General features: G+C 38.6%; 1 protein-coding gene across 1 annotated transcript; it reads left to right on the plus strand.

Annotated features, from left to right (window-relative positions):
- Positions 1 to 23,459: 23,459 nt before the first annotated feature.
- On the plus strand, positions 23,460 to 31,316 carry Esm1 (endothelial cell specific molecule 1). Its single transcript, XM_005319634.5, has 3 exons — positions 23,460 to 24,219; positions 27,482 to 27,631; positions 29,778 to 31,316. Exons 1-3 carry the CDS (start codon positions 23,919 to 23,921, stop codon positions 29,876 to 29,878), a joined length of 552 nt encoding a protein of 183 aa, XP_005319691.1. The 5' UTR covers positions 23,460 to 23,918; the 3' UTR covers positions 29,879 to 31,316.
- The last annotated feature ends 37,765 nt before the right edge of the window (positions 31,317 to 69,081 follow it).

Raw genomic sequence — 69,081 nt, forward strand, 5'->3', positions numbered from 1 at the left:
TCACATAGAGGATAACTAATAATACAAGTGTCATTTATTTGAACAGTTTAGGATTTCTCCAAGAGTGGTCTTCAGAGCTGCATCAGAATCATCTGGAGCTGTTTGTTTAAAATGGAGCGTCCTGAACTTATCTGAAACAGAATTACACATAGAGCAGAACCATAGTATTGCTTGTAACAATGTTTTTTCACCATCTGCTCACAATGTGGAAACACTGTCTCAATTGATCCTAACAATACCTTTCTTGGAGTTGTTAAAACTGTTGAGTGGTATATTCCTCACTAGTAAAGGAGTATTCTCTGACTGTTCTAAAGTGTCACATTGCATAACTGGGGGAATCAGGACCCCAGTCCAGCTTTTATGATTCCAATTCCAGTGCTCTTTCCTCAACTCCTCATTAAGTGCCATGCCAAGGCCCCGTCAAACCTCTTATTTCCTCTGTCAGCATGTCATGATGCTGAGAAGTACTTATGTTTAGACCTACTCCAGAGGCCTGGCAGCAAAGGCAGGGTTCCCGTGTCTTGGAGGTCTCTCTTGCTTCAGAGACTTGAGATTTTCCCAGTCTCATCTCATGAATACAAGTGGATCATCGGATTAGCCCCTTGATTATTGTCATGGAAGGCATAGATAATGATATAATAATACTTGATAATGTCTATTAAGGTCTTGTGCTCTGTGCTCTTTCCCCTAGTGCCTCACAAGAGCCCCATGAGGTAGGTGATGATTCTCCACTTCATGATATCAGGTGGAGGCTCCAGGCTGCACAGGCAGCCTGGATCAGGAGTCAGTTGATTGGAAGCCAAAGTCATTTCACTTGGGGAGAGAGACTTGAGTGTTTGAGATGGAGTAAGACCCTGTAGAAGGTTCTGCCTGATAATATCCTGAGCAGGTGAGAGAGGGGGAAGCATGCAAAGAAGGGTGGCATTAGAGGATACCTAGGAGGACAGTGGACAGCAGCTGGTGAGAGTTTTGTTGCTAGTAAGTTAAAATGCTGAAGATAAGCATATACAGAAAACCTTTTACCCATTTCCTTTTATATTTGACAGGGAACTGATAAAGGGGCTCAGGTACTAAGGAAGGAGCTGAATGGAGGGTGGTAAGAACAGAGCACTCCCAGATTTGGCCCATTTTGCTATTTTGCTGAGAGGGAGGCCCAAGGTTAGTAAACCATTCCCACAGGATACGTGTGAGTACATTTGTGGGCAGCCACTATTGAACTATTTCATAAATATTTGGAATTTCATAAGCCTTAATATTTTTGTAAGCACTGATCTGCCTACATTTTTACACCCAAGTGTCCTGTAGAGGAAACTTGATCTACATATTTTGGAGTTCTTTATATGCTAGCTAGCCAGCCATTTAAAATGATATTTAGCAATCTTTTTTAAACTCCAGGATTTCTCTCCACTCTTTCTTAATTTAAAAAAAATAATCCCCCCCCATATTTGAGAATCCACTTCTCTTAAGTCCACTTGACAAAACTGAAAATTCACTCAATATAGCACTTCATGGTTCTTCACACATCATATTTCAGGCTTAACAAAAACCAAATCAAACCAAAACAAAAAATCCTCCAGTTTGTTTCCTTTTTTCCATCCAGAATTTGTTGAACATTTACAAGTTAAGCTCTGAGTGGGGAGAGCTTATAGTCCATCTGAATATGTACCATAAGTATGTTTGAAGATGTGCATGCTTTTATTAATAGTCATACTTTGCCTCACTGGTCCCAAGGGGGTAAGAGTCAGGAAAAGAGGGACAGAAGTAATAGGGGTGAGTTTTATGAAGACAAGAACCCCACTTAAATGAGGGAATCACATGAAACTGGAAATCAGTGACTTGCTATTTAGAAATAAAACAGAAGTTCTCCTGTTTTCAGGCTTCAAAACTTCTATGCTCAAATAGCCCCATTAACATGGGATCATCAGACAACACCCCAAAGCATGAAGAGAAACAAATCAGTTCAAGTATTCTGTTTAGACATAGCTGATGCCTAGACAGCAAGCCATGGCAGCAAACCATGTGAAGGGCTGAAAAGCTTCTTAGGAAGGAGGAGGCTCCATCTCAGCTTATCCAGGCAAGAAACATAAGGAAACAAACATGCAATCAATCAGAAAAAACAAAACGACAAAACACAAATGAAATAACAGATACCAAATTAATTTTCTACTGCTTTTCCTCCTGTGATGATTGCAGCATCCTAAGATGGGTTTTGAGCTTTATCAACCAAAGCAAGAGAATCCTAGTGTGAAATGAACTTTGGGAGGTTATTCTCTGTCTTCAGAAAAGCTTTCATTCTAAGTAACCCTGAAAAATAACTCACTACTTTTCTCTTTGTACAAACCCTCTATAAACTCCCCCCACCCGCCCACACACAGGATAGTTGTTAACTTTTATGGATGTTTTTCCCAAACTGCGGGCCCCAGATGTCTGGTTTAAGTGACGGGCCTGAGTAACTAAGGAGTCCAAACATCCACTGGAAAATCAGACTTCTCATACTAACATTATTGGCTGTAATAGACTTGTGCTTATTAAATGTGTCAAACATGCTAAAATACTTAAATTGGTGCTATCTAATTCTCAAAACCCCATGAAACAGGGTATGTTTGTCTCCCCTCATAGATACACAGGTTTGCTTTCTGCAGTTTCAGTTACTTGTGGTCAACTGCTGGAAAATTAACATTTTAAACTTAATAAGCAATTCATAAGTTTTAAGTGACTTTTTAAATAGTATATTGTTATAATTTCTCTATTTAATTGTTGTGTTAATCTCTTACTATGCCTAATCTATAAATTTGACTTTATCATAGGAATGAATATATAGAAGAAAATAGTACATATAGGGCTCAGTATCTTTGGAGGTTTCAGGCATCTGAGGGATATTTTGAAATATATCCCCCACAGATAAGGAGGGAACCACTGTACCATGATTATTAATTCCCACTTATAAAATGAGGAAGATGAAGAAGACAGGGAAACTAGCTTTCTGATCTCCCCCTGAGCAGTATGGTCTAGAGAGGCCAGGAAAACTGCTGCTTCCATTATTGCTGTGTTCCTGAGGCATTAGATTGAGGACTTGGATTTGTCTAATATCTTGCCTGATGAAGAGATATGGAACCTTGCATAGGTCATGGTTGTTTTACATTATGACTTAGCTGAAATCTGAATGTCAACCAGAGAAACCCATATGTTTTGCAGCAAACTTTCCATTATCTCCAAAAGGAAAACCCAGGACAGAAAACATGGTTGTACAGAAGGGCACCAAAACCCCACCAGCTGGTCAGCCATCACAAAAGCTAAGGGCAATTCAGATCTCTCACCCAGGAGAGTTAAACTCCTCTTATAGCCAACTTGAAAGAAAAATAGGCACATGGAAATGTGGAGGGACTCACTGAGAGTGGCAGTGGGCTGCTGTCAGCACCCATTGTGGATGGATCAGAACTCCTCCACAAGTATGGTGGCCGTTGTACTGGATGGAGGCCATAAAGGGCCTGGAATGAGGTGGTACTTCCTGTCCTCCAATAATTTCCATACTGAAATCTGCAAAAGCAAAACAAAAGATTTCACAAAAAAGATCCAAACATTTACATATAATTCTTCTGATTACAATCATTACATTTTCAAAGTTTAAAAGATAGCAATTTTACCTAGTAGTTACTGTGATTTTACTGATATACAATAGTATAAAACATAAGATGGTGCGGGGGGGGGGGGGAAGAATTGTGAAAATCTGTTTATCTATAATGTAACAATACAATTGCTAGAAATTCACTCAATGTTTGCATGTGGTAGGAATAGGAGATACTTACACTCTGGAATCAGGTGAGCCCCAGCTACTAAGAAAAACAGAGATAAAGAATACCTAGTCATTTTAATGCCCCGTATTTGAGAAGCCTAGATGAAATACTTCCTTCCAGTTGGTGAACAAAGAAGGTTCTGAAGACTGAATTTTGTTCTTGCAAGTTTTAATTTTCTCACCACAGAGCTCTAGAAGTAAGATGTTTCACACCTAAATATTAAAAGTGTCATTTCAGTTTGGGGAGTTTCAGGCCTGCACTTTTAGTGCTTTGGGGGAGGGATATGTGTGCTACTATGATAATGAACTCATTTCTAGAGGTAACCATTTCCAGTATCTGGATAGGTGACCTCATGTCATAAATGGTGAAAGAATAAAAAATATCCAAACCATAAGAACCTAATAAAATTGCAGGCAGACTTTGAAGATGATCATTGTTCTAAAGCAATACTTACTGTTTTTTTTCCTGGCATAAAATGGTGCCTATCACATTTAATAACTATTTTTCATGTGGACATAGGTTTAAGAAGAAGAGACATAGAACCCTGTGTAGGTCATGGTCACTTTACAATGTGACTTAGCTAAAGTCTGAATGTCATCCAGAGCAACCCATATGTTTTGCAGCAAACTTATTCCTAGTCCTGCCTTTTCTTCTTAACATGACCAAATTTGGTTGAATTTTAGTTACATTTTTTGGAGATTTAATAATATTATTAAAGGGGAAACATTGGCAACATTATTTATTTATTTTTTTAAAATTCAGAATCTTTCTTTTACTCATTTTAACTGAAAATGACCATGTGCCTCTCCAGGGCCTTAAGAATAATATATTTCAAAAGTTGAGGAACTGCATTTCATCCTTCTCCCTAAAAATAGACAACAATGCACTGCCAGGCCATTAAATGAGCGCTCTCCTTCACTACAAAAGTATCTACAGACTTAGGATTCTACATTATTCTGTTCACATGGGGTACTGATCCACAGTATAAAATGAATATACTTGAATAAATCTGGCATCAGAATCCCAATACTTTCTAGAAACACTGACCAAAATTTTCATGGAATTAACAGTCTTTCTTTCTTTCTTTTTTTTTAAAGATATATGTGATCTATCTTCCATTATTATTTCATAAAGAATTAAAATCCAGAGTTGTTATGCTTGGCAGGTCGTAAGGGACTCCTACCAAATTGTTGTTTCCTTGAACAAGAAAATAGGAATAATATTAAATAACATCATATTGTATATTATACATTTTATATAAGTAAAATGCTTTCAGTTACTTCAAAAAATTCTATTTACATGATCAATATATCTTCTTGTCTATGTATGTGAGGAAGGCAGGACAATGATTATATTTACGTTATAACTGAAGAAATAAGCTGGGAGAGGCGAATTTGTCCAAGGGTACATAGTGTATGATCTGGAACAAATGCCTTGCCTGACCTGAAGAAACTCATATGTTAATAAGTGCACTTCCAGAGCACAGAATTTGATAAGCAGCTTGTTTTTGTTTTATAAGTATGCAGCCATGGCAAAGCTTTCTGAATATTAAAAGGAATGAACAAAACCAAACAGATCAGTGACTTCCTGCCAGAAAGAGCAAAAGGTGAGACAAGGAGGAGTCAGCTTAAGGAAAGCCACAGACACAATAAACCAAACTTCTTGGTTCTGTCAAATGTGCCATTGAATTTTCAAGTCATCTCTATCACAGTTGATGTGTCCTGGATGGATTCCTCTTGTGCATCTTTTCAAGTTGTCAGGTGCATGTGATGATACTAGCTCCTTTATAATCCCAGTGATTATGTTGAGAACATAAAGACGGTGTGTGACATGCATAAGTGATTTGAACTATAGGGAAGAAATAAACTGTGGAAAAGACAAAGCTTTATGGTAGGGGCATGGTTGAAAACATCTCTCAGCTGCTTGTTTCTCCATAGTAAGCACTAACATCCCCATAGCCTTTTACAAATTCCCAAACATTTGCACCTGTATTTCCAGGGAGATAGCTGTCATTTTGTTTTTTGGATAGAGAAACGGAAGCTCAGAGACTGGCTTAAGATTACTGGGCTAGCAGGTGGCCTTGAAACCCTCATGTGTTGGCTTCAGGCTTCATGTTTCTTTCAACCTGAACACATGCCTGCCCTGCTCTGAGAAGACCCCAGGGCTTAGATGCTCCAGCAGACAAGCTGGCTGTGCAGAAGGGAAAAAAGGATTTAGCCTGCACCCTGCAATTAGACATGGGTGAGATTTAGTTCAATTGAAAAGATAGTCTCATAACTCTTGTAGCTGACCTGGAAAATTCTGAGAATCATGTTGGTTTATAGTAATGAGTTATTTGGTTTTGGCTTTAGACCAATGTGTTAGTTAATAGCATCGTTTGTTATTGTATTCAAGATCCTGGATTTGAAGACAGTGGGCTGTGTAACATGATGAGCTCCGCGATCTAATTTATATCTGGGTGTTGTTTTTTGTTCTGTTGAGTCTGCTGTGGGGAGAGCTGTGTTTGCTTTGGATGGTTTTTGCAGCAGCTGGGCCGGGCTGAGCAAGTGCAAGGCTGCTCACGCCTCCTGGGTACCCTTTCGGGGTTCTCCTTTGCAACGTGTTAACTGCTCTTAGAGATGTTGTTTTTGACCCTCCTGCTTTTCAGAAGACCCTTATAGACCCGCTGTCACAAAGCTCTGAAGGTCACCTAGGGATTCCTTGGGGCTGCCTTTCTTTAACAACTCCGACACCTGTTTCATCAGATTCATAAGCCACACCCTCCAGGGCAGTGTCAGAGCTTGGCCTGCAGACCTTACAAGCCTGAGAATCCTGCGAGCAGGGATGCCTGCAAAGGGAAGGTTTGGGCCCTGACCTCTCTCCCAAACTCTGGCTTCTTGGGACAATGGCCTTGCAGAGAGGAAGGAGGGGACGATATGAACCTAGTGGTGTTTTACGGAGGAAATGGGTCAATATGTAGGCCAAGTTAAGGGGAAAACGACAAGAGAAGAACAAGGGGATAAAAGCCAGAAGACAGGTGGAGGCAAGAAGGGAAGGGAAAGAAATATTGCTGAGGAAAGAAGGACACATTTGAGAATGGGAAGCCTTATAATGGACAATTTCTATTTATATTTGAGCTTCTCAGATATTGTGATGTGTCCATGCCAAACATGATGTTGTCTCTTTATAATAGAAACAGGTCTTTGAAAGGAACATGTTGATCATGTTGAAAGCAGTGGAATTTTAAACTAATCAGAATGGTTCATAAAATGAAGTCACATCAGGCAAAATAGTAGGTATTTTGAAAGGGATAATCAAAGGCACCAATGAGGGAAACAGTAATTGCTATGGCCACTCTAGAACTCATATTATTGATTAGTTGATTTGGTATTTCATAATTTTTCATTGAGAATGAATTAAAGTAGAAACTGACATGCAGTTTGAAATATGACAAGTACACACAAACATATACAAGTGTGTATGTTCACTCCACATCCCCACCCGACCTCTAAATCCTTACCCTACTTTTTATCACAAATATCAGACATTCTTCATCTTTCCTGAGCCAACACTGTCTCTCACTCCACTATATTCTACCATCTATTTACTTTTTCCTCATCTTATCATCAAAATTCTGTCTTTTTATCTAACTGCTGGATTTTTTTTTCTGGTCGATAAGGAATATATCCATAAAGGAAAGAATAGAAACTCTTCCACCAGTCTGCCCATCTATCCATTTATTTATCCATCTCTATGGTAATTTCAAATAGCACATACAAGATTTAATTTTGCAAGCATATAGACTTACCTATTCATTGCAAGATATTGAAAACTTAAACATGTTTGCTCCTTGACTTATGGTTCCCTTTTCTTTCTTTTTTTCTTTTTTCTTTGAGAGAGAGAGAGAGAGAGAGAGAGAGAGAGAGAGAGAGAGAGAGAATTTTGATTTTATTTTTTAGTTTTTGGCAGACACAACATCTTTGTTTGTATGTGGTGCTGAGGATCGAACCCCGGCCGCAAGCATGCCAGGTGAGCACGATACCACTTGAACCGAATCCCCAGCCCTCCCTTTTCTTTCTTTCAAGATCAAATTCTTTCTCTCTATTGTCTTAATGATAAATTGTTTTTATTTCTCATGGCATAAATCCATTGCCAATGAATCTTGTGGGCTTTTTTACTTCCATTTCTTCCTCCTGCTCTATAAATTCTCTTTTTAAGTCCCTTCTATTCTCTTTTACCCAAACTTTTCCAAAGTTTGTGCTATGGATCACTAGCTGTAAGTGTGAGGAAAATAGTTGTCCTGGGAAAAAAAGTTTTATGGTTCAAGCAGTTTGGGAAACATAAAGTAGTAGTTAAACCAAGTTTGGGGCTAGTTATGGACTTCAGGACTTCTCAGAGCCTTTAAAAGCTAAGAGGTAATGTTAATACCCAAGGGGATAGTATGTAATATCTATATTATATAATGCTAATTGTCTTAAATTTGCTGGACCCTAGCACATTTCCTAAGATGTATCAAGAGAACCGAATTCCATTAATGGTAGAATACTGTATATAATCCCCCATTACTAAAACTTTAGCTATCAACCCAAAAATGGATTTTTTTTTCTACCCTGACTTCTTTTTTTTATAATATTACTCCATTAACTTTTCTTTTACCTCTGTATTCTGGTCTCCTTACTATCAAGTAAAAATAGATTTTTTTTTTTTACCCACTGTCTCTGTGTTGGTCAAGTATTACTAATCAGGTCTTGCAGAAATCCCACCTTTTTCACAGAATGCCTCCTGAGTACTTCACATAAAAGTGCTTTCTTCTCTTTTCAAAGCATAGGAAATCTTTAGAAGTGATAGACTTAACTAACATCTTGCTCAATATTATTACAGTACTTGTCATAGTTCCCTATTTATTTATTCCCTATTTATTTATTTACTCATTGATGAGATTGTTGGCTTCCTGAGGATTGTGCCTATGTACTTTGTACCAGAAAGGGATGCTTTTAGATGCAAGTAACAGAAAACCTCATATAGAGGGACTAGAATATGAGGAAATCTGTTTTTCATCTGACAAAAACCTCAGAATAAGGTGTTACCAGAATTGGTTAGTTCAGTGTCTCAGCATTGCTTTCATGATGCCAGAGTGCATCTTCAGCCCTCATACTTACTAACCTCATGGTATCAGGTATCACACCTCTTCAAGAAGGGGCCAGCCTGGTTGCTAGTGTTCATGTAAATATATGATAGAATCTAGTGGAGTGAGAGGTGTGCACTGACACCTCTTTCTTACATATCTCACTGGACACAACAAGATCAAATGTCTTCCTCAAGTCACTGGCAAGAGAATGGGATTTCCCACTGGACTGGTTCAAACACAGATATCAAACTAAATTGGGGTCATCTTCTATGAGGAATGGAGACTTGAACAAAATACCTTCTGTTAGCAAGATGGGAGTGGTATATGCTGCACTTTAAGATCTTATTCAGCTCCCCTGCAGAGAAGATTGCACACTATAAACTTGCTGTGAGTAATAGAATGGCATGAGAATTGTTCCATATAATATATATGCATATAATATGTTTTGTCAAGATTTAATAAGTTGTTATCTGCCCACTATGCTACCTGACTTTCTATGAGGAAGATTAAAAACATTACAGGAGGAGTATTCATAGTTGTTCATTTATAGTTACTAATTCACTACTTTAAATATTATAGTCTTTTCCTCTCTATATTCTTTCCACCAGCGATCTCAGGAACCAGGGACATAATAGAGTCACTTTGAGTAAATGTCTCTAAGGGAATTCACAATGCTAAAATCAAAGTAACATGAAATAGATTCTAAATTAAGGTTTTCATTGTTTTCATCAACAAAATTATAATGTTGGGAAGCTTCTTTTATTTTCCTTCGTATTCAAGATAGCAACCATATTTCATTGTAAGTGATTTGATGCCAATAGTTGAATCAGTCTGTATTTTAATTTAGTATTTCCTCCAGGCATTCTTTGAACATGTGTCAACAGGAAAGAACATGTTTCAAAATATACTTCTGCCCATTTCTCTCTTATAAACACAATGAAGTTTGAGTATATGTCTTTTAGTTCTCTCTATGCTTTTGGAAATTTGCCCTAAGTACTAGAATCATTAGAAAGGATCAATACCAAATTCCACAGCAGGTGAAATTGGTCATGGGGACCCTTCCATCTCTGCTCTTTACCTAATGTTTCTTAACATGGGCAAGGATTTATTGTTAGCAAATATCCACCAAAGTCTTATTGTTGAAGAGCATTTTAAGGTGTTTCCATTTTTCTTTGCACCCTCATTTTACATAGTATTTTTTAACTTAAAAAAAGTCTCTGAAGCTTCAGAAGAAGCATCTTCAATGATGAGGCTGATGAGGCATTTGGTGTGGTTACAGGGATGGAGACAGTTTGATAAGAGAATATTCCTTATTCCTATTAGGTCTCACCACACAGGCATCACTTACTCTGAGGTATGTAATTGAAGCTTGCTCTGGGATAATGTTTTGATTTAGTATATTGTTGGATCATAGACCAGTCTTTAAGCTGATGTTGCTGGGGGACAATAAAATTGTCACACTAGAAGTGCCAAGGTGAATGGATTTCTGTCCAATGTGTGTATGCTGTGTGGAGAGGTGACTAGAGAAATATTTTAAAGTTGGGCATTCAATCTCACTAAATTGACTTTTAAACACCTCTTTGAAGAAGCAAAGAACGCAAAGAATTAGGACTGCAGGAATGGTATTGGGTTTTCATTCGAGAAATTATATTATATGCATGTGTGAACACAAACACTCTCTTACACACACACACACACACACACACACACAAACACAATTTCCAGGGTAATAAATGACAAGAACATAGGAAGTCGAGCAGTAAGATAGCATGAAGTCAAGAAAGAAGCTTCATCCCTGAGTGACACTTCTCTTGTGTTCCTACATTGTTTTGAGAAGAATGTCATATGGAGTCAGGAGTCTTATAAAAGTGTCCTCGTGACTTATTTGGTAAAGGATAGGACATCAGGTTGCAGTATCAGAAGCCAGCAAAGAAATCAACCCATATGAAAGCCAAGATGCTTGTTGTGGGATTCAAATCAAAGTGCTCAAAATGTTTTAGACAATGCAGAGAACTTTACTAATTTTTAATTTAGTAAAGAGTGAAAATACTCCTAACAGAAACCTCAGCTTTTCAACCCAGACATCTAGAACACTCTTCATTATTTATTCTTAAGCCTTTTATTCTTAGAATGTTGTTTTGAGAATGTATCAGAAGAGACTCAGAGATAGAAGAGACCCATAGTGAGATGGATTATGTATATCACCCTTGGAGAAAAGGACCAGAAAATTGATAGAAATTCTCTGGGTCAATAACCAATATATATTAAACCTACATTTTATTTTAAAAGTGATTTTTCTGAGAGAAATATCTTTTCTCAATTTTCAACTATAGGTAGGCAATGATTGGCATCTTGAACTATATTTAAAACTTATTGAGTAAAGACTATTCTACCTATAGGAAAACAAGAAATAAGGCAGCCAGTATTTTGCCAAGTGAATTGCAGTGAAGACAAGACTCCATAGTGATTTAGCAATAAAGGCTCAGACCCTGCTGGAATCCATTTTACAGACAGAGAATCAAGTCTTGGACACTAAACAAGATCCACATGTAACATACATAGAAGAGTCAGTACAATGAGGACAACTGAAGAAAGAGAAAAGATACAATTCACTTGAGTCTATAACAGGGATTATTGTTTCTTTTTTCTACTTCATAGGGAACACAAAATTTGAATCTGAACCCTCATCATAATATTATTTCAGTATGTGTATATATACATATTTATATGTTAATATATATGTTTTTCAAGGCAACTGTTTAGTAAACTTGACATAATTGGATTTAATTATTATCCCAAGATCCTGTTATAGTTTAAGGACCTGAGTTAGAGAAACAGCTCATATGGGATTATGTTCTGGCCTGATCGAAACCCATCTGAGTGTGGAAGTCAAGATTCTAGTGCCCATACTGTACTTCTTTCAGGATGTTGCTTTTGCATCCTGCTTGGACCACAAGTGTAGAATCACAGGATGTTAGTGCTGAAAGATGCCTGTTCCAATCAGATCCTATTAGGAAACTGAATCTCACTCAGGTTGTTCAAATGAAGAGACTTTCATAAAAGGACTTCTCACAGAGGTATATGAATAATTAAAGATCTCAAGGCACCCAGGGAGATGTCTCAGCAGAAAGCTGTTGTTGCTGCTGTTAGCCCAGCAAGCTGAGTCAGTCCAGCAAGGTCTGTGCTGTCGAGCAGGGATTCCCAACAGCTGCTGTAAATATGAACAATGATACAGCCCCTGCCTGAGATGAAGGCCAGAGCAAAGGAGGAGTTGGAAAGAAGTGCCATGGTCCCCCTCTCCTCCTCTCATCTTCTGCAGCACCTGCCTCCCAGGCCAAACCCATCCAGAAGTCAGAAAGAAAGCAACCCTGGATGAAGTAGTGTGAATGGAGGGAATAGAATAGGGTGGCAAAGTGGAGAGATTGGATTTGTGATGTGTAGAGGGAAAATGGAATAAATGGTTACTTGATACCTTAGAAAGCCATCCTTTGTACTCAGATGAGAAACTCCAAATTCTTTCTTTGTCTAGCCATAGACACAGCCCAAACAGGCAGTGTGGGTGGCAGGTATGTGATTGTATGAAGCAGCTTACACTTGGTAGAATTCACCTGTTAGAGGTGAGCATGTTGGCCTCCCTAGAGAAGAGGTGTCCAGTGGATGCCTTAGTGCTTTCATTAATCAATCCTGGCCATTCTGTGTTCATGCCAGCAGACGGGCTGATGCTCCCTACATAGGGAATTCTGCAACTAGCTTATATTCTGAGCTACAAGGTCAGTCCTCAGCCTCCATCATGCCAAGAAAGACCAGCATCTACCAAGAATATATGGATGAGGTGGTGGGATACTGCTGAAGTTCATGTTACTTTTGTGTCCAATCTGATCACACCAGGGCAGGAGCTGGAACCCAAAGTTTATTTGGCTTCTGTGTACTGCTGCAGATGGGCCACAGGGAAACCAATTCTATCTCCCCAGTGGATTCTGCTCTGTCAAATCTAGTGTATGTGGATCACTGAGCCATTTTCCCTTATTTATCAGATACCTAGATAGGTGGCCAGAATAGTAGGGGAGGCAGCAAGGGTCCCAGAGCAGATGTGTGTCCATTTCTCATTCCCCAGACCTCTATCCAGCACCTCCTTTGATCAACCAACCACATGCCAGCTCATGAGGCCAAACCTATAGTACATTCTTTACCTACATTGCTTTGCAAAGCAAGATAAATTGGATGAATATTGGACGGTGTGACACCCAGCATGTTTGACATTACTGTAATACCTCAGCCGTGGCTCAGTGGGCAGTCATCATAATGGGACAGAGAATACGAATAGAAAAGTGTATGAAAAACACAGTTACAGAAGTACACTTGAATAAATTAGTAATACTTATTTGTGGTGCATTGCAAGTTGCTCAATGATGTCCATATTTATTTCTGAATGCTTTGCAAATTGTTCAACTATGTCTTTCATCCCTCCATCATAAATAAGGCTTTGGGCTTTCATTCATTTTGTTTGAGGGAAGGTATTGTGGGAAAATGTGGCTTTTTTTTTTTTTTTATTCCACCAAAGCCCACATTGTCAGGGATCCAAGTGGCTATAGCAACTAAGTCTGCTGCTGAATCTTCCTTTAGACTCAATCCCTGAAAATTAGTTGGAACAGATTATAGAGAGCTCTGTGAAATGCATCTTTTGGTTTCAGAGGGGCAGTGAGCTGGAAGGCTCATCCGTTCTTTGATCCTCTGTGACTTCTCTGATCCTGAGAGTCCGTATGACTCATCTCACACAAGGTCTTGTTGTTTCACTCCCTTGGAAACTGTCAGATGGTTATAAATAAAGCCCACTCCTGGCCTTCAGCCTCTTGTCTGGATTCTGCAGTCCCCAGAGCCCCTAGAACCCTGGATCAATGCTGCAGGCTCTTTCCACATGCACAAGGCCATGTGTATAAAAATAAACTACTTTAACAGTTTGAGATAAAATTGATTTTTGTTGTATAACTTAAGCTTTATCCACCATCTCCCACCCTAAGAAAATTGAGTCAAAAGGTTTAGTAGGTAGAAGACACAGTCTGAGCTTCTGTCACTTCTTGGGGACCTTTTATATCTTCTTTTCCATTGTGTCCATCCAGTTAGGTGTTCTAAGGAAGCCAGGAGTCACAGGGTCATGGAGAGCCAGGGCAGCAGGGGTGTTTACTGGAGTCCCAGCCAAAGGCCATGTTTTGAGTGGTCACTACTTACCAGGTGCTGCGCTGAGTGCATAGGTCCAGCTCTAGAAAGTGGGGATTTTCACGTGTCCCTTCTTGTATCTGTGGATATCAAGGCTCAGATATTTAAACATTGTACTCAGCTTGGACTGTTAATGAGTTTTATACTCGGGATTCAAACTCAGGTGGTCTGACCCCAAGGTGTAAGCTTTGTATGGTGAAATTAATCCGTGGCTTCTACTCCCCTTTAATTTCTGACAGTGGAGCTGGGGGGGGGTCACAGGGAGTGATGGGCTTGGTGCAGGAATCTGTGGTGGGGAGGACAAGGGAAAGTGAGCAGATAAACTGATTCTTGAATATGCATGTTCATTTTTAAAGAGGGTGGAGAGAGAGGACATTCTCATTCTGTAACCATCACTCCTTGAACTCTTGGGCAGGTGGGAGGAAGCTGGGGTGCTGGAGGGCTATCCCATTCACCGTCATTTGGAGGGCTGTTTTCTAAAGTTTGTCTGTTTCTTCCTAGAGAATGTGCCACTTTGTGAGCTTCTTGTTTAGGTAGCACCTGAGCCAGGCATTGTGAGGACCATGACAAGGATCTCAAGGTAGTTTTTGCTCCTGGGAACCAGAAGGTTCCCAGAATGCAAAGTTGAAATGAGGGATGAATCTGGCCTGAAGGAATCACTGAAGGGATCACAGAGCCCCTGGCATTTTAGTCTTGAAACATAAAGTGTTTTGATGGGTGGAGAAAAGAGTTAAAGCAGATGAATGGAGAGGAACAGGTCAGGGCTACATTTGCCATTGATTATGGACTGCAGTGGGCTGACTGTGGGGCTTCCCCCAAATCCAACCCCCATATGACAATAATAAGAGGTAGAGTTTTGGGGTGAATTAGGGGATAAGGGTGGAACCCTCACAAATGGGAGTAGTTTCCCTCTTCTGCCGTGTAAGTCTACAAATAGAAGTTGGTAGTCTACTGCCCAGAAGGTTCTCCCCAGAATCTAGCCATCCTGATCTTAGACTTCCAGCCTCCAGAACTGTCATATATAAATTGTAGTTGCTGATAAGTCACCAGTCTATGGTACTTTGTTGCAGCAATCCAAATGGACCAAGACATGGCCACATTTGCCTCTGATCTGATCTGTTCTGTTTTCTACGAAAAGAAATCTTCAAGTTATTAAACTGTAAATATGAACGTTGTATAACTGCTGAAGAACAAGATTAAGAAAAACTAAAAAGCTTTAGACAATATTTAGTTAAAAAATAAATCATAGAATTCTAAGTTATCTAACATTTTTAAAGCTCTGGTTGTTTTGGCAGTTGAGTAAACAATTCTCCCTGAACTACTTAAATCAGACCTTTTCTAGTTCTGGGCTCAGAACTTTGAAGTGCTTAGGACTTGAGAAGTTTTCTGGGGCCCTCCCTACCTCCTCTTTTCAAGTACTGAGGGTCTTTGGTTACCCATATATTCTAATTGCCCTAGAAGTAGGACTGTATACAGAGGAAAGCATTTGCTTTATGTCTTGGTCTTCAGCTCTCCTAACTGAATGTGAATGGCTCTGACTTGTGTCCTGTCCCTCAAAGGGGAAAGGCGTCTGTCTTCCTGTAGCAGATTTATGTTGTTTTCCAATCACAAACGAACACATTTAACAGCTTACCATGGAGGACTGTTTGACAGAGTGAATTCCTCATGTTATTTTTATTGTCCGTGTTGCTTTTTTGGTTTTTGATTGTGAATGTGTGTATGTTTTCAGCAATTAGGGAGATGTCATCTGACAAGCATGCCACCTTGCCCTTCAAATGGTTTTACTCAATGGTTTCCTCTCCAGGCCCTTCACACTGTCCTTCAAGTGTTCCCTGATAGGATCTGATGACCCTACCTTTTCTTATTTTCAGTACAAGTTCTTACCTGGATATGGGGTTCTTAGAAGATGGTCATTCATGACCTTATTTAAAGTTTCATTGTTTAAAATTAGCAAAATGAAGGCATTAATACTTAAAATACAGCCTGGGTCAATGTTCACCAACATTGCATTTGTAATAATAGTAAATCTCCCACAGACCAACATTCTAAACTAGGCTACGTGAAAGTGGAAATTTTGATTTGTCATCTTAAGAACACTTTGAATACAGAAATCCAAAAGTACATTGGATTCCTTTTATTCTTGGGAACATTGTTTGGTGTTTTATTCAGCGAGTACTTCCTAAATATATTTACAAAGGAAGGCGTTCTCAGCATGCTGTCTGGAAGACCGTGGCCAGCAGGCTGGTGATCCACTGTCGGAACATATGCTGGGGTGTGTGTGCACACTGTGGAATGGAGAGTGGGATATTAAACTTGGGTTTTACAGCACGTATTTTTTAACCTCAAAAATACCTCTAGTCAGATCAAGTTAGGATGATGTTTGTCAGGCAACTTCGAAGGGTAAAGTCTTAAATTTCATCATGTAGTGTCCTAGTAGAGGATTAAAGATTGATAAAACAGAACATATTCTACTGGTAAACAAACTGATAACTACCACATTTCATTGAATCTAAAATATCATCAGGTAATATGTTGCCAGTATTTTTGTGTGTATCATTAAACAAGGAAAATATTCTTTCCATTAGACTCTGACATAATACTTTCATATCACTAGAATTTTTACTAATTGAAAGCACTCTTTTAGGCTTGTTTGGACATGGATTCATAAGAGGAAATATGTAAATTAAATGAGTTTGTTAAAATTTTCCTAAAATGATTCACATTCATAGCTGATCCTTCTGAATCACTTGCCAATGCCATGTCTTTTTTTACAGACTCTTGGCCTCTGGGTCATAAGACCATGGGTAATGTAGCATTTCTCAAAAGATAGCTCTCTTCTAGGGTCCTTGAGAGTCTTCCAATGCTTGGTACCCAACCTGCAAGTTCTAATGTGCACATGGTCAATGACACCTACAATATGATGGCTGAATCTGAACTTCATAGACACTGACATGGGAAGATATATACCTTAGAATCAGGGAAACATGCTGAAAAATTCATGTGCCAGATACAATTAAAAATCCTAGGCAATCCCTCAAAGGTAATAGGCTTTTCCTGTTAAAAATCTTCAGAATTCTTAAGTACTAACTCTACTAATTTGAAGACAGTGAAGGGGAAAACCAGTTTAGAGGTTTCTTAAAGTTTTCAGTTTCTCAGAATCAACTGGTACATTTGTAAAAAAAATTTCATTCCCAGGCCCACCCTGGACTCATCAAATTGGAATCCCTGGCTGTGGCCTTTTGGACAAGCTCCCAGGTTGCTCTGATATAGGTGATCTGCGGAGATCTACTGTTTTGAGAACCACTGAACAGAGCCCTGTCTTCATGATACCCTCAAGTGTCATATATGTGCTCAAGCTCTCAGATCTTGGGCTTTGGGACTTCCTAAAGTCCATGGCAGACAGAAAAAAGAAAAAAAAAAAAAGCAAGTTACTTTTGTTTTTAAGAAAGTCACTGTGTGGCCCTTCATTGTGAACATCCCAGGAATAAAGGAGTTGAGATTTAGACGCCAGATTAAAGAGCTGAAACTGAAACTGCCAGTTCCTTAAAAAGTCCTAAATGAGGATCTTGGAAGTTATCTTTCCTATTTCTGTTTTTCAAGTGACTAACTTTGGCCTTTTTAAAAAAATTTGATTATTTATTTAGCCCACATGCCATATAAAAGGCTAATGCTCTCATTGCTAGACAAGCTGATGATTCTACTGAGGGTGGTCCTGATTTATATTTTATTACTTATAAAAGGGGTCAGTTGAAGGTTAGGCAAAGGAAGTGCCACGTATTAGACAAGCAAAGTAGCAGAATCATTTCCTATGATTCTTACGGTAATCAGAAATCCATCTTTTAAAAATTCCTAGTAAAAATTCCAAATCTCTTAGTAGTAACTTCTAACATGGCCTATTAACTCTGTGTTCTCTTGTGTTAGACAGTTCTAAGGTTTAACTGATTTCCAATGCCTAAGTTAATACTTTAGGAAACCGACGTTTTAAAAAACTCTTTTAACCTAAAAGAGTTTTGTGAGTGTTTAGTCATGTCAAACTGGAACAGGGCGAGGCAGGCTCCTAAGAGGAGTGGGCGAGTTTATCTAAGGAAGAATGCTGAAACTTGGTCATTGTGGTTTTCTGTGAATCAAGTGAATGAAAAACTGGATCATTTTGTAAAAAGTGAGAGGAATGGAGAAATGAGTGAGTCTTGCTTGAGGCAGATACACATTGGCCTGTTTTCTTTCAGGTATAAATTGTCTTATAGAATAAGTAACAGTGTTTCACACCTGCATGGTCATTTAGAGTCAAACCATGTTTTCACATATACATTTCCCCTTCCATCTTCAAAACATCTTTTTGAAAAAGGGAATACATTTCTCTTTCTTATATTTTACTGGAGAAAAAGGGCTTCATGTTAATCAGGAAGGCTGATTGGTATCTCACCAGGACTGATGGTGGAACTGGGATTCCAACTTGGGTCTTCTGGTTCTGAGTTCAGAGCTCCTTTTGCAATTCATGTTGTTTCTTCTTCTTTTTCTTTTTGTATCAGAGCAGTGCATGGCACTTTTGGATATAGGTTAATATTTGAAGGTAGAGGGATATTCCGTGACTGAAATCTCTTGCAGATGGATTCATAAATCCAGAACCCTAATTTGAAAATGGGCAAGCTGTTAGAAAAACTTGCCTAGACACTTTTTATGTTTGAGCTTGCCAGAACTGGGGCAAGGGGGAGAGACATCTGGAGACAACTTGAGAGCTCCTCACGTGTTCCCGAGTCTAAACCACCTGGCTCTAAACAAATTCCTAGCAATGTAGCCCAAAGTTGAAGTTTCTAGATTTGACCAGGGTTAAAAAGAAACCTGAATCTGGCAACTTACCCAGATTCCACTGGAGTCAAAGATGTGGCTATGGAGACAAAATTCTCTGAGTGCCCAGAGATTCTGGGTTGAGGTTTGTAGCAGACACTGTGGATGCCAGGTCCTTATCACACTCACCTGTAGACCTCTATACTTGTGGGTCCCAAGGGCAACTCTGAGGGTGCCCTAGATGCCCAAAGTGTAGACTTGTTTCTTAGTACAAATCCAAGAGCCTGTACCCAGGCAGGAGGCCCGGTTCAAACAGGTGCACTTCACTGACTCTTCTGAACACATGTAGGTTTTGGAAACTGCCTGTAGTTTTGAAAATTGTCTTTATTAAAAAAATTGAAACTTAGAGAACTGTAAAGGTATTTCTTTTGGAGAAATAGTTGCTCCAAGACATAAGTTCACTTATTAAGAATGCAGCAAATCTTCAAAAATTAGATTCTTATGATAATGGTCATGATACTTTCTTGGCTGTTGCACTATTTGGTCCTCTTAATTCATTATTGAGGTAGAGAGAGAGAAGAGGGCTAAGGTACGTGGCATGTGACTTGCCTAAGATCACATAGCTTGCTAGTGGCAGAGCTGTGTCTAGAACTCCCCAGGCCCTAGCCTTTGACCGCTTACTGTTCCTGCCATGATCCTCTGCCCTCCGACAGATGTATTTTGTCAGAGTCCCTTGACTCCAAGGGCTCCTATGAACTTCTCAGGTGGCACATGGTACTGCCAATCCCCAAAGGTCAAGAGGACCAAGTAGGTTAGTTGTGTGAGAGCTGACAATCTTTGCTCAGACTCTGTTCAATGCCCAGTGGCTTCTGCTATTTCTGGAAACCTCTGCTTCCTTCCCACAGAGAAATATTCAGCTCTGCAGGTCAACCTTGCCCTCCTAAGAAGCAGGTGCTCCCTTTGCCTCTCTTGGTGGAAAGACAAAGAAGGGGAACATATTTATGCCCATTTCAACTTGTGCTCTCTGAAAATGATTTTGAGAAAATCTGGTTACAAATATGTATTTCTTAAGTATTAAGCTCCTAAAATATGCTAGACCTTGCACTAGGCATATACCAAAATGTCACAGCTGGTGTCAGAGCAGGCAGACTTTCGGATGCAAACACACACACAAGGAAAAACTAAACTGAAATACCTAAAAGGTGTCACATATCAAAAATCTGCTTGTAAACATCTGTTCTTGCCCCTTGGAAATGTTTGCCTTCAAGGCTGCCTCTGCAACTCAATTTAAATCAAACTCATTGGGTAGAGATGGGTTGTTAGGAAGGCACAGTTAATGTTATATAATCAGCTTGACCATGAACCACCTCCTGAGGGTTTGGAACCTACCAGAACTTTTACCACTGGATCATCTTTGCCTATCAGAAATAAATCCTTGGCATTTGGTTGCAATCAATCACTATTTGCAAATTAAAGTAGAAAATATCAGCGGATTTACGTAGGCTTATTTTCTTGGTTGGCACAATACCAAATTTAAGGAAAAAAATCACTGCATTTTAAATGTATGGGCATGCTGGGTTGAATAGAGATTTGGTTTTATCATTTCTCTATCCCAATTCAGAAGACTACTTGCTATGTCCTGTGAATCTAGAGATGATTTGGTGTAACCCCACTAGAGCTTGAACTTACATTTTAAAAAAACATGTATTTTTTCATTATAAGTGGACATAATATCTTTATTTTATTTGTATGTGGTGCTGAGGATCGAATCGGGTGCCTCACACATGCTAAGCAAGCACTCTACCACTGAGTCACAACCTCAGCCCCTTGAATTTACATTTTTGGAAGTTTTTTTTTGGTACCAGGCATTGAACCTGGGGTGCGTAACCACTGAGCTACATCCCCAGCCCTTTTTTTGTATTTTATTTAAAGGCAGGGTCTTGCTGAGGTGCTTAGGGCCTTGCTGAGTTGCCGAGGCTGGCTTTGAACTCACGATCCTCCTGTCTCAGCCTCCTGAGCTCTTGAGATTGTAGGCATGTGCTACTGAGCCTGGCTAAATTTTTTGGAATTTGAAAACTTGTCCTTTTTTTTTTTTTTTTTAAATTCTTTATTGTACAACTGCTGTCCAGGCAGAGCAAGCTGAGAGATGGGCCAGTTCCCAGCACAAAGCAAGTCAACCATGAGCTCAAGGTCAAGTTTTGCTTTTACCTTAATTTTGGGGGGAGGCTGAAAATTAAATTGGCTTCTTGGTTATTCATGTGCTGACTTCCTATCCCTTTATTAATTCCTAATTTTCTTAATGGAATTGGTTGATCTGAACTCGAGGTTATAGGAAGATAGAAAAAAAAAATGGATAAAAATCCCATAGGGATTTTGCTGGGTTTTAGAAGGAATTGAAGGTTTTCCTAAAATGAGTCAGTTGTTAGATACTATGAATTGAGATAGTTCTATCATTGATGAACTTTACTGATGCTATTTCATCTAGGCATTGTTTGGTTTACTGTCACGGATTTCATATTCTCAATTTTCATCTTCTCTATTTAGTTGTCATTTACCAAAGGCAGTATCAATTTGGTTTCCCTTTGTCCATAGTGGAAAATATTTAAAACTTTGTATTCTCTTCAGGTGTACAAAATTCACTCCATGCCTTGTGAATCGTACCTTGTATTGCTCACCACTTTACCCATCTGGGCCATTTGTTTGCCATCTGTATATATTTGATTTTGAAATCCTTTTTCTAGTCTCCAAGCCCATTCATCTCAGGGCTGGAGTCTTGGCTTCACCATTTATTAACTATGTGCTGTTGGATGAGTTACTTAACTTCTCCAGGGCTCAGTTTTCTTATCTCAAAGATGGGTATAAGAATAGTACCTAGTTCTGGATGTTGTTTTAAAGGTTAAATGTGTAATCTACATAAAGTGCTTAGCATAGAGTCTCATCCATAGTAAGAATTCTACAAAGATTAGGTAGGTATTATTATTAACTACTATTTCAGGTAGCCACTCTCTCCTCAGAAAGTGGTGTTCGACAAAGTTTGAACAAGAAACCTTTCTTAGGATCAACCTAAATTGTGAACCATTGGAGATACTGGCCATGGAAACTTGACTGTATTATAATAAGCAATAGACTGTGAGGCTTTGGGATTAAATTGATAGTTTGATCAATCTCTGACATTATGGCAGAATTGGGGCAAATTATTTGACCTCTTTCTGACTCAACCTCTCATTCAAAAAGTAGACATGATAATAATTACTTTATAATAGTGTGGTGAGGGGCAAGTGAAACATGTGAAATGTTTAAGAACAGGGTTTGATACATAATATATGCTCAGTAAATATTATCCACTATTGAAAACAGTCAATCAGTGTTCCACCCATTATGTACATGTTTGTTTCTGGAGAGATGAATTTAAAGATAAATATAAAGAGATGAATATAAAGAATTTCAAAATAGATGGTCTTGGAAAATTTGGGAAATTTGGAAGCTAAAACTTTTGCCTTCTTTCCCACTTCCTCAATTCCCTGCACTCCTCCTGCTCCCTCCACCCACTTATATTTTATTCACAAAAGTAGAGACCAGGCCTCTCTGTCCCGTCTTTTGGAGAATCTCAAAGGTTGACTAATCTAATACTGTCAATTCTCAAGAGAGGAAGCTGAGTCCCGTAGATTTCCCACAGCTAATTTCAACAGACCACTTTGCTGGGTCATTTATTTACCAGATGACTATGGGTTTGACAAGTGGGAAAGGGGTTTATAATCCAACACATGGTTGGTTTAAGAATTCCCCTCTGTTTTCTTCCATCTTGCTCTTTCTGTGCTGCAAACCTTGCTCAATGAAGCCCTGGTCCAGTCAATATTTCAAGAGACCTCCTCTGTTTTCTGCAGTGGGACCTATGCCCTGTGACCTTCCATAGCATGAAGACCTTGCTTCCTGATGGGTAATGTTTTTCCTTTCTCCGGACTTGCTGGAGCTTATTCTCATTGCCCTGCTGGCTCGTTTGTTTCCTTGGGCTGGCTGCCTTGTTTGGCGGTTTTTAGCAAGGGCTCTGACAGATGCCAGGAGGTGAGGGAAGGGCTCCCGACGGACTCCATCATTGGTCGAGCAGACTCAGTGATGGATGAGCCTCTCTCCAGGGAGTTTTGGGTCAGGAGAAGTCCAACAGATAAGTTTCTCCAGAATGGAGTAAGCCAGAAACAGCACCAGTAAGATCTTACCTCTCTTGTGGCTTTTCGTGTTGATTTTAAAGGAAATTCTCAGCTGCAGTTCCACATCTTACTAAGAAACACAGCTACATCCACGATAGACTTAGACATATGTGACACAAATTGCTTTAGAAATAATATTCGGAGGAGAAGGGCAGGAGGAAGGAAGAGAGGGTCTTTAAAAAATCCCTATCAAAATATTTTCTTTCTTCTAAGTATTGAAAAGGCACAATATAACCCTTTCTTCTTCCAAATGATCTCATAGCTATTTATTGAGGGGAAATACCAAATGCTTATTATTATTTTTTTCTTTTACAGAAGCTTCTTCGGTCTTGATGATTCATGTCGATATCATTTTCCTCCCAACTACAGAGACTCTGAGACAAAGCTACACCCCAAGTGATATGCCGATGTCAGAACAATTCCTGTCCTGAAGGGGGGTGTGCGACCTTCTTTATTATTCCCCCTTCACAGACGTCCTTGAGCCCTTGAGACGGATGTGAGTGAGTTTTTCAGCCCTCATGCAAAACAACCATCTAAACATAACAGATGACATCAGCTTGGGCTTTTCAATTCCTGGATGGCAGCAGTGTGTTAATCCAGCCTTCATCCTGGATTTCATAAACTAAAACAAGAGAGGCTGGCAGGAGGACAGCGCTGCTGCTGGGTTGAGGAAATTGATGACGGGGAAGCATGCGGGCAACCCAGTGTATAAAACTCATAAACGTGTAGGCAGAGACTCAGCTACCACTTTGGACTCTGCTTGCTACCAGCAAAGACCACAACTCGGAGCCGAGCCTGAGCCCACAGAGAAACATGAGGAGCCTCTTGCTGCTGACCACACTCCTTGTACCTGTGCACCTGGCTGTGGCTTGGAGTATCAAGTATGCCGTGGACTGTCCAGAACATTGTGACAGTAGTGAGTGCAGAAGCAATTTGCACTGCAAGAAGATGGTGCTGGACGACTGTGGCTGCTGCCAGGTGTGCGCTGCAGGGCTGGGAGAAACCTGCTACCGCACGGTCTCAGGCATGGATGGCGTGAAGTGTGGCCCGGGGCTGAGGTGTCAGTTTTACAGTGAGGAGGATGATTTTGGTGAAGAGTTTGGTATCTGCAAAGGTAAAGAGTGACCCCTTGCTTCCTCCATCCAGGGCTCCCTGGGGGCTTGTAGGTAGTTTGGGAGGTGAGGTGGCTTTGCTCTTCAGGATGAAGAGGGAAGATGCAGGTCCCCTACAGGTGTTGTCCTGGGAGGAAAACTACACCCAGCATAGAAACCAGTGTGCAGGGAGCATGGAATGAAATGTAGCACTGTACCCATTATGATTAGGATATTTAAGAAAGTTGCAATGGAAGATGCATTACCTCTTTTTCTGGAAAACTTTAGAAACGTAACAAGTAATCTGTTATGAATGCTTTTAGGTGCTCTCTCCTGTCAAGGCAGAGATTACAGAGGTCCCACCAGATAACCTCTTGGAGTGGTTTCTAGTCCCCAGATTTAGTGAGTCTTTGATCTTGAAAGGGTCCACAGGGTGGAGAGGAGAGCTCCAGTTCGAATCTTTCTGACAAATGCTAATGTGTGTGATGGGATAAGGAGGGTTTAAGTCATCTAAAGAAATAGCTCACCTTCTTGCAGGAATCTCTGGGAGTATAAAACAAACATCCCACTTTATAAAGATTTTGGTTAATAGGAAAATAGCAGATGGTCTAAGAAAAGCAAAAATAACAGTAAAGAAAAATAAAACTTGAAAGTCTATAAAGAATAAGATCAGCTGTTTTATAGACTTAAAGGGAAACTTTATCAGATTGAAATTATAGTTAAATGATACAGTTAAGCATTTGTAGAGTTTATTTAAAACTTAATGACTGTAGTTCGAAATGTTTAAAATTTTAAAAATGTTTAAAATCAAAAGAATGGTGATTAAAAATGCTCCATTCATAATCTCCTTAAGAGCTTTTACAAAGGCACAACTCATGTTGTAACAATATCAGATGTATAAAGGTAACTTGTCAAAATTCTGAGAAATTTCTAAATTTTCATATCTTATGTATTAATCCAATTGTATTCTTTTCTGAGATAATCATCCAGAGTTAAGCTAATCCATTAATTTTCCTTCCTTTTAGAAAATAATTTATAAGTGAATACATTAATCTGTAAAACCTATGAAAGGTTAGAAAATAAATTCTTGGACTATTGGGAGAATTTTGTTTTTGTGCTTAGATTATTTTTGCTTATAACCAGTAAGATGTAGAATATTGAGTAAATATTTTCTTTGGTGAACAGATACACTTCTGTTTCTTTCAACTGAGTAGGAACTGTATTTTCTGCAAATCACGGTGCTTATCAGTCAAGAAAACAGTACCTCACATAAGGAAATTAGGGAGGAAGTGGTTAACACAATCATGCTTATGATATAGCCAGTATATACAGTGGATTGCTTTTTCTCTTGGCATAGAAATGCCTTTTGTAAATGTGATGATACATGTACAATTGCATTAGTATAAGAATCAAGCTGTAAGGTACTTGGAATTTTTAGCACTCTCATTTCTACTGAATGATTGAGGATGATATTAATGAGACACATTTTTAAAAATTCATTTTTGGATTCCTCTTTTTAGCATCCTTCAGATTGTTGACAAATTCTGTTTTTCTCTCTGCTGGATATAACGAGAACAGGTCAGACTTAGGTATTCTAGGTAGAGATGTTCCATTTTGTTGTAGGAAATCTCCCTCCCTTAGCTTTTCTATAGAATACCCATAAAACTATACAATTCAACTGCATATCCAAATGTTTTCTAAATATCCAAATGCTTGCTATTAGGCTGCTCAGATAACAATTAGGTAGCCAACACATATTTATTGAACACTTACTATGCATCCAGCACTGTTGGATATATCAGGGGCTACATTAGAAGTGTAACTGAAAATTTGGCTAAACTTTTATTTTTTGATTTCACTGCAAGCATAATTAAATTCCAATCCTGTGCTCTTTTCTCCTAGAGGTTTTCTCAGGATTCCTCTTAAGGATTTCTTCCCAGCAAGAGGACAGTGTACAAAAGCAGGATCCTCTGTAATCTGAAGGATGGTGAAAAGAGCACTCCTAAATCTTTATAAAAAATGTACTTAATGGGACTGGAATTGTAGCTCAATAGTAGAGTGCTTGCCTAGGATGTGTGAGGCACTGGGTTTGATCCTCAGGACCACATGAAAAAAAATCAATAAAATAAAGACATTGTGTCAATCTACTACTAAAAAAAATTTAAAATTGTATTTTATTAATATCCATCTTGATCATTCTGGGGATTATTGGGTTGCTAAAGATCCAGATACCTCACAACTTGTTTCTCTACCTATGTGTGATTGTACATTTATATTTTCATGCCAGGAGAATATACAGTCTACATTCATTCTGCTGGCTTTTACAGACCAGTTGAGATGCTGTTTATGTCATTTAACTGTGCCTTCTTAACAAATGACTGTCTTCTTTATCTCAGTGTAGTGTGTTTTAGTCGAAGTATAAAAACAGTGAAGCTCTAAAGGCTTCCAGTTCTTGATAAGTCTATAAAAGCTAAACTTTCTTGTTCATTTTGCATCTTGCATCTTAGCTTGGCTGAGAATTTTACTGGTGAACCCTCCTAATAACTGGGGGAGTTAGGTTGGTTGTACTGCTTATTCAGACAGATAAGGAACTTTACAAGGGTTGAAGCAGTTTGGGGGTTGATTGCTTCCTGATGAGCTGAGGTGACAGTTCTCTTATCCCTGGTTAATTTGAAGACCTTTGCTATACATTTAAAACTGTAACTTGTCAGTGAATACAGTGGATTCAAAGACAGCATGACATGTTTTAAACTCTGGGGAGCTGATATATATGTCCATTCAATTTTTTTTTTTTGAGCTGAGGATTTAACCCAGGGCTTTGTACATGCTAGGCAAGCACTCTACCAGCCTTTAATTTCCCATCTTCACTGAGCTACTACAGAGATAACCTGTGAGAATCTGTCTGTTGACATCTAAGCAGAAAATAAACAGAATTAAGACAGGTCCAAGGAGACTGGCTGTGTGTAGCTGTCTTCAGTTAACCTTTACATCATTACACTAAGCCGGGAACATCCATTGTCCGATCTTACTGTGTGATTTCACTTTTATAACCCAAAGTTATAAAATTATGACTTTACACATTTTATAAAGTAATTCATGAATTTTATAAAGCTGTAAATTTAAAAGTTGATTCAAAGCCTGGGTTTTCAAGAATTGGATTTCATTGTACATTCAAGATTCATGAGGTTGGTTCAAATCCTCAGGCAATCACGCAGGGCTGCTTGGATGGAGGCTCATGCACACACACATGAGCGGGTACCTCTCTAATCCTTCCTCTGCCCTCAGACTGCCCCTACGGCACCTTCGGGATGGAATGCAAAGAAACCTGCAACTGCCAGTCGGGCATATGTGACAGGGTGACCGGCAAATGTCTGAAATTTTCTTTCTTCCCATATTCATCAACCAAGTCTTCCCGGAGATTTGTTTCAAGCACAGGTAAGAATTGATTCTGGTCTGGCATGGCAACAGTAATCTCATTTCTAGTTTTTAAAACTTAAAAAATGCCAGTGAATAGAATAAAACGTTGATTTGAGTGATCTTGTTTCCTTGATTGTACTCAGGAAAAGGTGGGTGGTAGTTGAGTTTGGTTGCTGTTGCTATTTTCTAAAATAATCCCATTAATAATTTTGAGATTATATACTATAATTTCTCATAAAGTTAACCTAGTTTATATGGAGGACACATAGGATTGATTACTAAAAAATCTGTAATAAAAATAACCAACTGAGATATGCAAAGTTCTTTAAATTCTTCAGTGACCTGTTTTATATATTTACTAGACAAAACTATTTCTCTCCCAACCAACTTCACATAGAAAATGTACTTTGAGGAATTTATTGGATAAGGTTTAAGAGCCAAGATAAAAAAAAATAGAGAACATTTTTTTTTAACCCATTGGAAGCATTTAAATGGAAGCATTCCAAGCATGTATTTTTATGGATTTGGGAGAGGATAAGAAATACTAACTGTAAATCAAATTTGGGAAATGAATGAATTTGTAGTTATGCTCACATGTTGCTTATAGGTCATGTACATTTCTTACACAGTTGTGAGAATATAAGGAATATATAACCTAATAAGATGGTACCATGAACATATTTGGTTATCAAGTTGATAAATGGCCTGGCTCATAGAGCTTTATTAAGTTGAAATTGACCATTTAAAAATGACACATATTTAAACAAATAAAATAATAAAATACATGTATCACTAAAGCATATTTGTCTGTGCACAGAATGGTGACTATAATTAATAAGGCACTACATGTTTCAAAACTGCAAAGAGTAAATATTTCCACCACCAAAACCTGGCATGAGAGGTGACTGATTTGCTAGTTGTATTTAACCATTATACACTCAAAATATCACACCATGCCCCAAATATATATAATTATTGTGGAACATTTAAAATACAGATGCCTTGGAAACAGATACTATTTTGCTTGATGGACATTCATGATAGACAGCACAAAAATATTTTCACTTTTATACCAGAAATAAATATTGAGATTCTTATTAGACATTTTTTTTTTGGAAAAAGCATTTGGTTTTCTCCTTTTTCTGATCTGGAGTATTTAAAGATTATCAATTCATCTTGGTAAGCCTTAGGTTCAAGATGGAGAACAGAAAGTTCTAAAAGATTGTGGACAGGTTGCCCAGGGACCCCTTGCTTAGTTGTGCACTTCCTACATGAGACTTTCTGGATTTGAATGCTACAGTTTACAGGGCATCACCTTTTGAGAATAGATTAAACGACTCCAAGGTTTACCAGCATAGGTTCTCTCAGAGGTCCCTTCCATTCCCTAATTGCTTGAGGTTGTCTTCTCCAACATTCTTGGCAGATGGACTTCCTTACCCTAGTTGTCCCATTTATTTATTTTTTTATTTGTTTATTTTGTTAGCATCCTAAGACTGGGAATTCACAAGTAACTTTTTAAAATTTAATTTTTTACTGGGGTGAGTGGGGATTAAGATCTGAAATACATCATGAATTTATATGCATTTGTCTCCTAGGTCACACTCATCTTCTTATAGCATTTCATTTCAGGATGTGCACACTGAAGCAAAGACATATAGCAGAAAGTTTCATTTTAGAAAATTCTAAATATTATAATTTTTCTTGTGTGTAAAGCAAGAAATAGCTATATAAAAATTATACGTTTTGATCTGCCTTCTGGAATCATACCACAAAGTTAATCCCTCTTCTCTAAAGTTAGTATAAAAATCCTACTTAGAAATCTATCCTTACAGCATTTGCTCATACCATAAATATTTATTAAGTTCCTACTATGTTCCAATTGTTGTTGTATATGATGGGATGTTAGAGCAAATGAAAGAAAGTCCCTCCTTCATGGAGTTGAAATTATAGTGGTAGAATGAGATAATACAGAAAAAAATAAAGAAAATAATAGGTAATATTAGGTTTATAAACAGAAATAATGCAAAAAGGGTTATTTTAGATAGGAGGTACTGATATAGAGCACAGAATCTTGACTCTATTAAAATTAAATAAAAACAATAAAAATTGTTTGGTCTTTGAGTTATAGCCATGTGGATATTATCTGTATTCCTTCTAATTTCAGAGCTTGACTTGGCATCTGGAGATGGCAATGCTGTCAGAGAAGAAACTGTGAAAGATAATGCTGCTCAGTCCCCTGTAATGAAATGGTTGAATCCACGCTGATCCTGGGTGGGATTTTCAAGAAAAGCTTCTATTTTAATGATTGTTCAACACTCAGCCAACATTTAAAAAATTGTCTAGATTATAGCATATGGATAAATAATTTTTGGAGGTCAAGTATGATTCAGGGTAGATTCAGGAAAAAAGAAAGTAGGCTACTTACAATCCATAAAATGCATATGATTGAACACATTTAGATATTTGTTAAATATTTGAATGCATATAGATTTGTTAAATGTGTGTGTATAGTATTAATGAAGAACTAAAAAATGCAATTTAGATAATCTTATATGGAGCCAGGTCAAAGAGAAAGCTAGTCAAAGGTGAAGACCACAGTGACCCCGTATGGGGGGTTGTTTGACTTGGATGTACATTAATGTTAGGATACGTAAAGGAGGAACAGGCAGAAGCAAGAGAAGGTAGGGAGGGGAGTGAGAGTGGGGATTATAATATTTAGCTTTTCCTTGTGTTAGCTTCAGTAGAACCTAATTTAATTGGGAGGATGGGGGGGTGAAATTAAAAAAATAAACAAACAAACAAACTAGAAAACCCCTGATGTGTGATGTTTAAAACTTGTGGGTATTTGACCTTGAATTGGGGTTGTTGCCAATGCAGCACTCAGGTGGGTTGAAGGATGGTTCTGGGGCAGAGGATCAACAATACATTTCCATCAGTGTTTAAAGAATGCCTCATGTGAGATAGTACTAGGGAGTGTTTTGCCTGCTGGGGGGTGGGGAGGGATGAAGGTAAATATTTATATATTTTTATAAACAAATATGTTTGATACAGGTCATCCTCCATGCTCATATTCATCACCCTCTGGGGGCAATGAACATAAAACCACTTGTTTAAAATAGTTGCAATAAAGGTGTAACTCTATAAGGCTTTGAAACATCTGAAGCTGGAAAATATATTATTAATAGCTATTGCATGGTAACAGTAATTAGTACAAGAGAAACACAAAATTTAGTCACTCTGGATTTATAAAATATCAAAAAGTGAGCAACAGAGGGAATTTACTTAAAAGAAAGTGGGATGACTTAGATGTATTTAAAATCTAAAGTAGACAATAACTGATTAGGAGGTTTGGAACTGAAAAGTCAATTTCAGCAGGAAACATCAACTTAAACATATAGTGTATTTTCATATTTGTTTTCCAACTTGATTGATAAGTGGAAATAGGAGTACACTTGGGAGGATCTTAGCACAAACAGGACTGTTGTACTAGATGTTGCTAGGAAATATTTGCAGAAGTGTTTTATTCGGAGTAAAGAACTTATTTAAGATTTATTTCCCTATTTACCTATATTTTCATCAGAGTTGTGAATGTGCGTGTGGGAGGGTCTTTGAATGTAAGCAGTATAAGCTGTTAGGTTTTGTTTTAAAAGGACAAGTTTATTATTGTTCAATAAAATGAAAAGACACAGCTGTTCCATGTCAATTGACTTTGTTAATTTGTTAAATCTTATTTATATAATGAATAAGAACTCTTTCATGCATATTAAATGATAAGCTCTTCAGCTGCATTTTCTGCTACAGATAAACATCCTCCATGAAAACAAGAGGTTAGAATATTTATTTCTTTGCCTCACATCTTTGGTCTACTCATCCTTTAGATCTTTCTAAAGAGTAGGTTCCTATATATTATTCATCCATTTTACAGAGTTTTACTTCTACCCCTGTGGGTTTCTTTTAAACCACCACCACCATCACTTCTGATGTTCTAAGGAAGTTATAGATCTAGGACCTGAAATGATGATTTCCAGGTCACTGATGGCTCCTTCATACAACACTGAAATACTAAACGTAAGAATATATTTAGTTTTGTTTTCTCTTCCTGGATTTCAACTTCTTTGAAGGCAGAAACCTTGCCATTTAACAGCTACTGCACCTTATTCTAGGTTCTGTGAGGAAACCTTCAATAGTAAATATCAAGCAGCTGTTAGCTGAAGGTTACAGTTCTAAAAATGTCAACCTATTTCCACTTTCTACAGTTTGGTATCTCATTCGTGTTCTCACTCACAATCATGACTTAGTATTTTATTTTCGTATTGTTTCTAATATTTTTCAAAATGGTTGTACTTTTAAAAATGTGGCCAAAAGACAAACCATTCTGTACCTGTGAAAGAAGAGAGTAACTCCAGGTTTGAAGTTTGAGAGTATTATATCCATGTATGGCATACCTTCACTCAGCCTTATGGGCAAATGATGAAATCTTTTAAGTGAACTGATAATATGCTAAAAAAGTTATGTCTGTATGAAGGAAAAACATTCAGTTTTTTTTAGGTTGGAAGAAACATGGTATGAATGTGATACAAAGTTATATTAGTGAAAGTTCCTCATTTTCTTATTAAATTAAAACAAATCACTGAAATCTTTACTTTCACCTATACGTAATGAAGTTTCAGGACATGCTCTTAGGCAGAGAGGTTACTTAAAGAATTTGCTGTCTTGGCTTCAAGTTCAGGCTCCAGTTCCATGTTCCTTTGTGTGGGCAGTAAAATAAGAGCTAGACTCGGGCATGACTGGCCTGTGTTCCTGGCTCAGCAGTGTGACCTTGGACAGTGTATAAGATAGCTTTTCATCGCTGTGACCAAAATACCTGACAAGATCAACTTAGAGGAGAAAAAGTTTATTTTGGCTCTTTATTTCAGAGATTCAGTTCATGGACAGCGGACTATTGCTCTGGGCCCAAGGTGAGGCCAAACATCATACTGGAAAGGCATGGTAGAGGAAAGCTGCTCACCTCATGGAGGCTAGGAAACAGAGAGAGCGAGGGAGGGGCTGGAGAGAAGATAAACCTTCCAGGGCACACACCCCGTGACCTACCTCCTTCAGCCATTGCCCCACCTACATCTCACCTCTTAACAATTCCTGCATTAGCACAGAAGCTTTTGGGGACACCTCATATCCAAACCATAACACACAATAACGTGGAACAAAGGTGGGCCCCATCTGCACTGGGTTGTGGCCATGTTTTCTAGATGTCCAGCTTTACAAGACTGTGACTGGGCCTCTTCTTGCTCTTTACTCCCAAAGCGAGTACTTGTGTATCCTCAATTGCTCTTGTGGTCTTTTGAACATATTCTTCATAGCTGTGGTCTCCAAAATATTTGTATTCTCCATGCCCCTGATTGTACACTTTTTGATTTTTTGAGAATGTGATTTTTAAATTACATGTTTATTATAGTATTAATACATTGAATTCACGTTATAATACAGATGAACTTCAAAAACACGCTTAGTCAAAGAAGCCAGTAACAAAAGGCTATATAGTGTGTGATTCACTCACACACCCAAACTAGAAACTTCAAATCGATGGGTGAAGAAATATAAATAGAAGTTCTGAGATTTTCTTTCTGCATTCCAGCGGACCATTCTGGGAAATACTGAGGAAACCAAAAATACAACAATGACAACAACAAACAAAACCAAAAACAACAACAAACAAAAACCCTAAAACAAAACAAACAAACAAAATATCATGGATGGGTGGTCTCTGATGAGGTCCAACCTCATTTGATATTGGAGAGAAATCAAGCTGGTACACCAGTATTTCTAGAATTATGGGTGAATGGGTGGGTAGATAGATAGGAGGAGAGCAGGGCAGAAGGGAAGTGGGATGGGTGAATGGATGACTGGAGGAAAGCTGCTCACCTCATGGAGGCTAGGAAACAGAGAGAGCGAGGAAGGGGCTGGAGAGAAGATGAACCTTACAGGGCACACAAGTAACAGGCCTCTGCCTTCACCAGAGCAGTGGCTGCTTAAGAAGCAGACAGTATTCCCTGCCCTTTCATCTGCCAGTTCCCCTGCCTCCCTCTATCCTGCCTGTTGGTATGTGAGGTGATTGTGACAAGTAGGGGTCTGCACTGGAGTCAGTGAATCTGGCAAATAAGATTGTCCAGGGCAACAAAGGGAGCACTTCCCCCTCAGGTACTGGGGAACGTCACCAGTGGTAGCAAAAGGGGTAAGGTAATTCCCATGTAGCCAAACTAGGTTCTCATTTCTTGTGAGAAGCAATTTGGGAGGACTTCTATTTCTATCCTGCATTTTAGTCCTTTCTTTTACCCTGATCGCCTTAGGAATAAAGGATCCATGTATGTAATTCAACATTACACAGCTACTTAAAAGGAGAATTCATTATTTCTGATTCCCTCAGTTATCCTAGTCATTAAACTAATGCCTCACATTAAAAGGGTGCATTATATAGAGTAGTGGTTTTTAAATGTTTGCATGCATCAGAATCACCTGGAGGCCTTATTAGAATACAAACTGCAGGTTCAGTAGGTTTTGGGATGGGGCCCAAGAATATTCTAACAAGTTCTCAGGTGATACAGATGCTGTTGATCCAGGGATCATACTTTAAGAGTCATCCATACAGGGAAAGCTAGGTTTGCCTAGAAGAGTATGAACGACAATCATTTTTTGGCCTTACAAAATAATACTTTGCTTTATTTATTAATCAGTTGTACATTTAATGTTTTAAAGATCCTTAATTATTCCCTGCATCTAATAGAAAAAAAAAAGTAGGCCCTAATCTCCACCATGTGGGATTAGGCCCCAAATTCCTTAATATGACTCCTTTGGTGTAAGAATTAAAATCAAGAATCAACAAATGGGTTGGATTAATACTAAAAAGTTTCTTCTCAGCAAAAGAAATAATATGGGAGGTGAATAGAGAGCCTACATCTTAGGAGAAAATCTTTACCCCTCACACATCAGATAGAGCACTAATTAGGATATATAAAGAACTCAAAAAGCTAAGCACCAAAAAAACAAAAACAAATAACTCCATCAATAAATGGGCCAACGACCTGAACAGACATTTTTCAGAAGATGATATACAATCAATCAACAAATATATGAAAAATGTACATCATTGCTAGCAATTAGAGAAATGCAAATCAAAACTACTCTAAGATTTCATCTCACTCCAGTCAGATGGCAGCTATTATGAAAACAAACAACAATAAGTGTTGGCAAGGATGTGGGGAAAAAGGTATACTCATACATGCTGGTGGGACTGCAAATTGGTGCAACCAATCTGGAAAGCAGTATGGAAATTTCTTAGAAAACTGAGAATGGAACCACCATTTGACCCAGCTATCCCTCTCTGGGTCTATATCCAAAGGACTTAAAAACAGCATACTACAAGGACACAGCCACATCAATGTTTATAGCAGCACAGTTCACAATAGGTAAACTGTGGAACCAGCCTAGATGCCTTCAATAGATGAATGGATAAAAAATGTGGCACATATACACAATGAAATATTACTCCGCAATAAAAGAGAATAAAATCATGGCATTTGCAGGTAAATGGATGGAGTTAGAGAATATAATACTAAGTGAAGTTAGCCAATCCCAAAAACCAAATGCTGAATGTTTTCTCTGATATAAAGAGTCTGATTCATAGTGGGGTAGGGAGGGGGAGCATGGGAGGAATAGACAAACTCTAGATAGGGCAGAGGGGAGGAAGGGGAAGGGAGGAGGCATGGGGTTAGAAATGTTGGTGAAATGTGATGAACATCATCATTAAAGTACATGTATGAAGACACAAATTGGTGTGAATATACTTTGTGTACAACCAGAGGTATGAAAAATTGTGCTCTATATGTGTAATAAGAATTGTAATGCATTCTGCTGTCATATATAAATAAAAATTAATAAAAGAAGATCTTTAATTATTTAAGCAGCTGAAAGGGTTGATAAATGTCAAAGAAACTTTAAACTAAAGGGATAGCAGGGTCAGGTAGAAGATCATAAAAGGAAGATGGAGATGTAAGAACTGGAGACTTAAGAAGAAATCAGGTAATGTGTTCTCACAGAAAGATATTCAAGAAGAGTGACAAGTAATGTCATGTAACATCAAGAGAAAGCAGTAGAACTGAAGAGTTTTTAAGTGTTCGCTGGTGATCACAGTAGGGATGGAAGCCTAACTGAATGGTGTGAACTGCATGGTGGGTGAGCATTTTTCTAAAAGGTTGTATGGGAAAGAGGCAGGGCAATTAGTTTGCAGCAAGAGGGAAACCATATTTACTAGGAGGGCACTTGTTTGTTTCCATCCCCCATCTAAGATTAGAGAGATACCTTTCTAAGCTCAGGATTATCTGTAAGGAACAATGAAGACTTTCTGCAGCAACAATACACCTTGATTTGTTTATAAGTCATTTTGTGTGTGTGTGTGTGTGTGGTGCTGGAGATTGAACCCAGGTCCTTGTGCATGAGAGGCAAGCACTCTACAAACTGAGCTATATCCCCTGCCCTACAAGTCTACTTTTATGAATTTATCCTAAGGAAATAATTTTTAAAGTATGCAAAAATGTATATACAACAAATGTTGCAATGGTTTAGAGTATTGGAAAAATGTAAAAAAGTTGAAAAAGTCACCAATACAGTATTGGTTGAAGAAATGACAATATAACTGAGAATTGAATATGGTGTAGTCAGTAAAAATGATGAGGTGCATGTATAGTGATTAATGTGGAGGTGTTCACTCCAAAGCTAGAGGGACAATGTGTTAGTCAGCTTTTTGTTACTGTAACAAAAACAGAGATAAATAAACTCATAAATATAAAAGGTTTATTTGGGCTCATAGTGTTGGAGATTTCAGTCTATGATCAGATGGATCCTTTCCTTGTAGGCTTGTGGGGGTAGGGACTGCAGCACATTGTGGTGGGAGCATACAGAATAGATAAACCATTCGCCTGATGGCCGAGATGAGAAATAGGCAGAGACTGGAACCCTGCCATCACCTTTGAGGGTACTCTGCTGGTGGTTGGAACAGCTCTCACTGGTTCGACCTCTTCAGAGTTTCCACCATCTCCCAATAGTGCCAGGTTGGGGACTAAGGCTTCAACAAAAGGGCTTTTGGGCGACATTTGGGATCCAAACTACGACAGACAATATAAGTGCTTCTTGGAGTTGGCAACTAAATGGAGCACACAATTCTTTTCTTGACTAAACTTCAATCATGGTACAGACTTCTAGATTTTCATGACTCCCCATTCCCCTGATTTGAGAGTAGCTGTTTTTTGTTTTGTTTTGTTTGTTTGTTGGGAGTACCAGGCATGGAACTCAGGGCATTCGACCACTAAAGCCACATCCCCAGCCCGATCTTGTATGTTACTTAGAGACAGGGTCTCACTGAGTTGCTTAGGGCCTTGCTTTTGCTGAGGCTGACTTTCAACTTGGGATCCTCCTGCCTCAGCCTCTCAAGAGAGCTCCTGGGATTATAGGCGTGCACCATTGCGCCTGGCTGCTTTTTTTTTTTTTTTTTTTTAGTGATAACTTTATTATAAAGTTTTCCCTAAAACATTCATCCTCATTTTTGTAGAAACAGCAATACTCTTATTGAATTGCTAGCTTTTGATCTATAAAATATATAATTAAGTTATGTAACTGGCACAAACAGGTTTGGGAATAAAGGGAACAGACTCTTAGTATAAATTCAACCAGTGGTAATGTGAGTGTCAGGTATATCCCAGAGGAAAGTCTGCCTGTCTGGATTATTCATTGCACTCTATGGATATCAACATTCTATTTTTTTTTTTTTTTTAGTTGTAGATGGACACAATATATTTATTTATTTATTTGGTGCTGAGGATTGAACCCAGTGCCTCCTGCCTGCAATGCAAGCACTCTACCACTGAGCTACAACCCCAGCCCACACATTCTAGAGTTTTCTGTGATACATGAAGACACATGGTGATTTCAGTGAGATACTTCAGTGGAGTTTGCCAAGGAAAATTTCTACTGCATATTCAGCGGGAAAAAATGTTATAAAGCCATAAAAATAGATCTAATTTTTGTGAAGAAACAAATTCTTGACTATTAGTCAAGATGTTAACAGGGATACCTATTCTTTATATGTCTAGCTATTTTATGAAAAATTTATAGCTTTATAGTTGGAAAAAAGAATAAAGTTCTTACCATTTGTGCAAATTAAAATTGCAGCATGAAAACAAATTTGTGATTTACTACTTAAGTGATTATTACTAAAATTCTATATTTCTGTTGTTTTGAGATGTACTTTATCATTTGGAAACTCTGTTAAATATGGAAATAGGAGTTTAAACAGAAAATACGGATAATCGTACTTTCTTATAGAGCACATTTGCACAAATGGTAGCTCTTTTCTGGAATAAAAAGCTTTGGTTCAACAGAAGCACAGCTTAGGAATTCTTGGTGTGGATAAAATTTTCCAAATCAAAGTGTGCTTTTTAAATTTTTATTTTTTTTAAAGAAAACTTCTTTATTCTAATAAAGCTTATAACAATGTTTATATTATTTGTAATATGTAAATAAAATACAACAAACATAACTCATGGGGAAATTTTGAAATCAGGAATAAGACCACAATTTTCATTAGCACCATTTCCATTTAAAATTTACTGGGACTTCTAGACTCTACAATAAATGTACACATTTTAAATTACAATATACCTTCTGCACCTATGCACAGAAATGCTATCTACTTCAAGCAGGTGGCTCAAGCCACTAGGGTTTTAAAAGTATTTCCTGACACCTGTGAAGTTGGTAAATATTTCCTGTTTTTGTTGTGTCTAGAAAAAACAGGAATTAACAACTTGGAGGTAATTATGAAACACTTGACGTGGACAACCTCTATATAGGCAGTTCCCAGTGAGAGATACCCATTTTCTTAAAATCTGCCATGAAATACTTCTCTTAAGGGAGAAAAGCAATTGTCATAATACTTTGAGGATGAATGTTTTAGGGAAAACTTTATAATAAAGTTATCACTTAAAAAAAAAAGCAGCCTGGTGCGGTGGTGCACGCCTGTAATCTCTAATAATTAGAGATTTGATTGAGTGGTGGAAGATCAATCTTATACCTAGGAGCATAAGATTATTCCAAAATAAGCAGGACTGATTAAGGAAGTAATAAATATTGTATTGATGGCTCTGAGCTAACTACCCTTAGTTAGCCTATTTTAAAGGTAGTTTTGATCATCTTAAAGTACCATGGAAGGACAAGGACCCTAGAGTTGTGAGTCAGAGGGAGCCAGATGTTAATTGATAACTATTGACCTCAAGTATGTCATTCAACCTTTATTGCCCTCAGAGTCCTCTGTGTAAAATGGGTATCATGGCTTTGGGCAAAGATATGAGAATCTTTGCAGGTGCTCTGTGTAGGCCACTAGATTCTGTCACTGCGTCTGCACACATTAAGCCTTCCAATTGACAGCGGTAGATAATTTGTATTGTTATAAAAGCCAACTTCATTGGTCTTTTACAAATTTTTGTTGTCTATTCATTGCTGCAAGATTGAGATATTAAAAAATATTTCATGCATTCTATTTAAGATGAATAAACAGATTAAAGGAAAGCAATTTTTAACCAAATTTTTATATCCCTAAAAGGTACATAGCAATGAGTGAAATTCAATTAACATCGTCTGAAACTCTCACAATTCTACAAAAGAAGTGACTATTTTTAAAGAGCAAATAATAGAGTTCTATTTAAATCTCTAAACAATTATTAGTATGCTCCTGAAGAAAAAAAAAAAAAGGTACAATGTCTCAGGAGACTGCAAGGGAGCCCTACAGATGTGGCACACTTCCCTGTGTGTTATTTTTAGTTTTCTATTCCTGCCTTTTATTTTGGGACTTGGCCCGCTTCCTTTCTGGCTTCCCCTTGACTTGTTCATACCTTTATTTCTTATATAATGCATTTTAAGCTGCCTTTTAAAAAAATTCCACCTCTCAAAGGAAACCCAAGGAATGTTGGCCAGTTCAGGAACTCCTGATAGTCTTGGCAACAGATAAGTTCTTGGTTTGAAAACAACCTAGAAAACCCAGGATCTTGGTTTACTTTCTAGTTATTGAATGTATCAGAGCTCTTGTTTGGATCGGAGATTAGAGACAAGTAGATTTGGAATACCATTTTCATGAAATTGTTTCATGACTCCTGTAGGATCTGGAGGAATTGAAAATGAACTGATGGATTAATAAAAGCAGTGTTCCGTTTTAAAAATGAAAAAAAAAACCCAGTATGTCTAGAGCTAGTAGACCTTTTCTCTCTGCACAGTGAGTCTTACTGTAGATGTGTCAATGTGCACGGTAACAGCAGGAGCAGTGAGGTAAAAAAACAGGGTCTCTGTCTCTAAGGAACCCTACAGAGAAAACGCAGAGGTTGGATAAACAAAACTGAAACACATAATTGCAGAGTTTAATCATGTGTGGTAGTTTATGGTTCCTTTGTTGCAAGTAAAAAAAAAAACAACTGACTTAAATTTATTGGTAGGACATAGGATGCCTCACAAAAATGGAAAACAAAATATTTGTTGAATAACTGGTTTGGAAAATGCAGGGAAGCCTGGGAGGTGCAGGTGGCTGAGCTGGTTGACATCCTTGCTAAGGCATCTCTGAGACAAAGTGTGGTGATTGTTATTGTCTTCTGGTGCCACATCTTGCTCCAAGCCTCTTGAAAACTCTTCTTTGGGAGACTGGCCTCAAGTCTTGTGGCCCATTTTAGAGTAGACCTCAGTGGTGGCTGATATCTTTCCCTTGTAGATGGATTTCATTTTTTTTTTTAATGTAGCCAAAGCTATTCAGAGTTCTGTCTGGCCAGTGAGATATTGGTGAATATGGGCCATACCATTTTGGTGAAAACCAGGATGTGTAGAGAAAAGGAAAATTAATTTTCTCTCTACTTCTCATACTTCATAGCCAGGTCTTCCTCTTACAGAAGATAGATTAACAAGGAAAACAAACAGAGGTTTATTAACACACATACTTCATGTGTACATAGAAAGTCATCCTCAGAAATCAGTAAATCTCTAGAGTAGATCTCAAGGGTTTTCCTTGACTTCAGGCTTAAATGACATCGTTTGCTGAAGCAAGGAGAGAAAAAAGTATGACCATAAAAAGTATGTGCAGAGCTGTCAGTGCCTTCCCTGTTGATTGAGAGCCCACACTGAGGGCTGGGGTGTGGCTCAGTGGCTGGGTGCACTGGCCTAGCGTGTGCTGCTCTCTGGGTTTGATCCCTAGCACTGACAGAAAGAAAGTTAAATGGAAGAGTCTGTTGTGATTTAGCCAGGCTTTTCTTCCTACTGCAGAGAGAAAGAGACCCTTACACAGAGGGTAAGGAAGTCACCCTCACACAGAGACACACCTTATCCATGGAAATTTCCCTCACATAAGGCAACTTTTCAGAGCCACTCCTGTGTCTGTTGTTTCCCAAAATAATCAGCATGAAGCAGTCCTTACGCACAAGATGCATATGTGGGGAGGCATGCTTTCATCTCCTGCGGTCATATTTTGGGGTAGTTTGACAACCACTGGGAGCAGCATTTGGGCAGGAAGGAGCTTTGGGGGGAAGTCAGGGGTTCACCCTCTGGTGTGGAATTAGGAAATGGGGGCTCCCATAGGTTATTTATGTCACTGGCACTTTGGGAGAAGAACAAGGTGTGTTCCTCTGATGTCCTTGGGGTCAGATGAAGCTCCTCAGTGGGGAGGGGCCATGTGAAGCAAGGGCTCAGGGTAGGGTGAGGGAAGAGGTCATGCTTTACTTGTCTCATCATCTGATCATTGATGTTTTTACAAGTCTCATATGACTATTTGATGTCAAAGGCCTAAAATTAGGTAGAATTGCTTAAAGGTAAAAATGTTTTTTTTAAAAAATCAAAATCCAGTTATTTAACATCAGTGACTCTACAATTAAAGTATATTTTTAAATCCTTCTTCCTTTTAACATCATCTAAATGGCTGCAGCTTATGCTCCAAAGGCACAGAAAAATAATATATCTATACATATCTATATCTATCTATCTATATAAAGACAATGGTAAATAAATGTGACAAAAAGGTCAATATTTAGGGAATTTGCATGAAGGGTATGGGATTCCCCTGCTTTCATTCTTGATACTTTCTGTAGGTCTAAAATTAAGTCAAATTAAATTTGTAAGACAATGGTCATTAATACTTCATTTACCCATTTCATGCTGTTTCCTTGGCCATCTTTTCAATCATGTCAACCTCATGTCTGAAAATTCTGGAGAAGTTGCCACTCTTAGGAAATGTGCCCGGGATGGTGCTGTCCCTTTCCTATATGACCTGTGCTTGCAGGAGCAGTTACATGCAGACAGACTTTAGAGGCCCTTCAAGCTCTGCTCCCCCATCTCTGATTCTGCATGGGCTTGCAGGGGCAATACCCAGACACAGCGGAGAAGCCAGGACCTCACCAAAACTCTGGAGCACCTGCTATTGCAGGAAGAGGTGCAGCAGGACCCATGAAAGCCAAGTGAACTGACTCTGACACATGCAGAGAAGAAAGACAAGGATTAGAGGGAAGTGTCAGGGCCCAGGTGAGATAAATACAACAGGAGTGGTGGGAGAGTTTCCAGAGTAGACAGAAACCCTACGATCCTTGACTCATTGTAAAAACACCACGTTTAGTCAATACTTGTCTTTATTTTTTGGTGTGATCATTTTTCCAGGCAGTAAAAAGAATCGATGAACTACGTCTTTCTGTATTGTTCCTATTCAAGTAAGATCAATATTCAGAGACATACTGTGGTTGATGGGGTAACAGTTTTATCGATTTCCATCTTCATGGATTGATGGCAGTTACAGAGATTATATGTCATGCCAGGATTGTAATTCTGAAATTTAGGACAAATGCAAATTTTTAGACTTGCCTTAGTGAAGTTTGACTGTTTGATGGGAGAAAACTGAAAAAAAAAAAAATCTGGGCCCAAAGTTATCAACTCATCTAGCGTCTGTCTGTTTCCTTTTCTTTGAGGGTGAATCTGCTGCCGTTGTTTAGTGTTCTGGGTGTTTTGAAGGAAGGAGAGAAGATGTACAAGAGGGAGTGCATTTCCTGGGGAAGGATGGGAGCCAGGGGAATCGGGGCAAGTCTTCTCAGGCACCCTGTTTACTGACAAGGGAGCTGGAATGTGTGTGGCTTTGGGATTTCTTCTTGGGGCTCATTTTATTTGTGATTTTTGGAATGACACACCTTGGGTGTGATGAAGGGGACTCTGCCCATTAAGCTGTGGGAAGTTTTTCCCTTAATGACTCGAAAACATGGGCTTGTTATTCTGAAAAAGCAGAGTACATCCTCATTCCACACAAACAATGTGACTTGGACCTGGAGCCAGGCCAAGGTTTTCTATGAATAGAACTCAGCGCAGAGAGTGTGAGACACAACTTTGGATTCGAATGGCAATCCTGGATGCCTGATCCTTGTAAAGGAAATGATTTACCTGCTCTATGAAGGTGGAAGTTGAAAGGATTCCCTTTTACCCTCCTACACACCACTGGACCAGAATTCCTGGTTAGCACAACATGCTGTCCAAAAACAGGGGTGAGGTTGGTGCCTATTATCAGAGAGGTATTTGCTTTTAAGTTATTTTGCAGAAGATGAATTTTGAGAGAAAAGAGTACAGTAGCTCCCCCTTAACAACTGGGGATACATTTGAAGACATCCAGTGGAAGCCTGAAGTCATTCATAGGACTGAGTCCAATATATACATTGCTTTTTCCTATAATGCATATGTAGGACAAGGTTTAATTTATAAATTGTGTGGAGTAACAATTAGCAACAATAACTAATAATTAATGAAATGACATAATTTAACAATATAGTATAATAAAATTGCCATTGAAAATTAAAAGACATTTTAGCCACAAAAAAATAAAATAAAATAAAATAAAATTGCCAGCATCACTATTCTTGCACTTTGGGGCCCATTATTAAGTCAAATAGAGGTTATCTAAACACAAGCATGCAACACTGTAATAGTCAATTTAATCATTGATTCAGTTGCTAAGTGACTAATGGGCAGGTAGCATACACAGCATGAACACACTGGAGGATTCATATCTTGAGTGGAGCAGGGTGGCATGGCTTCAGAACAACCCAGGGTGCTGACCAGGTAGTGCCATCTGGTCTGGGCTGCATTGTGTTCTGCAGACACAATGCTTTTGTCTAGGTTTGTGCAATTGCAAGAAGTAGGAAATCCACTCCAAAGGACTGAAATTAAAATGGGGGTGGGTAGGGAGGGACAGGTGGGTATCATAATGAGATAGGAAGTATGGCTGGCCTGTGGGAATCGGCGAGGTGATCACTACTTTCCGGGATTCTGTCACCGTTTTTCCTTTTTATCAATTGGCTTCTTCTGCTTAGGCAACAACAACAAGACAGCACACCTCCTATAGTAATAGCTAACGCTTATTGAGAATTTAATCTGCACAAACTCTCTTCTAATTACTTTACCTATCTTCATTTTTTCCGTTCTCACAACAACCCCATGAGGCAGATACTAGTTTTGTATCCATTTCTCGATGGGCACTCTGCAGCCTGTGGAGGTAGAGCAACTTGCTGAGGATGGCAGTGTGTGGCAGCGCTGAGGTTCAGACCTCGCCTCTGATGAAGGGTGAGAAGGCAAATCCTGCTTGCAGAAGGACCATTGATCTGTGGCTACGTGGGTTCAGTTAATGTTAATGAGGACTCCTTAATGTAATGCCAGGAGCCTGCTCCTTCCTTTCTTCTCTTCTGCTGACCTGCTCCTCTACGCAGTTTGAGGCTTGCACAGGCTTGCCATGCTCCAGCAGTGACTTTGTCCTAAGACCTACATAACCTTTTTATCTTCTGACTTCTAACACACTGGCTGCCTAAAACCTGGCCTCTGGCTGCATTACTACAAAGTTTTACTATTTGTCTTTTGAAAAAAAAGCTCATCTACCGCGGCTCTTTCATTGTATGTTCAAAGACTTTTTTTTTGGTGGCAAGGTGACATCAAAAGGTGAAACCCAATATAAAAACCATTTTACATAAAATATGATTGTATGGTTTGCCAGGGTTGTGATTCTGAAATTCAAGACAAAAGTAAAATTTTTAGATTTGCCTTAATGAAATTTAAGAGATCATTTCCAAATTACAACAGTTTGACTTAGAATTTTTCAACTTTACAATGGTGTAAAAATGTATGCATTCAGTAGAATTTCCATTTTTTATTTTTTCCAGGACTATCAGTTGGTAGCATGGTGTTCTTTGTGATGCTGGGCAGTGGCAGCAAGCCACAGCTCCCAGTCAGCCACATGATCATGAGGGGAAACAACTGACTTCTTATGGTGTACTGTATTGCTAAGCTAAGATGTTTGGAAGATCAGATATATTCAACCCTTTTTCAAATTAAAGATATTTTCAGCTTATTAGGATAAGATCCCATCATAAGTTGAGCATCTGTATTGTTTCCTATGACTGAGGTGTGTCTAGCTGGCTTCAGGTTGGGCTGAGTCCAGGGGCTACGTTTCCCTTGTCAGGGTTCTGTTTGCACTCCTCGGCTCCCAGGAGTAGGTCGCCCATCTAGTCTGGCATACTGCAGAACTTTCCCAATAGTTACAGCAGAAAAGTCCTAGGAAGTTCCCTGATGGTATACATAGCATCAGTGACTAGGTCAGGGTTGGTAGTGGTGATGAAAGAATTTTCCATGGAAAGAAGGACTTGGAAATGAAAGGACAGTGGGAAGGGTGTCCGAATGTAGAGCAGCAGAGACAATGCTCATTAATTATAGGGCTCCAACTCTCAAAATGCACTCTCCTGTAGTGAAGGAGAATACAGGTTATATGGTGCCAAATGAAGGGAGGAGGTGAAGAGCTGTAGCCAGAAAGAAAAGTCTCTAATAGGAGGGATTGGGTGGGGCAAATGGCCAAATCACACCTGACAGCCGGCATGGCATTTCCAGAGGAGTACATGGAGGCATCTGACTTTGAGAGGAAGAACCTTCCTAGGTACCAAGAGACATGAATCTGGTCTGTTGCACAACTAACAAGGGGCCTGAACAAGTAATTCAATCTCAAGGACTTTGTTTTTCTCTTCCAAAAAATGAGTATAGCTAATTGATCTCTAGGGATCACTTTCAGTTGTAAAACTCTTATTATTCTACCTCGTGGGTCTTAAATTATATTGTACCCATCTGAGCTGTAATGATCTTGCCCATTCTGGTTGAGAGGGGAAGGGCTGAGTCCAGGGAATATGCTGAGTGGACTCAAGAGCATATATACTACATTGCTGGCTTCCCATGTAACACAATTTGGACATACAAGACAGCATATGTGACAACATAACTGTCACTTGACCTTAAATCTATTTCCTTGTCACAGTGCCTGACACTCTAGCTTTACTACATGTTTGGGTTTTGGGGCAGATCCAAGTTATTTCCCACTGTGCTTATCTAGCGTTCCCTAATCACTCACACTGGCTTCAGTGCCTCTTGTCCTCTTGCTTATATCCCCTTGACTCCTGTCCTGTATCTCATAGTCATTCTTCATATTCAACCCAACCGTTCATTTCTTAGGGAAACATTTGCTAGCCTCCAAGTCTTGGCTAAATCTCTCTCTGATCTGCTTTCCAAGCATTATGCATGTCCTCTGCCGGCGTCCAGGGGAGCTGCGCCTATGTCATTTGCCCACATGCTTGGTCTTCTCATGACACCATGAAGGGAGGAACCTGGTGTCCCACTTGTCTGGGGGAAGAAACACATGCTCGGCCTGTAGTAAGGACCCAGACATTTGTGACTTTTTTATTTTTAAGGTGACTTGAACATCAGAGAGAATTGTGCATGGGAACGTTTCTCTTCTGTGGATTCCTCCTCAACTTCACAAGTGTGGTCTACAATTGACTGAGAAAAGTAATAGATGATTAAAGAAGGTTCCAGGAACTTGCTCGCTTCCACTTTGTCAAGAGCAGCAGGATTTTTCCTTTGAGATTTACTAACTCAGTATAAACTCTAAACTCCAATGATCTTGTAAGACTGTCATCGGAGACACCATATGGAGCCCTCCTTTGGCGAGACGTGAAAGGCTATCTTCACAATACTAGGGTGTGATTCTGTGATCAAAAGAATCACACCCTAGTATTAGGGTGCTTGTGATCAAAGCTAGAAATGGGCTGTTGCTAATGGTGGCCATGGGAGGCAGGACAGAGCCTTTCATCCACATGTCTCTGTACAAACAAGAACTGTAACCTCTGGATCCTTGAAACCAGTGCCATCGGAAAAAGAGACACAAAGGCAGAATGTGATGGCGATATTTGGGCATGCCTCATTTCTTTCCATCTTCAGAATCTAGGCATATCTCAGAGAGATGGCAGATCTCTAGTGGCAGTGGGCATGAGCCCACAGACTTCTCTTAGTGGAAGAGGCCCCTTTTTTTGAGAGCTGCAGTTGACTCTACTTTTGTGTTTTTCCTGCTGAAATCACACACCTACTCTTTCATTCAAGCATGTCTTTACTTTCCTACATATCCTGATTTTATCCCTCAGAGCTCTTTCCTCTGTATTTGAGGTTTTCATATCTGAAAGGTAAGGACAAATGTTGGCCTGGGGATATGCTTGGGTAATAATTTATACTAAACATGACCTGGGGTGGAGTCACAATCCATAAAATAGTATTTTATGAAATATTAAATCTCAAGTGCTTGTTAGCATCCAGGCTGCTTCTCAGGGCTCCTACTGTGGTCTTAAACATCCAATGTGGATGTTGGTGTTGTAGCCTAGAGACTCAGCCTCTGAGACACAAAACTTCATTTTCTATATTCCTTCTCATGTGCATGGCCCAGAAACTCTCTTCATTCTAAGAATAACCCAGAATTTACCCCATCTGATAGCCTACCTCAACTAGGGTTTCTTTTTTCTTTGGTCCCTGAGCTGCACCTCCTTGGGACCAGTTTGGTCTCTGTCTCACCCAACTCAGCCAACAATTGAGTGAAGACCTTCCCCTCCCTCCAGCCTCCCTGGTTAGCTTTGGCTTCTCTTTAGAATGAGTGTCTCTTCAGTTCCCCACTAGAAAAATGGGAAATTCTGCCTTTCCCTAGAATTCCTCCTGGCCAAGACACTTGAGATTTGAGTTTCATTTCTCCTTTATGTTTCCAAGACACTTAGGCTGTGATTTATTTGTTTTGAGTTTGCAAGTCAGGTTCCCCACACTCAGCTGCGGTTTCTCTGCGCAGTACTTCTATTGCGGATCTTGGTATTCAATTGGTATTGAGCAAATTTATATTGAGGCTATCTTTACTTGCTGTGGGTGCTGACACATCCCAGAGACAGTCATGGCTCTTGGAGGCAAGGAACACGCTAATATGGACAGCATTGACAGGCAGTGCTGGAGGGCCATCCAAAGCTAAAATGAGGGACTATGATTATACAGCTCTACAGTGAAAGCTCCCACACTCTGCCCAGAGACCCCTTCAGGAATGAAGGACTTACCCATTTTTCTGGGTGTGCTGTGAGCAGACAGATGCCCTCATTTCCCCTTTTAGGATTGTGTCTGCTGGAGGGAGTCTTTCTACAGAGCTGCCTGCATCCAGAGATTAACCAACATGGGAATCTAAAGACCTAGTTCCCATGCTCCAGCTAGGAACTTCTAGGAATGGTCTTCCCCTGGCTTTGAAATTCCAGCAGGGTCCCCTGAGGCCCCTGTGGAGATTGCATCACAGCTCACATTTTACCTCTGCTGGTCTTGCTCCTTCCCTTTCTTCCATTCTCTTTCACAGGTGTTACTCTTAAGAATATTTTCTAATAAACCACCTGCTTGCCAATCTCAATATCAGAGTAGGGGTGCTAGTCTGCTTTCTATCATTGTGATAAACTACCAGAAACAACCAACTTAAAAGAGGAAAGGTTTATTTGGACTCACAGTTTCAAGGGTTTTAGTCTATGGTCATTGCTGTTGCTTGGCCTGTGGTGGAATAGCACATCGTGACCGTAGCACATGGTAGAGGAGGTTTGTTCACCTCCTGGTGGCTGGAAAGCAGAGGGGAGTGGGTAGGAAGGGAGAAGGAGAGAAAAAGGGGTTGGAAGTTATCCTTCGGGGGCACAGTTCCATATTTTGGGGGCACCTAACTTTCTCCCACTAGGTTCCACCTCTTATAGGTTCCACAACTCTCAATAGCACCACAGGCTGGAGACCAAGCCTTTAACACAGAGGCTTTGGAGGGACATTCAATATCTAAACTACGGCAAGTGGCTTCCCAGGGAACCTAGGCTGAGACAAGCATCCACCTTGGGGCTACTGGGGTTTCATTATAGACCAGGTCTGTAACCCAGTGGAGACTGTAACAGTCGCCTTTTCATGATCATTTACTTGGAATATATAATTTTTTTGCAATGCCTCTTCCTGGAGGGGGCATCTTTGTGTAATTCATCATTTGGGAGGAATCACATTTGTAATTTATATGTCTAGAGGTTATTCTTTTACCATTTGGATTAAGCCTTTAGAAAGAGTCTTTTGCCAAATCAAGCTCCATATCTCCAGGGAGCAGGTCTATGATGTGTTTGGATTAAACTATAAAGAAGATAAAAATATTTCTGAGGGAAAAAACTCAACACGAAAGTGAAATATAGTATCTTGAATTTGAGGGAAAAAATAAATTAAAAGGAAATTGCATAGGTAGTTCATTAGAGCTTAGGTCCTTGGGTTTTTGTTAATCTGAAGGAGTAAAAAAAGGGAAAATGGAAATAACTTTTCATATTTAAAGGTAGCTCCTGAAATCACAGGAAAATGCCCAAGCAATCCATTGCTATTTGCTATTTAGGCATCATCAAAAAATATTTTTCAGGTTGTGCATCTTCTGGATACTGCAATAGCTCACCCATGGTTTCTTGACAAAAAATAGACAGGAACCAGAGAGAGAAAAGGCACCACAATTCCATCATGAGTACTTAAATTTAATTTTAAGCCAAGTAAAAGAAACTCTAGATGGAATATCCAAAGTGTCCAAATGGTAAAAATAGAAAAATTCTTTTGTAAAACAGACTTGAGAGCAGCAAGATGGGTTTGAAGATTTACCTTGAGTTGTGATTTGTGTGCATTACTAACCCAAACAACATAAACTCCTCAAAGAACAGGGATCATTTTGTATCCCTGATGAACCTGGTCCCACATTACTCACGTGTTAGAAAAGCAGTGAGTGCTTACTTCTGAATGCAGTGAAAATCCTGCTTTTTACAAGATGTCTTTTTACTGATTTATTCATTCAATAAATTTACTAACAACTCTATGAACCAGATACTAGATCTATAAAGATGAAAAAAGGAAGCTTACGGTTGAGAAGAAAGACAATTTTACAGAGAGGAAAAATGAGTGGGATTAAGCTCTGAAGGGAGGTAGACACACATCTCACCAGGTCTCAGGGAAGCATCTCTAATAGCTTTATAGGGTTGATAAGGAACAATATAGGTAAGGAAAATACAAGGAAGAGGGAAGAGCAAAGGCTAAGGCGTGGAGATTTCTGAGAACAGGGCACATGAGCAATTTCAAGTAATTTTTATGACTAATCAGTGTAGAAGATGGAGGAATTGGAGATGAAGCTGTAGAGGAAGGCTCAAGATAGATTGTGGAAAATCTTTGGAACTATATGGATGATCATGATTTTCTTCTGTGTAAAGCAGGTGGAAGCAAAGAATGAAATGGTGGTGATAATGGTGATAATGGTCTATGTGGAAAGAAGATCAGAAAGGAAGGCAGGTAGCCAGTTTTGAGGACCACTGGTGTTACTCTGGTCCTTAAATTTTTTTTTAAACAGATACTGAAGAGTTGGAACCAACAGAATTTGGTGAGCAATTGGATGTAGATCAAAGGTGGCAAGAATTTGATGATGGCTTTTATTTTTGATTTTGAATGCCAGGAGAATGTAGAAGGATGTTTTGGTGATTGGGGGGATGTAGATTGGGGAATGAGAATGAAACAAGATGAATTCTGTCTTAGACATGGTAAGAATCTATGGATCATGTAGATGGAGATGTTTAGCAACACAGGTCTGTAACCCAGTAGAGACTGTGGCTACAAATCTGAATTTGTTACTGGCCAGAAAAATTAATGCTTGGTATTCAGTAGTTTTACTTCTCCTTATTTTTCTGGATGAAAACATCAGCAATTTAGATGCTATTTGTTGTCTACCTAGAAACCATATCCCCCTTCTCAATTTCTAGTAAAATCCCATTTTTTCCCCCAAATAACCACTCTCAAGGAAGATGACCCTAATATCAGTTCAGAGGAAAATGCTGATGAGTGTACATACCACTCATGATAATCCTGTTCTACTTGCCAAATATTAATTGAGGGTGAATAAATTGCCCAAGTCTTCCAAATGAAATGTGAAAAACTCATTTACTAGGAGTGTGGTAATGAGGAGTCCTATGAAAGGTTATAAGAAAGAAAAGCTGCAGTTCTCCATTGGTTGTAGTCAAGGTGGCGCGGCAGCCATCTTGTTCCAGCCTGAGGACAAAGTCCACACAGAGAAGTGAGCAGAGACAAAGACCGCGGTAGAGGAAAAGAGTGGGAGCCTGCTCTGCCTCAGCTTTTAATCTTCAACAGATGGAGATTATATTGTAATTATTGTAAATTGGTTTGTGGTTTTTTTTTTCTATTAATTGTGGCACAAATCATCTTAACTAAATCCTTGGTTTACTCTGAATTGAGAATGGGACCCAGTCCCCTAAAGCCTGGCAGCATTTCAGGGACAGCAGAGTCAAATGTACAACCTTCAAAACTGAGACCTAAGTCCCATGCAGCAGGGATGACTCTAAGGGCTGTCCTCCTGTGGAGATTTTTGTGTGATGAGATGCTTTTCCTAAGCTACATGAACTACCACCCCTACCCCCTTAAAAAAAAAAAATCACTGTGGACCTCTTTAAATGCATCTTGATTTCATTATGTGATATCTCTGTTTCCAAAGACACAAGGAAAGTTCAGTATATTGATGAATTCAATTACAACCATGTATACTAATGTAGCAGACACAAAATGGCAGGTGACAAAGTGTTCCCTGAACTTTGCCAAGGTAACTAGATTACAGTGAGGATGTCTGAGCTATTGGGCTATTTTTTATGGAGTGAGATGACCTCATATTCATAACTGGCAGGGCTGTTTATTATATCCAGAGCTGGATAAATGCAAATAATTGTTCAATAATACTCTTTCATGTTGAGAAAATTTTATAGTCCTTAAAACTCTTCTAAATATAATAGGTTTTGGATCTTAACAACAGGTTAGATGGTCTGGGACAAAGATCTTTACCCCAGGGTTCTAGGGATCTAAACAGCACATCTAAAATTGCTTGATGATTTCTGGCAGGTATCTTCTCTCTGGAGAAATCTCTAGTTGCTGGAAGTGGTCCATCTATTAGGAAGGCAAAGAACTGTAGGTGGGCCCTTTTACACTGCACAGCTATAGTAACTGTAGAAATGTGGTACTGGGTTAGCAGACTCTTTAAGGAACAACCCCAAACAGGAGGTGAACTCCCATGGGGTGACCTAACATTCAGGAGTACTGAAGGAATGTCAGGAATGCTTCATGACCACAGACATGTGGATTCCTGATACTCTCAGTCAGCTTCAACAGGCTTTGTTAATTTTGATTGGATATGCATGAAAAATTACAGAGTCTTCCTTAACAAGATTCCAGATTAGGAAGAAGGAGAGTGTGAAGGCAAACAGAATAAAGAAAGCAGAAATCCTAGGGGAGAATAAAGTTCTTCATTGAAAAAAAGATAGGCGTCATTGACTCCAAATTCTGCTCTTTGATTTCGAGTGTTTGTTTAACTTTGCAAAAAAATGTGAAAGAAGAAAAAATAAAAAAATAAAATCTTGAAATGTTTGTTATCAAATAGAAAGATAAATAAAGACTTTTCATATTTCTTTTGAGTACATTCAAATTTTCCCCAATCGGAGTTTTGCCAAAGGAATGGTGTATTAGAAAAAGTTTGGCCAAATGATAGACATATTTTGAATTTCCTATCCTCCAGTTTAATTGGAGATTTGGCATATATTTTTGTGGCTTTCTAAACTAGTCATTAACTTTATACTTATAATTTTCAGCCTAGTATTTACTCCATAAACAGTGTATTGAGAGAACAGTTTTTAAAATTTTGTGTTTGAATGTTTTTTTAAATGTGATATATTTATAACTTAATAGTCCAGAACCAAAATTGCTGTGTAACCACATTGCCACCAACATTTAAGAAATGTCTCCAGAGATAACAAAAACTTTAACAGAAGAAAAACATTCAAAAATCCAAATAAAGTTATCTTCTACAATTTAAACTGAGCTCCCAGTTCATATTTTTTCCCTTAGTAGCACTAAGATGTAAGAGGAATATGTTACTTCTTGAAAAGAAAAAAAAAACCGTGAATATGCTTATTTGTTGTTGAATATAAAAGTGGCAAAAACTATCATTAAAAGGGCTCAATAAGTTCATGGTTAAGTAATCTCTTCTGTTATAAACACATATATTGGGAAAATAAAAAAAGATATCATGACATAAGAAAGCAAGATAAATGTCCCCATGAATAATTTTCATAAAATGAAAGACACTTGATTGTGGAGAGGAAGGCTAAAGCTATGAACTTGCTAAGCTCTGAGTTGGAACTAGAGGTTTATCTTCCGTAAGGATAATGAGGCAAAGTAAAAATAAATGAAAAATAGAACAACCGTGTGAGGCGGGGACGGAGAATCAGACTCATTTGGAGTGAAAGGTCAAGGTAAGCTTCTGCATGTGTGAAAGAAGGTTAAACCCCTGCCAGGGGCTACTGTTCAAGAAAACCTGCCAATAGCCCCCTGAACTAAACGGTGTCTTTGCTGGCCAGATAGATCTGCAGTTGCTATGAAACACATCCCTGTGTACGTTCCCAGCCTGTTGGCTTCTGTGCAGGGCTGGTGGTACCCAAAGGAGTCAAGTACAAAATCACTACTAGGGAGTGTCACTCAAAGGAGGAAAGAAAGAGAAAACAAAGCAAAACAAAATCAGTAAAACATAATCTGAAAGCTTTCTCTTAAAAATATGGCTGCATACCGAATTCCAAAAACATGTGAAGAAAGACAACAATCAAAATTATCCAATCAAAATCAGCAGTTGGAACACAAACTTTCTAAAAATTAAATTAATTTTATAGAATTCAAGGACTTTGAATAGACTAAAACTTTTATGCAGAAATATACACATGCATGCAAAGAGAAAAAAATATGTGCTAAGAGGAGAGAATTAGGAAAGATAATTAGTTAAAAAATTTGAAAATCTAAAAATGTAAACCATTCAGAAGATGAGCCCAGCTACAGAAACAGAATTATTCTTGAGATAATGGTTCTTGGAAATTCAGTCATACGAAGCATATAAAGACAATAAAAACCTTAATAAGCAATGGAAAACCACACGAAAGTCTTTCAGCCTTTTCTTTATTGACATGCTAGAAGAGATCAAGTAGGGATACAGAGAAGCAGTAAATAAAGAGTCAAAATCTGAATCAAAAAGACATGAGCTCTCAGAAAATCTACTTCAGGTAAAAATAGAAATACATAGGCTCACATCTAAATACTTCATGGTGAAACTACAGAATATTAGAATATTAGAGATAGCTGGGTGATGTGGGGCAGTCCTGTAATCCCAGCAGCTCAGGAGTCTGAGGCAGGAAGATCACAGGTTCTAAGCCAGCTTCACCAATTTAGCAAGACTGTAAGCAACCTTATGAGACCCTGCCTCAAAATAAAAATAAATAAATAAATAAAAGGTCTGGAGATGTGGCTCAGTGGTTAAACGCCTCTGGATTCAATTCCTGGTACCAAAAAAAAAAAAAAAAAGAGAGAGAGAGAGAAAAATATTTAAGTTTCCAGAGACAAGTGGCAAGGTTATACTCAAAGGAACAGCAATTGGTTTGGAATAGTGATTTGATACCATATTTCTTATTGGCAACAATAGAGGCCACTAAAAACTAGAATAATATCTTCACTGTAAAGGGAAAATGCCTACCAAGAAGACTTTCATACTCACATGAATTATCATTCAAGAATGAAAGGAAACTAATGACATTTTCAGATATGAAAATGAAGACTGAAAGAATTAACCACCTTTAGGTCCTCCGTGAAACAATTGTTGTTGTACCTACTTCAACAAAAGGCAAAGAAAATTCAAAGAAAAATAAGTGGAATTAAAAATACAATTGGGAATATAAAAATCAAAATTTTTAAGTTGAAAAATGATTTAAAATATATGAAAATGATCATTAATTGTATGCTTGTATGTGTACATTTGTTTAAAAGAGCTTAAACTAAATTTCCCAACAATATCACAATTGCTGTTAATGTTAAAAGAATAGTTAAACCATGTTCAACTCTTTTCATTTGTTCTGAAGGAGTAAGAATAATTCAATTAGTTTTTAAAACATACATAAGGGTAGCCACAAAAAATTGAAATATAGCCAATAACTTCAGAACTTACTGAAGAAAAAAGAATAAATAAAGGAACTTTACATTTTTAAAATTATTTCTACCTTCTGTTGTATATTTTTCTTTGAAAGATACTAGGAGAAATAAATATATCATTAATTATAAACAGTGCAAATGGATTCCCTCTTCCTCTATTAGAAATAAAAGTTATTAGATTAGATGACAAAAAGACAAATCTAACTGCTTTCAAAAGTCATACCTTAAAACAAAATGATATAAGAGATTGAAAATAAAATAATGGAAAATGTTACATTAGACAAATTTGAAGAGTAATACTTGTAACTTAATTTTTAAATTTTTTTAGATTTTTAAAAAAGTAATTTATTTATTTTAATTAGGTATATATGACAGCAGAATTATTTTGATCATTGTACACAATTGCAGTATTTTTCATTTCTCTGGTTGTACACGATGTAGCATTGCACCATATGTGCAGTCATACATGTACCTAGGGTAATGATGTCCATCTAGCCCCATATCTCCTCCCTCCCCCTCCCTCCCCTTTGCCCAAATTTCCTCCATTTTTCCCATGTGTGTCCCCCATTATGAATCAGCATCCTCTTATCAGAGAGAACAGTCAGCCTTTGGTTTTTTGGAATTGGCTTAATTCACTTAGTATGATATTCTCCAACTCCATCCATTTACCTGCAAATGCCATAATTTTATTCTCTTTTAATGCTGAGTAATAGTCCATTGTGTATATATACACCACAGTTTCTTTATCCACCCATCTATTGAAGGGCATCTAGGTTGGTTCCACAGTTTAGCTACTGTGAATTGAGCTGCCATAAATATTGGTGTGGCTGCCTTACTATGATATACTGATTTTAAGTCCTTTGGGTATTATTTGAGGAGTGGGATGGCTGGGTCAGATGATGATTCCATTCCAAGTTTTCTAAGGAATCTCCATACTGCTTTCCAGATTGGTTGCAGCAGTTTGCAGTCCCACCAGCATTGTATGAGTGTGCTTTTCCCCCTACATCCTCGCGAAAACTTATTGTTGTCTGTATTTTTGAAAACTGCCATTCTGACTGGCATGAGGTGAAATCTTGGAATAGTTTTGATTTGCATTTCTCTAATTACTAGAGATGTTGAACATTTTTTCATATATTTGTTGATTGAATATATATATTCTTCTGAGAAGTGTCTGTTTAGTTCCTTAGCCCATTTATTGATTGGGTTGTTTGTTTTTTAGTGTTAAGTTTTTGGGGTTCTTTATATATTCTGGATGTTAGTGCTCTATCTGATGTGCATGTGGCAAAAATTTGCTCCCAAAATGTAGACTCTCTCTTTACCTCATTGATTGCTTCTTTTGCTGAGAAGAACCTTTTTAGTTTGAGTCCATTCCATATATTAATTCTTGATTTTATTTCTTGAGCTTTAGGAGTCTTGTTAAGGAAGTCAGGGTCTATCTGACACGATGAAGACTTGGGCCTACTTTTTCCCTATATTAGGCACAAGGTCTCTGGTCTAATTCCTAGGTCCTTGATCCATTTGAGTTGAGTTTCATGCATGATGAGAGATAGGGGCTTAGTTTCTTTTTGCTACGTATGGATTTCCAGTTCTCCCAGCACCAATTGTTGAAGAGGCTACCTTTTTCTCCAATGTATGTTTTTGGCGCCTTTGTCTAGTATGAGATAATTGTATTTATGTGGGTTTGTCTCTGTGTCTTCTATTCTATTTTAAAAAATTTTAATTGATACAATGTGCATATTGATGGTATACAGTGTGATAATTCCAATATATATAATCAAATCAGGACACTTTTCTTTCTCCTCAAATATTTATTGTTTCTTTGTGTTTAGAGTCTATGAATTTCTCTTTTTCAGTTCTTTGCAAAATATAAGTTGTAAACCCCAGCCTGGAAATCTTAATATTAGGGAAGGCAAAACTATCACCATAAAAACAAGTGGTTATTTGGCATAATATTTTGTCCTACAACCTATGCAATTGCCTGTGTTCCCCGCAAAGCAGAGTGGTACAGTCTTGGATGCAGGTATTCATTAGGGAAGTGATTCCAGGGAGTAGGGGGAAGAAGGAAAGAAAATAGGAATGAGGAAAAGGCAATATTAGAACATATTATCACACTGTCCACAGCTTGGAGCAACAGGTGGTCCATCCACTGGTCTTGATGGAAACCTTATGAAGTGTATTTCAGAACAGTACTCCTGGAAGGTGACAGAGTGGAGCACATACCCATTAACTCTGTTACCTATTACAAGGGAGGCTCCTTAGTGGTAAACTCTCCTGTATTAACAGGTTGGGCTTGTTGTCATCTGTATCCAACTTCACAATGTTGGAGAAGTCCCAGAGCATAAAGTGAGAAACTCTCAGCATGGCTAGAAGGGGAAGCACTTAAAGGTGTATCTCATGAACTTTGTCAAAGCCTTCTCACCTTCTCTTTACCAGTAAGTCCACGGTCTACTTTGGACCATAACCACTCAAACTTGTTCTACCTTCAGAAATCACTACTTTAGATATTTTGCTCCCTGCCTACATCCTGTTCTCCTTTCAATCTGACTAGTGATTCATACACCAATATGTTTAAGCCTTCCTGGAACCTCCAGTCACAAATTCACCAGCTTTTGCCTGTTTCCATTTCCTTTCTTATTTGCCTGGGATTTCATGGTACATTGATTTTGAAAAGCAGAAGAAAACAAAACAGCTCTTTCCAATTCCACAAATTTAGTGCTGACAGAATTTCTGATTCATTCATACATCTAGTACTGCAAACACCCAGCCCCTCCGGACTGTCAACAAGGGATCAACTCCTACTTGAGACCTTTAGGTAGGTAGAGTTAGACGTTGATGGTATTAACTACTATGGTGTTAAGAAGAGGATCACACAATTGTGTGATCTAGATTAGATGTCTAAATACACCCAATGCATATTAGTCCTTAATTACATCCAAACTGATTTTTAAACTCCCTTTCAAAGCTAGTGGTCTCTTGCGTTCTCTATGATGTTTTTCTTATTTCTTATTGCTTTTCCTCCCTTATTCTCTATGTTAAATCTTGTTGACTGAAGGTTAAAATCACTCTCAACTCTGTGCCTTCCTCTCTCTCCCTGCTACTGCCAGGGACTGACATAGACTGATATGAACTGTGGAAATAGATCCCTAACTGGTTTTACTTCTTCACTTCCACAAAACACAGATTAGATGATGTTATTTCTATTGCTTGTGGAAATTTCCCGTGGATCACCAGTTACTAATAAAATTCTTAGCAAAGGTTAAAAGTGTTTTACCTTCTGTCCCCAGGAACCTTTCCAGAACCACCTACTACCCTCTTCCTCACATGCTTTTCATCCTGGCCAGAGCCAATGATTCCGTGTTCCCAGAGGACATGCTGTACTCTGCCACCCTCCTTGTCATTGTTCATGTTGTTTTCTTGATAATAAAAACTCTTATATTCTTCATCTGTTCTCATCCTATTTAACCTTCAGCGCAAATAAATCGTATGCACAGATGTATATACATATGCTTACACTTAGTGTGTGCAGGTAAATGTGTAATAATCAGCTCTCTGCTGATTCCCTTGGTACAAATGTTTTACTAAGGACAATTTTTAGTTATCAGCCTGATCTTGCTGGACTTGGTTTTAGGATGACATAGATAACCTGGCTTTCCTGAGCCAGTGGAAGCTGCCTCTAGTGCATCCTTATTATGCACATTTACATATGAATATATATACATACATACATGAATACATCTTGTATTTTATCTAGTATATCTAACATTTTTGCTGAGATAATCTGACAATTCATAGTTAAGTCTTTTTCTAATAGGTCATTCAAAAGCATCTTTGATGTCTGAGATAAAATAATGAAGGACAGCATCATCTAAGGAAGAATTTATCTTCTCTTAATCCCAACACCAATAACATGATACATATGTATTTTCTGTATTAAAAATATTTTAATTTAGTTTTCATTATATTCATTAAAGATGACATACAGACAAAAGTAAAATACAACTGTCTGCTTTAATTTTGGAGTCCAGCTCTGCTTTCTATTTTTACTCATTAAATTTGTGTATGACAGGCCTTCCCATGGGATGCCAGCAGAACATGACAAAAAGAAGAGGTGAAATTACTGAATATCAATAGGGATTCTGGAAAACCTTTAAACATCATAGGCAGGCAGAGATTTACTCAACACGTGAAGGATTGAAAAAGCAAAACTTGGATGTTTCTTTCAGGCTGTGTGAAAGACTTTTTTCTTTATACGTTTCAGTTTTATGTAAATATTTAAAGTTTCCCTAAAGAGAAATGTCAGAAAAATCGAGACTATATGTTATAGCCAAAGAATCAAACTTAAGCAAAAATTTGCAGTGCAGTTTGGATAATGACCAAGTTTGCTTCTGTAACTTTCTTATTCTGGAAAAGTGATGATTTGATTCAGGCCATTCAGATGTGAGCATGTCTTAATTTCATAACTCCTTCATTTCCCATTAGAAAATTGGATATAAATAAGTGCTACTTCTATGTAGTCAAATATATTATTACGTCAGTCACCTTCATTTAAACAATTAGCTTTGTAAATAGAAGACTAAACAAAGTCCCATGCATAATGGTATCTTTTCCCCTGTAGACATCCACTGAGTTCTGGACCTCAGTTGACTTGTGTGCTTATGGTTTGGAATGTTGACAACTGACTAAAACATCCCAGTTCAAAAGCTTGATTAGAGCAGAGATTCCCCCTCTCACTCCCATGTGCCATGGGATTCAGGTGTGCCACAAATGGGTCACAGATGTGCTGAGATATTGAGCCCTTGACCATTTGGGCAGCTCCCGACTGTGGCCAACAGTCAAAGGCAGTCTCATCCAAATTCTCTGGTGTTCTGTAGGAACATGGTTGTTTTATGAATGCCACAATAGGGAAAACAAGAGGTCTTATGCAAGGTCACAAAATGTAAACTCCACGTGGCATTCCAGGCTGTTACATCCTTGCCCATGCACCCCCCCTTCCAGACTGACCTCTCTTAGTTCCTCTTGTGCACAGCCCTTTTTAAATTCCCAAAACCCTATTTCCTAAAACCCCTCACTTTGCCTCCTATGTTTTGTTCCTTCTGTTTATCTACTTAAAATGCTTTCCTTCATTTGCATCACAGACATTTTTATGATCCTTTAAAAAGCAAAGCCATTGTCACCTCCTCCATAAAACCATCAGAGCTTTCTAGCGCCAAACACTCTCTTCTTGTTGTTGTTTCCACAGAGATTTGTTACCTTCTAAGGCAATTGGCACATTCTTACTTGGATTATAGTTGTTTGTGTTTTGTCCCCCCTTCTGGAGTATAATCAGTTCTAGAACAGAGACCACTTTATTTATCCCTATGCTAGCTGGGTCTTGCCCATTCAGCAAAAGCTTGTTAATTGGAGTGATATCTATTTATTGCACATCCACCAGGTGCCAAGCTCTGTGCTGGTACATGCAGTTTTCACAATGTCCTTTGTGAGATAGGCAATTTGCAGGTGAAGAAACTGAGGACTAGCAAGATTAATTACTTCCAGATAAGATATGTTATACTGGAAAATAGAAAAAAAAACTGCTGAGCAATTTTACAGAGAACTTGGCTCTATGAAGATTTAACAGAGAACATGGCTCCATGAAGATGTCAGGGATTGACTATCACCCTGACAATGTAAGTCTCTAAACACTAGAAAAGAGCAACAGAAACTTGCTAGAAGCCTGGTCTGAGATTTTGTTGCACGATCTGCTTTGGCTGGTAGAGTCTTGGCTGGAGATTCATTTTGCAAACCACTTGCAAATCATTTATTTGAAAATAAAACATTCTTTCCTCAACAAGGAAATCCTTCTCCTTAGAACCAAATCTGAGTTATCTAGGTATAAAAGGGATAGAAAAAAATCTATTTTTTCTCTTTGCTTGGAAAAGAATCTTGTAGTGCAGCTTAAGTGAAAAAACAAAACCAAATGTTACAAATTAAAAATAGTCTCTTTGGATAAATGTTTTTCTCTGTTCCTTTTCGTTATGCTGTGACTCTGCATATTTTGTGATGTATACATGTTATATTATTTTTTATTCAACAGAGTTTTGAAAAAAGTTCTCAGATTAGATGACTTTAATAATTAGATTATGGATGTTTCTAATAAAGGATTTCAACGTGCAGTCATTGGACCTAACTGGCCAAGACTTGTGTGTCTTGGGCAAGCATTTAGATGTTGAGTGTTGATTCCTGGTCTCTAAAACAATGTTGATAGAGTATCCGAAAGTTGATGAGTTAAAAAGTCTGGTTTTCCTGGAACTTTATTATACGTTGGGATTCAGTTTCTCCTTCCCTGTGACTCCTTGGTGCTTTGGCCTTCAGAGATGACATGTGACCAAGAATGTAGAATAACTGATGATAATAACCGCTTGCCTTTCTATTGTACTTTATAACCACCATGGTGCTGTCAACATCTGTCACTTTCCTGGGCCTTCACAGTACCCCTATGGAGTGGGTGTTCTTAGTAGCATCCCACATTTTGTATGCCTGAGAATCTATTGCTCAGAGAAATGAAGTAGCTTGTCTGAGCTCATGTGGCTCATGGTAAGTGGAAGATCCAGGACTCAAAATCTGAGCTGAAGAATGTTCTCCACTTCTCTTTCTTCCATATTTAAGGAACCACCAGGCTGGAGCTGAGTGGGAGGATGGGGAACAGAGTAATAACATTTGGGAGATTATGGAAAGAAGGGGCTTGATGCTAAAGGTAAACAGTTCATAAAGGGAATTTTCAAAAACTGAATTTTCGAAATTTTAAAACAAAAATTTTCAAAAACTCTCCAGATTGGCGTGCCAGGATGCCCACCTGACCTCCTGAACCTGTACCCCTTCGATGTTTTAAAAGGAGGGGAGGAGAGGAAAATGAATAAGCATTAGGCAAACCATCAGATGGCTCTAGTGAGCACCATTCATGGGATACACTGTGGCTTCATAAAAATGTTTACAGTCTTGATTCATTTTTCAGATTTACCTGATCTATTATATTTTATGAACTTGTTTCTAACAGGGACAAAAGCAAAACGGGGCAGAGAAATGAGAAGAGATGTTAAGTTTAAGAGGGTCACTGACATTGTAGGAAATATAAAAATAAAAAAAGTTTTCAAACATAATAAAAAGTAAGTCACAATTTCTACCACGAAATGTTCATCTCCGCAGGGATTGACTTTCTATTTACTGGATTTTAATGCATCATTATGATGAAGAATTTAGTGTAATGCTGGGAATGTTTCATAAAGGTGCTGTCCCTAAGATAGCCTCTAGCTACAGTGCCCACTGAGTACTTGAAATGTGGGTAGCATGACAAAGAAATGGAAGTTTTGCTGCTACTTAATTAATTTAAGTTTAAATAGCCACAGGCAACTGGTGGCTACGGTAGGGAGCACAGTGCTAGAAAGTTATTGGTTGATGTCATCTTTAGCTCACATTGAATAGCATATTGTTAGAGAAAGGAGGATTTATAGAAACAGCTATGAATTCCTGAGTGCTTTTGAGGATAAAAATTTTCATTTTTCATTGAAAATCACAATGTGTGTTTGAGTAAGAAAGATGGAAAAAATGTAGGTACATTGCGTATCTTTCTGAGTTTTGAAAAGTCTCAGTTTAGTAATTATGTAATACTGTCTTCTGTCTTAGTTGCCAAGAACCCATAGGCTCATGAGATTTCTAATCAATGTAGTTAGTTGGCAGATGAAAAAAACAAACCTTGAATTTCTGCATTTCAGAATTTAGAAAAATCAATTATGTCCCATTGATAAATCTCGTGTATTTTTTAAAAAAATTATTCTTAAATAAAGTAAATACCCCTTTCAAGACATGCAATTTCTTCTACATAATGTCATGTGCATTCACTGAGATAGCTATCTAGAGCACACGTGGGAAAACTGAGAGAACAAATGAATGATAACCAATTGTCCCTCTACACAATTCCACAGCCTTTGGCCTTGCCAGAGAACCCAGTCCTTGATGAAAACATATTTGTGAGGTCCCCAGAAGAGATCCCATGACTGTGATCATTGTCACGTGCCTGTTTATTTTTCCCTTGAGAAACTGAATGAGTAAAAAAAATAAAAAGATCACAACTAAACAAAAGCATATCAATAACAGGAAACTGTTGGTGAGAAATACCCTGATGTTCCTGTAAATTCACGTCACCAGATTCCCTAGGGACAAAGGTGCATGAACTGCATGGGTAAATAATTATGATTTAATACAGAGACCTTGCAATGTTGTTTACAGTAAAACAACAAAAAAGAATTGTTCCTGGAGGCGCAAATAAGCAAATAATAGAAACACATATCAATATAATCAGGAAGTGGTGATGTTATGTCTAGGTCAACTACTGAAAACAATCTGTAATCTATCAAAGTATCTCCTTTGCAATTGCAAGTAGCCCAAGGTGGGACTCTGTGAGGAAGAGAATCCCTCATCTAGAGAGCAATTAGAAGTGGTGGAAAAAAATGGAATCATCATCCTGGAGAATTCTCAAAAGGATTTCTGCATCATGACACCTGTTGGCAGGTTTTATTCCTGTGGATGATGAGAAGGAGAATAACAAGTTTCCCTTTTCTTCTTTTTTTTTTTTGTTTATTGTTGGTCGTTCAAAACATTACATAGTTCTTAATACATCATATTTCACAGTTTGATTCAAGCGGGTTATGAACTCCCAACTTTACCCCGTATACAGATTGCTGTATCACATCAGTTACCCTTCCATTGATTGACATATTGCCTTTCTAGTGTCTGTGGGAGGACAATGTCAGTCTTGGAATGTGTGTGTATATATACCAGCTAAGGAAAGAAATGAGTGGCTGTTCTTTAACGTAGTTAGGGCCTTTTCTCTCTCTCTCTTTCTCATTGTAAATGATGATTTTACTTGATAAAAGTGTAAAAAACACAATTTTCTGGTTTTCCCCTAAATCTAATTTAAAAAACTTTAAGTCCCTTGTTAGGTGGCCTGCAGGAAAATCCAACATCTACTGGGAATAAGTTTTATTGGAAAAGAGAAGTAGGGTATAGCAGAGAGTCATCATGGAATTCTTGCCTGAAATTTCTCCACTATATTCCAGTTGATAAGATAAAATCCTAGAAGCCTCATTTTCAGGGGCCTAGGCCATTTTAAAAATTGACCCATTTATGTGGCTGAAGGTGATTTCATTTTGATTATCCCTACTATCATTTCTCCAGTTCTTAAAAAAAAATCCTGTGGTAAAGAGAATAGTGGGCTACCCCAAAATGTCCATATCCTAATGCTCAGAATCTGTGAACAATTTGCCTTAGAGGGCAAAAGGGATCTTGCAGATGTGATTACATTCAGGACCTTAAGTTGGAGAGATTACCCTGGGTTATCTGGATAGGCCCAGTGTAATTATAAGTGTCCTGATGAGAGTCTAAGAGGAAAATGTGACAATGGAAGCAAAGAGAAAGAGATTTGAAGATATGCTGCTGGCTTTGAAGATGCAGAAAGGGATCAAGAGCCAAGGAATTCAGGGAACCTCTAGAAGATAGAAAAGGTAAATGGTTGCTTGCCTAGAACCTCCACAAGCAGCACAGCCTTGCCAACACCTTGTTTTAGTTTAGTAAGGCCCATTTTGGACTTCTGACACACTGAACTGTAAGGTAATTAACTCATGTTGCTGTAGGCTACTAAGTTTATGGCCCTTTGTTAAAGCAGCAATAGGAAACTAATATGGATTCAAAATGTTCTTTTATGTGAAATGCAGTGTTAGACCTCTAAAATTATTTCTCAATGTTAGAGACCCAATTTTAGAATAGTAGCCTGCTTATTAGAATCATATGCCAGCACTTAAAAAACAGTAAGATCAGGCAATGATTTAGATTTAGTGAGTTTAGGTGGAAGCAGTGGATGGTATCTTATAAATCTGCCAGATGATTCCATGTTCAGCTAAGGATGAGAACCCCATTGCTATAGAACTACTTTCTTTATAACTTCTCTTGGCTATTTGAGTCCAGGAAACTCATTAATATAATTTTTTATTAATATTAATGAAAGAATCATTCCACTATTGCCAATGCAGTAAAAGTTCTGACTAATTTTTTGGTCTTGAATATTGCATTAGATTTTTGTCTCTATCTGAACAAAGAAGGGTGTAGATACCTAGGAAACAAAGCCTCCTCTGTCTCCATTTCTTCCATTTCTTTGGGTCTCAGTGTATGCTCAGATGCTGCTGAAAATATCTTCCTTTCACTAGGACCCCTTGCAATAGGACTTCTGAGACTTGTGTAAAAGAAACATTGAGTTACATACGACATATGGCAGGGATGTGTCTGGGGATCAAGGCAGTGAGGCTCACCAGGGCCCCACCATCCTCTGAACCTGTGTAATCATTGAGAGACTGGTGGAATTACTGCTTGCATTTATCTGTTCAGTATAGATCAAGTGCTCTGTTTCTAATGAATATTATAGCAGAAAAAGACTGGACCTGGATATCAGACACACGAAGTTCTAATTCTGGTTCTGTTACCTATTTTAATAATCATAGCTTCCCTTTATGGGTAACGGCGCCAGGCTGTGTTTCATATGGTGCTGATTTTATTTAATCATTTAAAAAATCTTGACCTAAAAGAGCCATTATTATCAATTTTAGATAATAAAATCAAGATTCTGCAGGTGCAAATTTTTGCAGGTCTAAAGAGGTTAAGAAACTTGAGGTCCAGGACCATACAAGTAGAGAGTGGTGAGCTAGAGGTTGAGTCTAGGTCTGTGTCATCCAAAGGTTGTCTTCTCAGAAAATCTGAGTGGATAATAGTGGTGTGATTCTGGAGAAGCCACTTTCCCTTTTGGGAGCCCCAGTTTCCAACCCACTAACACAGGGAGCTTGTGAGACACTCAGCACAGTGCCTGAGGCCTCTTTTGCTTGGACATTCTAGAAATCTGTGGACCCTGGGTTTAGCCACTTCCCAATGACCAGACTCAGCCTGACAGGAACCTTTTTTTTCCTCCCCAGGAAGCCTTTTGAGGGTACAATCTCAGGCAACCTTCCTGCTCATGCCAAGTTTGAATTCATGATGTCCCTTGGTCAGTTCAGAAATGCAGCCATGTAAGAAAGAGTCTTTGCTCAAGTGGGATACGTTGAAGGGCTTAGCAACGCAACCACTGATTGTTACAAGAAAGCTGGGGTCTTAGTTTGTGGAGAAGGCACTCTGATAGCCAAAGCCCAACCAGGGGCCTTTGTTATATGGGCTCTTCTCCAGATGTTAGGACACTTTGGGCTTCTTTACAATTGTTAATAAGCAGCTGGGGAAGAAGTCACTTTGGATTTTTCTAAAATTACCAAGTGGAACACTTACAATAGGGGTTTTTAAAAATTAATTATTTGATTTGATTTGTATTTTTGGTAAAATCCAAATAGGGATTATTCCTTTAGGTATTAAAAAAAACAATAGTAGTTGTACTGATAATTGAGGATCCATAATGAGAAAGGCATAGCTCAAATATTTTGGAAAATTTCAATTCCCAGTGATAAGAAATTAGCACTTTAAAAAGCACCCCTAAAGGATTTGCTCTGAGATCATGTCTGAGCACTCCCAACAAGTTATATCAAGAATTGAATATTCATATTTTTTGTTGTTTTTTGATATTTATTTAATATAAATAAAGTGTCCAAGTTCTTGGGAGTATATTAGGAAACAACTGGTAGAGTTTCCTACATGTGCTCATGAATACCATGTCCTCCTCTTCCTCAGTCATCGCTGATATTTCCCAGCCTCTCTCACTGTTAGATGTGCCCATAAGACAGCTCTAGTAGATGAAATGTGACTGGTCTGAAGAATGCCACTTTGGACTTCCTCACTCCTAAAAGCCTGTTACCTGTGAATCTTCTCCCTGCCCCACCCCACCCCACCCCCCACCTCATGTGGATATAGATGTCTCTGAGATCCTGGAGGATCAGAACTACAGAATGGAAGACATCTAAATCTTTGAAGGACCATGTGGGAGGCCACCTCCTTCCAGGTACTTCTAACATGATAAGTCGCAGGCATTTGGGGCTTATTTGGTACAGTAGTTAGTATGACTTACCTCAAAGAGTATGCATGAACAAGGCACCTTTTAAAGAAAGGGCTGAGGGCTGTAGCTCAGTGGCAGAGCTCTTGCCTAGCATGTGTGAGGCACTGAATTTAATCCTTAATAAGTAAAATAAATGAAATAAAGGCATGTTACCCATCTACAACTACAAAAAAATTTAAAAAATAAGTTGAAAAACCTATTCTAAGGAATTGAGAATGGCAGAAACTGAAAAGAAAGCTAGGTAATAGATGTTTTCTGGGTATATATTGATGACTATACCACTTCCCTCCTCAGGTCAAAGCAGGTTGAAGCAGAAAAATCCTTCAGGGAGAGGAATGTACAATGGTCAAGAGACACAAAGGCCTTTTCCTTCGTTTTTCTCTTATGGTTTCTAAGACCCTACTTTCAGAATTGACTCTGGAGTGTTTCTCTCTCTCCACTCTCCCCCCCCCCCAAGTTCCCCATTTGGCAGCTTCAAGGAAAGTTCCAGGATGCAGCATATTTTTGTTCATTATTATTATTATTATTATTTTTGTACTGGGGATTGAACCCAGGGGCACCGAACCTCAGAGCCATCCCCTTAGCCCTTTTTTGTATTTTATTTAGACAGGGTCTCACTGAGTTGCTTAGTGCCATGCTAAATTGCTGAGGTTGGCTTTGAACTCTATATCTTCCTGCCTCAGCCTCCCAAGCCTCTGGGATTACAGGCATGTGCCACCATGCCCGGCCCTTTGTCCATTGTTTTGACAGAGCTGAAAGTATGGTGGCCACCATCTAGCCCCCATTGAAAAATCACAGGAGAGGGGAACTTCCAGGTTCCGTAGGCTAAATTCTGCCAAATTCATCAATAGCTTCTGGAGAGGTGAGAGGACCAGGGATGAAGAAATAGGTGGCTCAATCTGGAGGAGTAGACTTTTCCCTGAGAGTACTAGGCAATCAGTAAGCCCAGGAAGCACACAGAGGGTCAGTTCATCTTGTCTTCACAAGAACACCTGGTTCTGAGACTGACTCATCATTCATAGGACGGCACACGCTGGGACTCCTAGAATTTTACCTTCTGAACAGTCCTCTTTTGCCTCTGTGTATAAACCACCCAATATTTTAAACGTCTTGATGACATCTTATTTCACCAGTTTCCAAGCTAGGTTGGGCCTAAAATATATCCCCCTAACATTCAGTTTAAAGCTCTAAACCCAATAACTAAGAATGGGACTGTATTTAGAGATGGGACCTTTAAAGGAATTTAAATTAGACTTAGACTAGTCCAGTCTGATTGGATTAAAAGGGAAGTTAGGGACTGAAAAAAAAGTTAGGGGTGAACACACAGAGGGCAGATCTTCTGGGGACATGGTGAGAGGTGTCCATCTTCAAGTGGAGGCCTTTAGAAGAAACAACTACACCTTGATCCTGGGCTTTGAGCCTCCAGAGCTCTGAGAAATGAAGTTATATAATTTAAGACTATTTATGGTTCTCTGTGACAGCAACTCTAGCAAACTGACACAGCCCTCCCGCACTGTCCCAGTCTCTTGGGGGCACCCACAATATGAGCATAAGCAATAAAATATGAGCTGTTCCAGTAAGTGGCTTTCCCAGGGCAGGCTACAAGTCCTAGATTACTCACACCTTAGGGGCAAGGAAATAAAATCCTCTTGGACCCCTTGTTTCCAAAGATTCTTCAAGCGGGGTTTGCCAAGTTGAACCAAAGAAAGTGAGACACCTCCAAAAAGTGACCTAGTAACAAAGATCTCCTCTGGAAGGACAATAGACACACAGTGAAAAGCAGGGGTGTTAATCACCCGACCCCTCAAAACAAACAGTACAATTGATGTGAACACTAAGAATCAAACAGGCGACAACGCAGGGTAACTGGTGCCATTTCTTTGTCTAGCATTTGATCCTGCTTGTTAGGCATGACCTGGGTTGAGTTTAACAGGCA

This window comes from Ictidomys tridecemlineatus, chromosome 1 (genome assembly GCF_052094955.1).
Source record: "Ictidomys tridecemlineatus isolate mIctTri1 chromosome 1, mIctTri1.hap1, whole genome shotgun sequence".
Classification (NCBI taxonomy): domain Eukaryota; kingdom Metazoa; phylum Chordata; class Mammalia; order Rodentia; family Sciuridae; genus Ictidomys; species Ictidomys tridecemlineatus.

What these genes read in the sequence shown, in the direction of transcription:
- Esm1 (XM_005319634.5), top strand. Translation starts at nt 23,919, where the DNA reads ATGAGGAGCCTCTTGCTGCTGACCACACTCCTTGTACCTGTGCACCTG. An exon ending in AGAGTTTGGTATCTGCAAAG is followed by an intron (nt 24,220 to 27,481) that starts GTAAAGAGTGAC and finishes CTCTGCCCTCAG; the next exon opens with ACTGCCCCTACGGCACCTTC. An exon ending in GAGATTTGTTTCAAGCACAG is followed by an intron (nt 27,632 to 29,777) that starts GTAAGAATTGAT and finishes TTCTAATTTCAG; the next exon opens with AGCTTGACTTGGCATCTGGA.